A 72,089-nucleotide genomic window follows, 5' to 3' on the forward strand; every position below is an offset into this window, starting at 1 on the left:
AGCATGATTGGAAGTCTTCTGTATTTAACTGCTAGTCGTCCTGATACACTACAACAAATACCATTATTAGGGGCGGAACGGTCCGCTGGTAAAGATATGAGATTCCGCTGGTAAAAGTTATTACCGGCGGGGTCCGCCGGTAATACCCCGCTGGTAATAAAGGGTCGCTATTCATCATTAATACCAGCGGACTGACACCCCGCCGCTTATTAATTATTAATAGCAGCGGATTAATAGCGGTGGGTCCCGCTGGTATATTTATTACTGTTATAAATTTTATATTTTAAATTTTTATTTCTTTAATTTTTTTTCTAAAGAATTGAAACTTTTTTTTTTGAATTAACTAAAACGTTTATTCAATAATATAAATGAACCTTAAATTAATTTATCTTTTCTATATTAATAAGAGAGAAGTTATTAAAAAAGAAAATACTAAGAAAAAAGATATTCAAATCCAAACATTAAAAAAAATGCTAAAAGAGAAGATATATTCAAATTAAAATTTTAACCTATACTCAAACATCATTATTGAATATACTATTACAATCAATCCCTATTTAACTACATACAATATACAGAGATAATAAATAAATAAAAATAAATATATATATATATTTACATAGATAACGATTAACCAAAACTTAAATCATTACAAAAAAAAAAATCAAAACCAAAATCATAAAAATATATTGAAAAATTAAATCTAAGAAGAAATTGAATCCACTCCTGTGAGATGCGCCGCCTCTGTGAGCCTGACCAAGCCCAACCATAAAACTCCAAACCCGCTCTCATCCAGAAGTGAAAACCGTAACCCAAATGACCAGATGTGAACCCAACAATGCAAGACACACAACCCCAAACAATGATTAACCTGCAAAGAAAATAGAAGAATAACAAAATAAAAAAAAAATCAAATCTGCCATTATAATAAAAATAACACAAGAAAAAAAAAAATATTATGAGATAAATCTCAAAAAATAAGGAGATGAGAAAAAAAAAAATGAATAAAAGGGGCTAGCAGTGGGGTTCCTTTATTCATATGCAATAATATTCAGACATGGACATTATTAAGAGTATTCACAGAAGAAACATACATACAAACTCAAGAGATTATATATATAAAAATATATATTTGTACATAGAAAAAAATGTATAATAGAGTTGGGTGAAGCTTTGAGCTTACGTGCTTGACGAGAGAGAGAGAGAAATGCGGCTGTCACTGTGTGGAGTCGGACGACAGAGATTAGGGCGTAAAGAGAGGGAGGGTTAGAAGGAGATGAGTAAATCTTGTGTAGGGTTTTATTGTAGAGAGGGGAGGGATCGTAAAGAGAGGGAGGAATGCAATGTGTTTATGCATTAATTTTTCTATTTATATATATAATATTATTACCGGTGGGGCTCCGCCGGTATTAATTTTTTCCGCCTGTAATAAGTATAAAAATAATAAAATAATGTATTATCGGCGGACCCCCGCTGCTAATAATCCGCCGGTAATACTAATTCAAATTAAAAAAGCGGGAATTTTCCCGCACATTTCCATTAACGAATTAGCAGCGGGCTTTCCGCCGGTAATAATAAAAAAACCGCCGGTAATACTAATATTGAATTAATTTTATTATTTTTAGTAAATATTACCATCGAAATACGTACTCCGCCGGTAATACTCTTATTATTAGAGGCGGGCAAGCTCCGCCGGTGATGATTCCGCCGGTAATTTTAATTTTTCTTGTAGTGATATCTGTTACAGTGTGGGAGTGTGTGCTAGATATCAAAGTAATCCTATGGAATCTCATGTATCAGCTGTAAAAAGGATTATTAGATATGTTAATAGCACTCCTGATTATGGAATTTGGTACTCGAAAGATACTAATTCAAATCTTGCTTGTTTTAGTGATGCAGATTGGGCAGGAAATGCTGATGATCGAAAGAGCACAAGTGGAGGGTGTTTCTTTCTTGGGAATAATCTAGTATCTTGGCATAGCAAGAAACAAAATTCCATCTCCTTATCCATTGCCGAAGCCGAGTACATCGCTGCTGGCAGTTGTTGTACTCAATTATTGTGGTTGAAACAAATGTTGATTGATTATGGGTTTGAATTGGGTGTTTTGACTATTTTTTGTGACAATACTAGTGCCATAAGTATTTCCAAAAATCCTGTTCAACATTCTAGAACAAAGCACATTGATATAAGACACTACTTTATCAGGGAACTTGTTGAAAATAAATCATTGCAATTAGAATATGTTGATACTGAAAAACAATTAGCTGATATTTTCACAAAGGCCCTAGATGTAAGTCGCTTTGACTCCCTCAGAAAGTCTTTGGGAGTTTGCATTGTTTTATTTTATCTGCTCATAATTCTTGTACAATAGTGTTATGTGATTCATCTCTAGCTCTTAATCGTCTATCATTGTATTTTGACAAATCATGTTTATGCTTTTTGTTTATAATTAGTTAGGATCTCAGTCTGATCATACTTTGTGATGTTGTGCTAAAAGGTTCATGTTACTCTTTATGTGTGTCTAGGATTAAATAATGTTCTTATACAGAGTTGAGCAATTTTTGTTTCAGTCTTGTCAGGCCCCTTGCTGGAATAGAGCTACCCATACTGAGGTGTGAAAGCCATCTGATGAGTAAGCTGGAACGTTGTAATTAGCAACTATGATGAGGATGCACTACCATAGAAAAGGGCTACCTTCAGTATGGTATGAAAGCATCCAGTTGCGGGATCAAATTGAAAAAGGCGAAAATGAAAAATCTTGCCAAGGACAATGATCCTATTTTCACTGCACACACTTATGTCTGACAGGTGTGTTCAAATCTGTAAGTCTCCTCTATTAAAATTAAATTGATAATCCTGGTTCACAATTTTCAGTAACATGCATATCTTTTTCCTCAACATCAATTAAGTATGATTATTTCATGAGATACTAATTAGTTATTTTCCTTAAAAGCATAACATGTAATTTATTTTGTCAATTGTCAATGATATTTGATTTCTTTTGCTTGGTTCGAATCACATATATTTATTGTACACATTATATTTTATTTTCGGTTTTATTTTAAATAAAAAAAAAAAGGAGGGAGGCGTGTGGCTTGCTTCATGGGTTAAGAAAATCTTGTGCATAAATGGTAAGTATCAACATTCATTCTTTCTTTGATTTATTTTGATATTTTTCCAAGTAAAGATTAATCTTTATATGGTAATGTGCCTTTATTCTTGAAAGATTGATTTATTTTTGGAAAAATTTGTTGGCATTGCTAGTTTCCTTTTATTTTTTTTTTTTTAAAAAAAAGGGGAAAGGAGTTGAGAAGTGGGCGGTTTCCTCTTTTGGTTCATGGGCTGGCGGTTACCATTTGAATTTTCAAAATTGGTGTCCTTTTTCTTGTTTTGATTCCAAGGTTATATAAACCAAATTTTGACACTTATTTCACCACCTACCCGAACCTTCTTTCTTGTTTCTTTGTCTGTCACTATTCATCTTCTCCTTCAGTTCCAAAATGGTGAGAACCAAGAATTTAGGGCACACTAAAAAATTAGAAGAAACCGTTCCATCTCCTTCTAGTGCACCCCCTGCTGCCTCAGTTCCTCCTCCTGCTGTTGCAAAGCCTGGAGATTCATCGCTTCCCCAGCGTGAATCTCAAGCCGTGAAGCCAAAACGTCCACCCAAGCAAGTTGCTCACAAATCGGTAAGGCCCTATCGCACCTGGACTTCCTCATCTGAATCCTCTAAGGAATCTCCTCCTCCATTGGCTGTTCCTCCTCCTGCTGCATCAATGGCTGGCACCACTCCAACAGGCCCTTCCACTCGAACTCGAGCCCAGCAAGCCTCGGCTGAGAAAGAACTTCAAGCCTCTCAATCTCGAGAGAAGACTGTTCCTCCAGCCAAGAAGAAACTCAAGACTAATCCTCCCTCAGCTTCCTCGAGTTCCAGTTCAGAAGAAGAGGATCCAATGGAAGTCTCTTCAGACAAATCAGTATCTCTGCATACTGAGAAGGACAGTGAGGACACAGAACTCGAGCGAGAGCCTCCTCATTCAAAAGCGCACGCCGGCAAAGGCCTCTGCTGCTGCCAAAGGCAAGCAGCCCATGGAAGATCCTACATCTGGTAATACCCTTCCTCTCTTTCTGGCTGTCCAACTTTTTATTATCGAGACAATGAGCGTGACTGGAATCTATATGCAACCCGTAAGTTTGAAAGTGAGAGGAATTATGATTTGCATGCCCATCGTGTTTATGGTATTGTAAAGTACATTCAATTTCATCAATGGGAAAACACTCTTACTGGTTTCATTGGATTCATTGCAAACATTATTAAGGAGTTTTATGCTAATCTTACTAATGATTTCCTTGATGAGAACTCTAGACTGTATAGGAGAGTTTATGTTAGGGGTCACTGGTTCTCGTTTTCTGAAAAGGACATTGCTCAGGCCCTGCAATTGCCTGAGAATGTATCCAATGTTGTGATGTCCATGGATCGTGAGTTGATGCATTCTGAACTCATTGGTGCACGTTCAGAATTGAAACCAGGGGAGAGTCTTCGAATCACTCACCTCACTTTTGCTCATGCTTCCCTTATGCGGTTTGCACTAAGCAATTGGGTTCCAAATTCTAACAAGACCGTGGTGTCTCAAGAAGTGGCTACACTCCTATACCGCATCACTTCTGGAACTTCCATTGATCTAGCCTCTCATATTCTCAACCAGATTGTCTCCTTCCGAAGAGGTAAAAAGCTAACCTTCAAACTTGTATTTCCAAATCTAATCTATAAGGTTTTATCTTCTCAGAAGAATGTGGCACAAGCACATGAAACACTTGAGCCTCCCATCACTGGACCTACATTCCAACCCTCTGAATACTTTGATGGTGTGTTTCAAAAAGGGCCAAAGGATGGTGCTGCTGCTGCTTCTGCTGGTGCAAGTTCGCTCTCGGCAGCAGAACTCCTGGAAGTCAAGTCTGAACTTCAGAATGTGTATACTCGTCTTGAAGCAATGGCTGATGTCCAGCATAGCATGTCCAGGCAACTGTCCACTTTGATTAAACTCTACAAAGATTAAAGTGTTTTAGTTTGTTTCTTTTTAATTAAACTTTGGTCTATTTTTTTGTTCTTTGTTTACTTTGGCACTCCGATAAACAAAAAGGGGGAGAGATATTTATTTTGTTGCCCAACTCTGGACCCTTTTTTCCAGGGGGAGTTGTGGTTTGGTTAGTACTTGTGAACTTAATGTTTAAAGTTAGCATGTTTTTGTTTTTATTGTGATATTCGATTGTGTTACTCAGGGGGAGTAGTATCTTTTGCTCTTGCTAACTTTGCATTGCAGGTACTTTATGGTAAAAATTATTTTGTTCATCTAAAGTGCCAAAGGGGGAGATTGTAAAGTCCTTTTTTGGCAAGTTAGGTGACAAAATAATTTTTCCTTTTTATGGTAAGATTGCTATGCATTCATTTTCGAAATCTTACCTCTTTTATTCGGTTATTAGTTGCTATTTTCCTTGTTTGGAAAGTTGCACTTTCAGCTGAACTTTCCTTTGTTGAAAACTTCTCAAAAGAGAAGGAATTCTCTTTTGGAAAGTTGTCTTTTTTAGGGAAACTTTGTTTATTGCCTTTTCCTTATTGATTTCGATTGTATCTTGATACAATCAGAATATCTAATCTGTTTTTGGCAGGAATCAAGCATTGATAGAAGATCGGACCCGATTTTAGTAAGTTTCCCGTTTCTGGGCAGATCTGCTTCGTCAGCATCCGAATCTGATGTAGCAGATCATGTTTCTTTTGGAAAGTTTTTGTACAGCTGCTAATTCGAACTTGTGGTTGCCTCTTTGGTTTCTATGATCTATAAATAGAGCCTAGAGAGCAACCATTCGAATTACCTCTTCCATTATTCATTTTTTACATTTATCTTTTGAGAGAAGAGAGTGTTTCTTTGTTTTGTGAGAGCCTAGTTGTTCACCTAGGTTCTAGTTGTTCTATTTCTGTTCTTACTCTATCCTAGAGGTTGTGAAGAACTACTTGACTGAACAAGAGTTTGGTCTTCGGGAGAAGACTTGATAAAGCCTTACTTCGGGAGGAAGTAAGCACTTGGTCTTCGGGAGAAGACTTGTTAAAGCCTTACTTCGGGAGGAAGTAAGCACTCACACTTCAAAGACGAAGGGAGTTCGGGCTTGAAGGTGTTTCAAGAAGTCAGATTCATAAAGTGGATTACAAAGGATTGCGGCAATACTTTAGAGGGAGTCTAAACTTGTTTAAGTCAATTGTCTTTGTAATTTTGATACTTTATTAATTGATTTCATTCTCTGGGCGTGGCCCCGTGGACTAGGAGTGTTCGGGAGAACACTGATACCACGTACAAATCTCTTGTGTCAAGTTATTTATTTTTCTGCAAATATTTTATATTCTGCCTGTTCAGTTTTGCTGTAGCAGAATTACTTTCTGTTGCTGCAAACACTTACAGTTTTTATATTTTCGTATATACAACTGACATTTGCAAAAACACGGTTTTTCACTAAGAATTATTACTGATTTTGATATACAAAAATAAATAATATTGAATACTGAACGCCACCTGTATGTATCCATAATGAAAAAGAATTGGTAGCCAAACTAGAAGTGAAGTGTGGAAATGGGTGAAGCCGAGTAGTGTGGAAATGGATTGAACCCAGCCGAGCATAAAATATATTACGTTGGGTAATGGGGTCTAAATTAACATGTGTTTAACTACTGATTTAATTATTACGAATCACACAATTATTAAATATAAAACAAGTACAATCAGTAAGAATATTCATTATATAAAATGTACTAATTAACAAATATATGAGAAATTAAGAGAGAGAATAACAGAGTGAATTCTTTATTATTGCTCTCCTTAATGAAATACATCAAAGACCCGAGTTTATATAATACTCGGTATCAACAAAGCTGTTAGTTATAGAGTAACTAACTGTAACAGAAATAATAAAACAGACCCAACTAATTTTAACTAACAACCCGATTCTAAGAGCCCCTCTCAAGATGGAGTGTAAATATTGATTAAACCTATTTTGGATACAATATTAGAAAAATTACTAGGCAGGAGTGCTTTGGTGAAGATGTTAGCTAAGTTGTTTTGGGAAGAAACATGAAGAAGTTTGATGAAGCATTGTTGGACCTTCTCTCGACATGTTTTGTGCGTTCGTGGTAGACTGGATTCTCACTAATGTGCATTGCTGCAGTATTGTATCAGTAGAGTAAGGCTGGAGGAGAGTGAGTGATTCCAAAGTTTTTGAGAAGAGCAATGATCCAAGTGAGCTCAGTTATGGCATTGGCCATGACTCGATACTTTGCTTCAGCACAAGACACAGTTTGTTGTTTTTTTATTTTCATGATACAAGAGATTTGCCAAGGAAGAGGCAATAGCCAAATATTGACCTACGCGTATCTTGGCAACTTTCCCAGTCAGCATCAGAGAAGAAGGATATCTGAACATTTGAAGGTGACAAGCTTGTCTCTACATAGGCTGTGACAGTTGGGGAAGTGTTGGAGGGAAAAAAAAAGGCCTTGTCTAGGAGTTTATTTGAGATACTGCAGAATGCGATGTGCATCATGTAGATGGGGGATGCGAGGACAAGACAAAAATTGGCTCAAGTGATTCACGACATAGGATATGTCTAGTAATTGTTATGGTCAAGTAAATTAACTTGCCAATTAGGCTACGAAATGTCGTAGGGTCTGTTAAGGGATTACCTTTGTCTTTACTAAGCTTGAGATTGGTTTCCATGGGGGTAGAAGTAGGCTTAGCTCACATGTAACTTGTTTCTTTTAGAAGTTGTATTGGGAAGGGCCTTGTGAAACAGAGATGTCGTTGTTGGTTCGACAAATTTCTAGGCCAAGGAAGAAACGAATGGAGCCAATATCTTTTAACTTGAACTTGTCATGCAAATATGTTTTGAAATGTGCAATGGCATGTGCATTGTTGCTGGCCACGATTATGTCATAGACATGTGCAAGGACTGCTAAGAACAAATTGGTGGTTTTCTTAGTGAATAAAGAATTGTCAGACTGTGATTGGTGAAAGCCATCTGATATAAGGGTACTTCTTAGCTTGCTATAGCATTGTCTAGAGGCCTGTTTAAGGCCATAGATGCTTTTGTTAAGCTTGACACAGTATTGGGGGGAGCCTTATATCCAAGGGGATTTTTGCATATGAGAAATTGAGAGAGAGAGAGAGAGAGAGAGAGAGAGAGAGAGAGAGAGAGAGAGAGAGAGAGAGAGAGAGAGAGAGAGAGAGAGAGAGAGAGAGAGAGAGAGAGAGAGAGAGAGAGAGAGAGAGAGAGAGAGAGAGAGAGAGGAACATAGTGAATTATTTATTATTGCTCTGCTTAATGAAATACATCAAACACCCGAGTTTATATAGTACTCGGTATCAACAAAGCTGTTAGTTATAGAGTAACTAACTGTAACAGAAATAGTAAAACAGACCAACTAACTTTAGCTAACAACCCAATTCTAAGAAAATACAAGTACGATTTAGAGAAAATTGATTCCAACACTTCTTTTCTTTTCACCATCTCTATGTAGGAAAAAAAAAAAGCAAACCTAATAAGTAAAGAGAATCGGCGGTTAATTTTTTTTCTTTCGTGATTGTAGTATTTAAGTCACTGTATCCCACATTGATTAATAATAATAAAAAAAAAGGGTGTATACACATTTGGTACCCTTTGTTTTATTTAAATACAAATTTAGTACTCTATATTTTCAATAATACTTATTTGGTACCCTGTATTTTAAAAGCATACATATTTGGTACCCTAAACTCAAAAATTTTTGATAAAATTTTATTAATATAATTAAATTGTCTTCAATTTTACAAATTCTAGATTCAAATTTAATTATTTAATTACATATAACTGAGAACCGTTTGGCCAAATTAATAAAATTATATTGATTAAATTTTACTTTAGGGTACCAAATATGTATTATTTCAAAATATAAGGTACTAAATAAGTATTATTGAAAACACAAGGTACCAAATGTGTTTTAAGAGAAAAAATAGAGTACTAAATGAGTATATTCCCTAAAAAAATGATATCATTTAATCATCAATTTTCCATTAATTGAGATGAGGCGAGAAATATATAAAATAATCTTAAGCTCAACATTCAGAGTATAATCTCTTAGAACATCTCCAATACTATTTTTTTTATTTTTTAGCCAAAATAAATAAAAAAATTAAATAGAGAACTATTTTTATTATTAGTGCTCTAATTATATTCTATACTATAGTTAGTATTTAATTATTTTAATAATATTTTATAATTTAAATTTGTGAAATATAAATTAAGTTTATAAAATAGACAAAAAGTAATAGTGTTTTTTTGATAGAGTGGAGAAAATAAAGCTAAAATGCTTTGCTATTGTTGTATTGGGTACATTTATATATAGACCAAGACATAGAGCTGAGTTAGTTGTGAGAATAAGTGACTCTAGTTGAAATGTAGTAAGCAGCCCGAGTAACTAACATAACTAACTTAACCGATTCTAATAAGTCCCCTCAAGATGAAGTATATATATTAGAGAAGTTCATCTTGGATACAATGTTGTTAAATGGAGAAAGGAGAAGAACTTTTGTAAAAATATTAGTTAAGTTATGTTGGGAGGAGACATGAAGTAGTTTGATGGCGCCTTGCTGTACTTTCTCTTTGATGAAGTGACAATCGATCTCAACATGTTTTGTGCATTCTTGATAGACTGGATTTTCACTAATATAAATTGCAGCCGTGTTGTCACAATATAGAAACACATGTTTGTTGTGAGTGATGCCAAAGTCAGTGAGGAGAGTAAGGATCCAGGTTACGTCAGAAGTAGCATTTGCCATGGCTCTATACTCGGCTTCAGTAGGGGATTGAGAAACAACCCGTTGTTTCTTGGACTTCCAAGATATGAGAGATTGACCAAGGAAGACACAATAGCCAGATATGGATCGTCTTATGTCTTGGAAACCTCCCCAGACAGCATCAACAAAGAAAGATAATTGAACATTGTCTGTAGATAGACTGGTTTTTGTATAGGCTGACAGGGTTGGGGAGGAGCTGGCAGGGAAGAACAATCCTTGACCTGGAGTTCTTTTGAGGTATTTGAGGATACGAAATGCAGCTTGTTGATGTGGTACCCATGGACTGGTGAGAAATTGACTGAGGTGATTAATTGCATAAGATATGTCAGGTCGTGTGATAGTCAAATAAATGAGCTTTCCAGTTAAGCTTCTATCTTCTGCGGGATCTGAGATGAAAGCCCATTTGTCTTTGCTTAGTTTTGGATTTGGCTCCATAGGTGTGGAGGCTGGTTTGGCTCCTATGTAGCCAGTATCTCGGAGCAGTTGAAGTGTAAAAGGTCTTTGAGATATAGAGATGCCCTGTTTTGTTCTGGTTATTTCAAGACCAAGAAAGAACTGAAGGGAACCGATGTCTTTGAGTTTGAATTTGTTGTTTAAGAATTGTTTGAAGTGAATTATTGCTGAATCATTTCTACTGGTGACAATGATGTCATCGGCATAGATTAAAATGGTTACAAAAAAAGTGTGAGCTCTTTTAATGAATAATGAGTGGTCTGATGACGATTGGTTCAAGCCTTCATTAAGGAGGGTGGTGCTCAGTTTAGCATACCACTGTCATGAGGCTTGTTTTAGGCCATAGATGCTTTTTTGTAGCTTGCAAAAAAGATTGGGTGGTACTTTATAACCTGGGGGAATTTTCATTTAGACTTCTTCATATAGGTCCCCATGAAGAAATGCATATTGATGTCGAGTCGGTGAACATGCCAGTTGTTCATTGTAGTAACTACAAGTAGAATTTTTAAGGTATTGAACTTAGCTACAAGAGTATAAGTTTGTAGGTAATCAATACCATGTTGTTGATTGTAACCTTTAGCTACTAGTCGGGCTTTGAATCTTTCTACTTTCCCTTTTTCATTGTATTTAACCTTGTATGCCCATTTACAGCCAATAGCTTTATGCCTGGGGATAATTTGGTGATGATCCAAGTTTTATTTTTCACTAGGGCCTCTATTTCATTGTCCATGGCTTCCAACCAATGTCTGAATTGAAAAGCTTTAGCATAGGACTGAGGTTCTAGATGAGAAAATGCAGCAAGAACAACTACTTAAAACTGAGGACTGAGCTTGGAGTAGGATATGAATTTCTATATAGGATGTATGGTGGAAGCTATATGACAAACATAGTTGTCTAAGTGGGAAGGTTTGTGAGATGTACGACCAGTTTTAGTTCTCGTGATAACACTTTTATTATGTTTGTTAATTGTTGCAACATTGTTGTCGTTTGTAGTGCTGGTTTCAGCCTTTTGATCTTTTATTGCAGTAATGTTATCACTTGTAGTGCTGGTGTCAGCATTTTGATCAATTTCATTGCTGGTGACAACAGTAGTATCAACTTTGGTGCTGATTGTAATGTCATTGTTGGAATATCTTTTACCAAGATCTAGATTACTAACAAGTATGTTTTTATATCCTAAATATGAATTTCTAAAATGATGAAAATAAACCTTACATTGGTTGCAGCGAAATTAAATGACTCCTTCCGCTTAGATCTCTAACCCTCATATCCTTTTTGTCGTAGAGTATCACCAGGATCTGAGCCCGAAACTCCTTCAGTTGTTTGGATTCTTCGCAGTCTTACACACTATGATTGAGGACTCACTTGCTATGTGTGGGCATGCACTCTATCACTAAAGGCTTGAATTTGATTTGTGAAGAACATTAAGGATTTCAAAAATTAGAGAAGAAAAGAAGAAGAAGAAGAAGTCTCAAAAACCTAGAGAGAAAGAAAACTAGGTTTATTGCCTTTGAAGCATTAGTTGGATAATGAGACTTTCTTTTCTTTTTATACTACTTCTCTTAGGGTTAGGATTGAATTATTTAGAATAAAAAAATGATAAAAATGGAGCAAAAATAGGGACCTAGTGGCCGGCCATTAGTGGACCCAACACTAGTTAGGTTTTTGTCATTTTTCTCAACCATTTATCTATTTTTTCAGAAATACTACTTTTTGCACTTTCAACCCTAAAAATGCCAAAATTATTTATTTAATAATTAAAATAACAAATAAAATTGTCATTTATAATATTTATTAATTAGACTCCACAAAGTCTCTTAATTAATAAAATAACCCTAAAATCTTATTTCTTCACAATCAAGCCATAACATAGTGAAAATTCATAAACTAGACATAGTTTAATTTTAGAATTATAACTGATTAACTAAAATCAATTAATAGAGTCTTACAAATAGTTTGTCTCAACTAGTATGGGGACCATGGGCCTACATAATCGAGCTTCCAATAAGAAGATCTAGAATTTATCAAGTAAATTCTCTAACTTATTAATTCCTCATTGCACCACTATAGAACTTGGAATTACACTCTTAGTTATATAGAACGCTCTATATGTTCTACGATATAGATACGCTATTAGTTATCCATTGTTATAATCCTAATAATCAATGATCCTCTATAGATGAGTTACATTGCATAGGGATTAATTTACAGTTACACCCTTCAATGTATTTTATCCTTAAAACACTCAGCAACCTATAATTGATATTTTAGTGAACTAATACAATCACTAAAATGAGCGCTCTATCATTTATCTCTATTTAACCAAGCTCGAAGAAAATTATCGTTTCACTTCTATGTCCGGATAGAACTTATAAATTATGTATCTATGATTAGCGCTCCCACTCAATTGAACTACCATATTCTCAACCTACACATCACGGGAAGAACTATTTGGTCGACTTTAACTAATAGATTAAAGAACACAAATAATGAAATTGAACTAGAACTAAACCATCTCAGGATTGAGATTATTTGATCTAGGATCAACTAGGTGATATTAAATTGAATAGATATTACAGTAAGTTTATCATATTTAATCCAAGTTCAATATCGGTCCCTTCCGATGTATACTCCATGCATCCAACCCACTTACTTTAACCAATGCCCTGGAAAGGACATAACACTTATCCAAGGTGCAAGTAAACTACGTTGTAGATTATCATATCAGTTAAACCCTGTGTACTGATAAATTATAGGAATACATTTAATCACTCAATATTGATTACTTTCCACTGTGTTGACGACACAATAAACAAGAATATCAGTGTGATAAGGATTTGGATGAATTTATTGATCAAAAAAGTAAATAAATGATCACATGAACCAAATAACACATTAAACAAGTAATAAAATTAAATCTGTTTCTTTATTGATAATTGAATAGAAAAGATTACATTAAAATAGAGCTTTATTTAGGGCACAAAGCCCAATAGTCATCTGGTGTGAGATGAGTGTGACTGTTGTTGGAGATGTTCGTGTGTGCTGGTAAAATAGTTGGTTGAAAGAATTGGTCTACGTCAGTGTTGGATGTAGAAGATGAGAATGGAAAATTATTTTCATAAAATACTACATCTCGAGATTGGTATATTTGTTTTGTCTCAATGTCGAGTAGTGTATAAGTCTTCATGCCATGTGGATATCCAATGAAGATAGTGTTGGGTTTTATGCCCTAAATAAAACTCTGTTTCAATGTAATCCAGATTATTCAATATCAATAAAGTAACAGAAGTAATTTTTCATTCACTTGTGTATGTTTTGGTTCACTTAATCAATTGCTTGTCTATTTGATTTATAAATTCATCCAAACCCCTTTTCACATACTTGATCATGTTTATTGTGTTGTCAACACAGTGGAAAATAAACATGACTATGTGAATAAAGTATTCTTAGATTTATCAGAACACTGGGTTTTACTGATATGATAATCTACAACAGAGTTTACTTACATTTGGAGAAATGTTATGTTCTTTCCAGAACATAGGTTAAAGTAAAACTCAGGTTGGATGCATGGAGTATGCATTGGAATGGACCGATAATTAACTTTGAATTAGATTTTGAAACTTACCGTAAACATCTATTCAATTCAATATCATAAGTTGATCCTAGATCACATGATCGAAATCCTGATATGGTTAGGCTTAATTTCAAGAGTATTATTCGTGTTCTTTGATTTGTTAGTTAAGCCTAATTTTTAGTCTGGGCAATACATACATTTTGGGAACACGGTAGTGCGATTGAGTGGGAGCGCTACCATAAATATGGAATCTATAGCTTCTATCTGGCGAATAGTAAGCAAAGGGTAATTTCCTTCGAGCTTAACCAAACGAGATAAATGATTGAGTACTCATTTCACTTAGTTGAAATATCATTTATACAGGGTTAAGTGTTTTAAGGATAAAATACATTGTAGGGTGTTACGGTAATTTAGTCCCTTTACAGTGTAAATCATCCATATAGAGGATCATTGATCACATTAGGATTATAACAATGGATAACTAATAATGTGTCTATATGGTGGAACATATAGAGCATTCTATATACTGAGAGTGCAAGAGTTCTATGTGTGGATTCAACGAAGAATTAATAAGTCAGTGAATTTAAGTGGTAAATTCTAGATCTGCTTATTGGAAGCTCGGATATATAGACCCATGGTCCCCTCACTAGTTGAGATGATATTACTTGTAAGACTCATTAAATTGATTTTAATTAATCAATTAAAAATTCTCAAGATAGACTTGTCTATTTGAGAATTTATCACTTATTAAGGGCAAAACAGTAAATAGAGATTTTGAAGGGCATATTTATTAATTAGGAAACTTTAATTAGTTTCATTATTAATAAAATAAATGACAATATATTATTTGATAATTAATTTTAATTATTAAATAATTAGATTTGACATTTATGTGGTTGAACAAAGGAATTGGCAGTTTTTGACAAAACAGGAAACTATCAGTGTAGGAAAAGGAAAGTTGGAAAAGTGGCAAGCCTTGTTTCCACAATGCCTAGGCCGGCCACTTAGCTTCCTTTTCTCTTTGATTTTTTCAATTCCAAATGTCAATCATAGCCCTTGGTGGTCTTCTATAAATAGAAGGCAAAGGCTTCAGAGTTGAACACAACTGTACAACCTTTTCACAACATTATTCTGAAAGAATTTTCTCTCAGAAAATTCTCTCTGAGCCGCCACCCTCTCTCTCTCTCTTCCTTCACTATTTCGAAATGTATAAGTGCTAGAGTAGTGCCCACACACATCAAGTAATACCTCAATCATAGTGAGGAAGGCTGTGTAGAATTCAGAAACAACAAAGGAGGACTATCGGGCTCAGATCTTGATTATACTCTGCTACAGAAAGGAATCAAGGGTTAGAGATCTGAGTGGGAGGAGACATATATTCCGCTGCAATCACTGTAAGATTTATGATACTCTTATGTGTTTAATTTCCTATCGTTTTAGAAGTTCATATTTAGGTTGTTAAATCAACATACTTGTGAGTAGATCTAAGATCCTGGTAAAATAACTTCCAACAGATAGAAACAGGAATTCGAGGTGAAAAATTGTGCCTTTTACAGGGAAGTGTGGCAGCATAAGCTAGGCATCCAAAACATCGTAAATGATCATAGTTAGGAGGTTTCTTATGGAGGATTTCATAAGATGTGAGGCCTTTGAATAAGGAAGATGGAGTTCTGTTCAGAAGATAAATGGTAATCTGAATCAAATAGGGCCAATATACAAGTGGTAGGTGAGATTGGAAGGAGAAAACTCTTGCTACATTGAGAATGTGTTAGTGTTTTAATTCCAGAACAGAATTTTATTGTGGATGTTCTACACAAGAGTGATAGTATTGATGCCTTTTGAGACATAAAAGGATTGTAAGTTTAACTCCGTGGCATTGTCTGATCTGACCGCCTTAATGGAGGTTGAATATTGTGTGCAAACGAGATGGTAGAAATTCGGTATTATGGTTTGGACTTCAGTTTTTGTTTTGAGCAAGTAAGTCTAAGTGCATCTAGTTTTATCATCAACAATGGGGAGGAAATACTTGTAACCTTCTCTGCTAATGATATGAAAAGGGCCCCAAAAATTTATATGAACAAGATCAAAAATATTTTCTGCAAAATTATTGTTTGAGATAAACGATAATCTTCTTTGTTTAGCAAGACGACAAGTTGTACAATGTTGTTCTTGGGACACTTGAAAGCTAGGATCTAATTTTTTATTGAATGTAGTTAAATATACATTGAAGGGTGACCAAGGTGCTTGTGCTAATGGTCTATATTATTGTAAGAAAAATTAAAGCTAGATTGGTTGCAACTAGCTGAGAAAGATGGCTCTTGCTGCAGAATGTAGAGCTTTCCTTGCCTTTTAGCTGTCCCGATCACCACACTCAGAGAATGAGCCTGAATGATATAAGAATCATGTTGAAAGAAAACAAGATTAGTTGTATGATCATGGTAGTCTGTGATGGAGAATAGATTGATATTAAATGCTGGAACAAAGAGGACATTATGCAGAACTTTGACATGTACTAAATCGTGCCCCCTGAACTTTTTCGGCCGTTAAAAATTCCCCCCGAACTATTGAGATTGTTAAATTTAAGGACTTTTTTCTAATTTTAGTAAAAAAATTCTAACATGGATGAAAGTTCAAGGGGCATGATTTAGTACATATCAAAATTTGAGGGGCATGATTTGGTAGATATCAAAGTCTGGGGAGCATGGTTTAGTACATAAACAATCACTGAAACAGTAAATTCAATGAAATTAGACAAAAGTTCTTAAATTTAACAATCTCAATAGTTCGAGGAGAATTTCCAACGGTCAAAAAAGTTCAGGTGTACGATTTAGTACATGTCACAGTTTGGGAAGAAAAATTACTAATTAGCCTTAATTTTAAATAATTTTATAACTTCTATTTTTTATAATATTTAAATAATTTAAAATATGTGTACTATTTAAAAGTTGTCATGTGTATAATTGTGCACAAGTCAGCTATTTAAGTTGGCATTTCATAGAATTTTTGGATAAAAAAGTAAAAATCAAAACAGAGTAATAATTTAAAAGATCTTACCATTAAAAAAATAGAGTTAAGTATCATAAATCTTATAATTTAGGTAGTAGTAACTCCAATATCCTTACTTTTTGCATTGTGATTTTCATTATGTAATTAGAGAGGAAATTGAAATAATTAATCCATCAACTTACTTCTATTTTAAAAAATATTTTTCTAACTCTTTTAACTTTTGATTTAACTTTTTTTTTCAATGAAAATCATCCGTAGCCGTACATAGCTGTAATTACTTATTCAAATTACACTCAAAAAGAGAAAGAAAACAGAGAAGAAACACAAAAGAGATTAGTAACAAATACAAACTCAATTATTACATATTGCATTAGGCTGATTGCAACATGCTTAAGCAACCAATTTACTGGTCTCACGCTCAACAGCTTTCTTGAGGAAGCTGTGTTCTTCCAACACCATCTGAACAGGCAAGAATCCCATCCCATTAGCCATGGCAAGCATCATTCTCTTGGTCTCTTCCTCGAACTCTTCCAGATCGATTGAGCCGCTCGAGTCGTGATCAAACAGCTCAAACAGTGAGTCGTAAACCTGAGAAAGCTCACCTGGCTCGGGTTTTATGTCGATCCCGAAATGAGTTTCGAACACCCTTAAAGACTTGAGCTCCTTCAACATCTCAGCATAGGAAAGAATGCCATCATGGTTGGTATCGAGGTCAGCAAAACGATCACAGATGAACATGTGGAATGCTTCTTCATCTTCCACAAAGTTCACAATGGTTGTGGCATCCAATACTTCTACACTCATTTTTTTTTTTATGTTATAATAAATTTCGTTACCAAAAAGAAAAGAAGGTTATAAAGAATTAGAGAAACTAGAAAGTAGTGAAGCAGGAAACTAGTAGTGTTTGTTTTGATGATTTAGGATGAAAATAAAGTTAGCATTTCAATCCTATATATAATATCCATATCATGATATGTATAGATGCGCGTTTAGAGGCACTAATTAGTACCCTGAATCACAAGTTATTTGTATTATTGTAATATAAATTAATAATGTTAGAGAGCCGGTAGTTTTTTATTCGAAGGTTTGCGGTCCTAAAAGACTGACCAAATTTAATGGTTTGGTTTTCATGATATTGAGGTCAGGTAATCATGCATGACAATGACATTCACTCAAGAGGCTTTCGGTTTAGAAGTCAGTGGGTAATATTTGGTTTCAATGGGCTTAATAGGGTGAGATGAGAGTTAAAATTATAAAGTGGGTATCAAAAGAAAAGTCAAACTTCTAGGACATTGGAAATCTTGAGGGGCATCCGCGGACTTAACTAACTACCAAATCTTGCTTTAAATTACTCGTTTTCTTCCAAGGTATATTCTAGTCGCCTACAAGGGAATTTTTTTTCCATCTTTTTCACGGAAAGTAAGGATGGAATAAATTTCCGTTGCAATATTAACAAGGCTAATTAGGATTTTTGTCCCTTGAATTTTGACATGTACCAAATCATACCCGCTGAACTTTTAAGGTCGTTAAAAATGCCCCATGAACTATTGAGATTGTTAGATTTAAGGACTTTTGTCTAATTTTATTCAATTTTACTGTTTCAGTGATTGTTTATGTACTAAACTATGATCCCCAGACTTTGATATCTACCAAATCATGTCCCTCAAACTTTGACATGTACTAAATTATAGCCCCTGAACTTTCAACCATTTTAGACTTTTTTACTAAAATTGGAAAAAAGTCCTTAAATCCAACATCTCAATAGTTCAGGGGGCATTTTTAACGGTCTTAAAAATTCAGGAGGCATGATTTGGTACATGTCAAAGTTCACGGGGCAAAAATTCTAATTAGCCTATTAACAATACTATTATTTTTTTAGTCAGGCTATTGTATTTATTGCACTTTTATGCCCTAAAACCATAAGACAAAATAAAAATTCTTTTAATAATATACATACTTATTGGAGTTATAAAATAATATTTAAGTGTTAAAGAAATAAGAGAAAGAGAAGACAAAGAGAATCCGAATGGGATGAATCTTATTTATACAAAAATATAACTATAATAATTAGAAATTCGATAAAAAAAAATATAAGTTGTAAAGACTTTTATTGTATAATTTAATATATAAAAGTATATTGATAAATTGTATTCTAAGACTCTGTTGATGTGCTAGGGGTATTTTTGTAATTTTGACCCGAGAAGGGTAAATTTGTAATTTTAATAATATATCGTGCTTATGGACTATATCATTATATAGTATGTTTGTTCTGTCTATCTGTATGTATTTTCTTACAAGTTGGCGCAGTATATTCACAACAGGGTATTTTGGGCAAAACCGGGTTTAGGGCTCAAAATGCTCAAAATACATTTTTGGAATTTTATTTTGGCATTAATATGATAAGTGAGATAATCTTATGTTATATGTGTGATTTATATGACAATTTTACCCTTGATGTGTGTATATGGTTATATTAGCCCTAAGGGCATTTTGGTCATTTGACCATATATGACTTTTTTCAACAAAAATGAAAATTTTGTAAATTGATAAAGTATTTTCTGGTTTATCCTTTCCCTAGCTAACCTCCCCCTTTCTCTCTTTTTCTTTTTCATTTACAAATCAATTTTGAAAATTAAAGCTTGAATTGGAGAATAATTGTAACATCCCCGCTTCAAGCCTCCATTGGGTCCTTACACCCACGGAATAAATGGCTCTTATACACGAGTACGTCACTCTGGCTGCTTCCCAGATTGATGACTGACCCTACAGACCAACACGAGTGTTTTCAGCGTGCTTTGTCCTCACTCGCACGCATCCTGGGAAAACTTCCCAGGAGGTCACCCATCCTTGAAATTGCTCCCAAGCCAAGCACGCTTAACTGTGGAGTTCTTTCGAGATGGGCTACCGAAAAACAAGATCCACCTTGTTGACATAGGTAGTACCAATCAATCCATTTAAGCTCTTTTCAACTGTGTAGTCCCATACCTACACAGTCTCAGAATCATCCCACTTGACCTTCCCCAGGCGGTGTGGGATTGCACAGCTTACCCGGTATTTCCCCTTACGGATCACGGGACTACTGACTGTCACAATCACCCCCCCTTACGAGGTCCAACGTCCTCGTCGACCACACTTCCGGCTTGGTCAAGGCTCTGATACCATTTTGTAACATCCCCGCTTCAAGCCTCCATTGGGTCCTTACACCCACGGAATAAATGGCTCTTATACACGAGTACGTCACTCTGGCTGCTTCCCAGATTGATGACTGACCCTACAGACCAACACGAGTGTTTTCAGCGTGCTTTGTCCTCACTCGCACGCATCCTGGGAAAACTTCCCAGGAGGTCACCCATCCTTGAAATTGCTCCCAAGCCAAGCACGCTTAACTGTGGAGTTCTTTCGAGATGGGCTACCGAAAAACAAGATGCACCTTGTTGACATAGGTAGTACCAATCAATCCATTTAAGCTCTTTTCAACTGTGTAGTCCCATACCTACACAGTCTCAGAATCATCCCACTTGACCTTCCCCAGGCGGTGTGGGATTGCACAGCTTACCCGGTATTTCCCCTTACGGATCACGGGACTACTGACTGTCACAATAATTGGTGTGATTTAGTGCTAGAAGCTCGTGGATTGTGGTAAAGCCTCTTAACCTTTTTTGTTGATGTTTAATTCTGATTATTGAATGCTCTTTGAATTGATGTTCTTATGAGATAATGATGCATGTTGTTGAGAAGTGGTTAGTTTGTGATGTGTTTGGTGTGTTTTTGTTGTTGAGATCATGCTTCGTGCTTATAGGATGTTTTAGTGGAGTTTAAGACTGAGTTTGGGGTTTGAATTTGAGGATAATGCTCTGTTTTTCTAGGTTTTTGTTGTGGGATCAAAGCCTTGTATTCAAGCTTGTGAAATGGAGAATTTGTATTGATTTTTGGAACTTGCTTTTGTGTATGAGCTTATATTTTGTGGTTCTAATGCTTGAAAATACCTTAGTTTAACATGTTTTTTGCTTGTGTATGACTTAGGTGAAGTTAAGTTTATGTTTGGGCATTTTTAGGCCTTAAAAATGGGATTTTTGGGTGATCTGAACCCAGTTGTCGCGACCGAATTATTGGTTGCCGCGACTAGGTTTGGCAGTGGGCATGCCTATTTTTCCAATTTTGTTTTGGCAGTAACTTTTGAATCGGGACTCCGTTTGGACATTCTTTATATCTTTGGAAAGATCATTTGAGCTCTATATGCTAATTATGTGATTATTGAAATTGAATTTCGGGATTAATTCTATATTGTGAAATCTCAGGAACTGTGACTAGGATTACCGGCGCTTGCTTAGGAATACCCAGAGGTTTGGAATCTCCACATACTTGGGTTACCAGGTAAGACAGTAGTTAGCACGTAAAGTTAAGCACGATGGTGCTCATATTTGATATTACGATTGTGATTAAATGAGGAGCCGGGATTAGGGTTATTATCCAAAAGTGAGTGGTTATATGGTCTAGGGTTATTACTCTAGTGATTATATGATATTGAATGCAATGCCATACTATACATGTTGAAATAAAGAATTATGCGGGTAAGACATAATTAGGTTAGACTCGATAATCAGAACTGAGATAAACCAATTTAAGGCCTTATTGTAATTAGACGTGTGAGAGCAACACGTAGGTCTGTGCTCAATAGACAGTAGATGCAGTGGCATCAATATTTATTTGCATTGAGAATATATTGTATATTGTTATTTATACTGTCTTGTTGGGCTTGGCTCATGGGCGCTCTACTGTGCAGGAAAGGGTAAACCAGTTTGTGATCAGCCATGAGTTCGAGGACTTGGCGGTGGATTGTACATGTTCGGGCCACACTAGACCACACGGGTTGGGTCTGCCAGCTGTTATATTTGTATTCTCGGTTTTGTCGCTTAGGTCAACATGTTAAAATGACTTGTAATATTTTGTGAAAACTTTTATGGGATTCCGGATCATGTGTAATATTTTGAAATAGTTTGTAAAGTTTAAATAATTACAAGTTAAATTTTTATTCCTTAAAGGTTTTAAAGTTTAAATTCTGCTTTTTTTCTAATAATCTCAGATTAGCGGGATTATGCTATGTTTATCGAAAACCGTAGCGTGCCTAATTGCTAGGGCGTTACAACCTGAGTAGAACAACTGCTTGACGATTTATAGGCTCCTAAATAACAATATTCATAAAACTGATGAGTGCCATGCTAAATCACTTTTTGGGAACTTAAAATTAAAACTAAAAGTTTCCCTATCGATGAATAGCATAGTAATACCCTAAATGTCGCAAAAAGGGGAAAAATTAGGGTTCCCTAAAATGCCCCAACCAACAGACCGGTTCCCCAACCAGAAGACCAGTTCGAAGGGGTTTCTTGGGGACCAATTGGAATTCTGGTTCCTACAGGTCCCACTGAACCGGTCAACCGGTTCAGTGTAGGAAACACAAAAAATAACACAAACACCACAATTTGACCCCAAATGCTACGAAACCTTCCAGAGTACCTATTTACATTACACTAAGAAGAATTCATGCAATAAACCAACCAATAACCTCTATAGAAAAATTCACCATGTGAGAGAAAATTTTGAGCTCTAAAGTTCAAACTTTATTCCAACACACCAAAAAGCACCCAAACAGACTCAAACCAGCTTAAATAATATTAAAATAACCTTTGAATACTAAATCAAACACCAACAACAACTACATAACCCTTACCCTAAATATCATGCATAAAACTTAGCTTGAAACTGAAGGAATCACAAAGAGATGAGGTTGGGAGCTTACCTTGGGTTAAAATCACTACAAACTTGCTAGAATACTCAGAAATGAGCTGAAGAAATCCTCAAAGTGCTGCTGGTTTCTCAAGGATTTGAGAGAGAGAGAGAGAGGGTTTGAAGAGAGAGTGTGTGTGTAATGCTTCTAACTTTGAATAATTAATTAAAATATAATGTTTATCTAGTAAAATCCTCAAATAACATTCAGCTTAACTAATTTTAATAATATTTCACAAAAGGACAAATAACATCTCATGGTAAATGACTAATTTTCCCTTGTCTAAGCCAAAAAATAACCATGCCACCTAGGGGCATTTTGGTCAACTTATTACCTCGAATAATTTTGATATTCTCAATGTCTATCTTTATTGCACCGTTATAACTAAAATACTAAACCATAAGAAAATGTGATTCTATTGGCCAATCGTCGCCTTCCGATGTTGTCGGGCATAAAATATGAAAAACATGCAATTTCATATATAACGTAAATAATACATCTATAATTCAAATATATCTCCATAAATTCATATATCATAATTATAAATCTAATTTCATAACTAAGCTTTAATTATCTGCTAATTTATCATATTAAAATCAAGCGGTCTTTACAATTATCCCCCGTTAAAAGGATTTTGTCCTCGAAATCTAACTTGAACAACTCTGGATATTGAGCCCTCATATCAAACTTCAACTCCCAAGTGGCTTCCTCCAGCTTACTGTTTCTCCAGAGTACCTTGACGAAAGTTATGGTCTTGTTTCGAAAGACTTTATCTTTAATGTCTAAAATCTGAACTGGTTGTTCTTCGTATGATAAGTCCAACTGAAGTTCTAGGCTTTCATAACTCAGCACATGAGTGGGATCTGAAACATATTTTCGTAACATAGAGACATGAAATACGTTGTGGACTGCTGAAAGTGCTGGAAGCAAGGCCAGAAAATATGCTACTAGTCCAACCTTCTTGAGAATCTCGAAAGGCCTTGTAAACCTAGGGCATAACTTACCTTTTTCCCCAAAACGTTTGATCCCCTTCATCGGAGACACTTATAGGACGACATGATCTCTTACCTAAAATTCTATATTTTTGCATTTCGGATCTGCATAACTCTTCTGCCTACTCTGGGAGGAAAGCATTTTGGCCTTGATCTTTTCTATAGCCTCATTGGTCTGTTGTACTGATTTATGACCTAAATATTTCCTTTCTCCAATTTCATCCCAATGAATTAGAGATCTGCACTTCCTGCCATACAACATCTCATAGGGAGCCATCCATATGATACTTTGATAACTGTTGTTGTATGAGAATTCTATTAGTGGTAGGTACTTTCTCCAAGAGCCTTCAAAATCCCTTACGCATGCTCGTAGCATATCTTCAAGTATTTGTATTGTCCTCTCAGACTGGCCATCAGTCTAAGAATGGAAAGTTGTACTGAACTTCAATTTGGTACCCATGGCCCACTGGAGATTTTGCCAAAATTTTGAGGTGAACTTCAGATCCCTATCCTATATAATGGAATTCGGAGCCCCATGTAACCTCACTATTTCTTTCACGTATAACTCTACATATAGATCCACTGTAAATGTTGTTTTCACCCGTAGAAAATGTGCAGACTTAGTAAATTGATCCACCACAACCCAAATAGAATCATACATCCTTGTGGTTCTAGGTAGCCCAGCCACGAAATCCATAGTGATATCTTCCCATTTCTACTCAGGAAGATTCAGAGGCTGCAACAACCTTGCAGGTCTTTGGTGTTTAGCCTTAATCTGCTGACAAGTCAAGCACTGAGATACAAATTCTACCACATCTTTCTTCATCCCACACCACCAGTAGAAGAGTTTTAAATCTTGATACATTTTGGTAGTGCCAGGATGCAATGAGTAAGGAGTGGTATGAGCTTCCTTGAGAATTTCATTTCTAAGTTCCACGCTTCTTGGAATACAAACTCTGGTTCTATACAACAGCATCCCATTACCCAACACTGTATAATCTTTAGCTTGACTAGCTAAAACCTCTTATCAAATCTTCACCAGTTCTAGATCAGTTAACTGAGCAGCTTTAATTCTGTCTAACATATTAGATTTCAATGTCAAATTATTAAGTTTTCCTACAACAAACTCAATACCTGATCTGACCATATCATTTGCTAAGTGAGGCGAAATCTTGATCATACTAGTTACTTGCCCGAGACCCTTTCTACTAAGGGCATCTGCCACCACATTGGCCTTTCTGGGATGGTAAAGGATTTCATAGTCATAATCCTTAACCAACGTCTTTGCCTCATATTCAAATCTTTCTGAGTAAGGAAATATTTTAGGCTTTGTGATCGGTGTAAATCTCACACTTCACTTCGTAGAGATAATGCCGCCAAATCTTCAAAGCAAAAACTACCGCGACAAGTTCTAAATTGTGAGTTGGGTATCGCTGTTCATATTCCTTTAACTGATGGGATGCATAAGCAATGACCCGATCGACTTGCATCAAAACACACTCGAGACCCTGTCTATTTGCATCACAATACACAACGAACTTTTCTTTATCAGATGGTAGGGCTAATGCCGGAGCTGTGATCAATCTCTGTTTTAATTCCTAGAAGCTGGCTCTACCGGAGCTGTGACACACTAAGTCGTGAAAACCCTAGGTCAAGCAACCCCTAAAGTTGTATCTTCAATTCTTTAAGCTCTACTGGAGGCATATTGTACAGTGCCTTAGAAACTGGCTCTGCTCCAAGTGCTAAATCGATAATAAAATCGATTTCTTGCTATGGTGGTAAATCTAGAAGTTCATTAGGAAATACATCTAAAAATTCTTGAACCACTCTGACATCCTCTGGCCGAATTGATTGAGGGCTAGTTTAGCACAGCTTTTGAAAAAGCTAAAAGTTGCTTCTCAAAAAAGCTATGACAAAAAGGTGTTTGGTAAGTTGTTAAAAAATAGCTTATTGAAGAATTTATAAAAAAAGCTAGCTAAAAGCTAAAGCTGGTACAACCCAACTTTTGAAAAAAAGTATTTTGATTAAAAAACTATAATCAATTATTTTTTTACTAAAAATTTATTTAATTATTTATGATATATTACAAAAAATAAAAATATATTTTTAAAGGAGAAAATATTTAAAATAAATAATATTTAAGTTTTTATTTTATTGAAAAAAATATTTTATATTTATATTTATATTTTTATTATTAACAAACAATATCAATTTAAATTTTTTATAAACTACAATTCTTTTACAATTAATAAAAATATAATTTAATAATATTAAAAATTATATTTTATCAAATGTGTATAAATTTCTATTATAGAAAAAAAATTAAAAATATATAGAAAATAAAAATTTTATATAACATATTTTTTATATATATATTTGTGATTTTAATAAAATAGATTAAAATATTATTATTATTATTATAATTATTATTATAAAATCTTAACAACTCGTAGCACTTTAAAATTTATAATTTACAAAACACTCAGCTCAGCTTTTTTCTACAATTCTATAACAGTTGATTTTCCCTACGGCACAGTTACAGCTGCTTTTCACCACAGCACAGCTGTACCAAACTAGCCCTGAGACCGTGTGGATCCAATACCACTGCCAAAAACCCTCGACGTCCATCTTGTAATAATTCTCTAGCTTTCAATACTAAGATCACTGGAATTTGAGATCTCTAAACTGATCCCACAAATACAAATGGTTCATCACCCTCGAGTTGGAAGATCACCATTTTCCGCTTACAATCAATACTAGTTGAGTATTTGGACAAGAAATCCATTCCAAGTATGATATCAAAACTTGCTAAACCTAACTCCACTAAATCAGCACTCAACTCTCTATCCTCAATTCTGATCGGCATAGACCTAACCCTCCTTTTGGAGATAACTAATTCTTCACCAGGTACTAGAATTGCAAACCCCTTATCGTAACTCTACCCAATTTATCAAAAATCATGACTGCCACATAGGAATTAGTGGCCCCCAGAGTCAAACAATACAGAGAAGAAAGAGTTGTTGACCGAGAGCTGACCTGTAACAACTGAGGGACTGGCTTTTGCGTAAGCCTGAGTAAGAGCAAACACTCTTACTGGAGCAGGCTTTACTGCTGCCTTCTATTCTTCTTTCTTAAGCAGCAAACAGTCTCTCTTATAGTATCCAGGCTAACCACACTGGAAACATCCTCGCCCTTTACACTCACCCAGATGATGCTTCTTACAACTGGGACATTTTGGGTAAGTATATCAGGTTTTAGAACCATCCTTACGGTTTGCTCGACCCTAATTCCATCGGAACCTCTTGTCCTGATTTGAGCAACTAGGTGCAAATGGTGCCTTCCTCTTCTGGTCAGCGGTCGAGTCACTACTACCCCTACCATAGCTGTTACGAATTTTATGTTTACTACGCAATTATACGCAATCAAGTAGTATCTCACGCAAGTGAGGTCGAACCACAGAGAATTGGATTAAGTACTACTAAACTATACTTATGATTCTATTTGGTAAAATAATAATTTTTCAATTCTAAAGAAAATAACTCAAAAAATTTATAAAGAAAATAAACGACGATTAATCAAGATGAGAGATTAGGGAGGTGAATCCTGTTGATAAGTTATCAACGTTAATACCTAATTGCTATCCTTATCTTAATGTGAATGACAGATTATAAATTAACCTAACTCTTTTCAGATCTTTTAGGTTCTAAATCTTATGTTCTCTAATTAACTTCTTAATTAAATCAACATAAAATCAGCATTAAGCAATAATCTATTTGTCACTAAGGCTATGTAAATAATTTCGTTTCACATCAAAACCTAGACTATCCAATTTTAGCATTCTCAATTCTCACTTTTCAGATTTTGAATTGAGATCATTAAACATGTAAAAGGTGATCAAGCTTGCACATGGAATTAAACACAAATATAGATAGTATTCACAAACAAGATGAAGGAATGACAATTATTTATTAACTAGGCATAAACTTAAACAACATTCATCATCCTCCCTTAATGGGAAATTTAGTTCATCATAACTCTAAAAACATCCATGATTAATTCAGAAACAAAACTAAACATAAAAGGAAGAAATAAGGGTAAAAGAAAGAAACTAGAAGGTGATATCGCTCCGGGTCTTCAAGATAGCTTCCTCTCCACCTTCATCCACTTTTTAAGTCTTTTTCTGCTTAGGTTGACCTTCAGAGTCGTATTCCTTATAAAGGGATGAGAGGTGTGCCTCCAATTTAGAGAAAAATTAAAATTAGGTCAAATATGCGATTTCCGTACCTAGTCGCGACCAGCATTTAAGCTGGTCGCGACTATAGGCAAAACTCGAAAAACTGAGTTTCTGCCAATCCTCGAAGTCGCGACCATGAAAAATGGTCGCGACCTGGCTCTCTGGAGGTCGCGACTACTGACGCGTCTGGAGCCGAATTTTCCAATTTTTTACCAGTTTGTCCCATCTTTTCACCATTTGACTGAATTTGAACTTTAACACCCCGGGAACCTGAAACAATGAAAATCAAGCGTAAAACTGCTCCAAAAGACACCAATAGACGAGAAAATGCTAACTTTAAAGACCCGAAACATAGGCTAAATATAACCTAACAATAGACAGAGGTAGGAGTAGTGGCTTCACCAACAACCTGAGTCCCTTGGGACTCCTGGATGCACTCAACTACGCCCTCAGCTCGCACTGACTTTCCCACCATATCAGCATAGGTGGTGTTATCATCAGTGGTGATCATAAGGTCATGTTTGATTTTAGGGTTTAGTCCATCCAGGTACTTTTCTTTCTTACTGAAGTCAGTTGGCACAATTCTCGAAGCCAACCTGCCAGCCTATTGAACTGGGTTGTATATTCAGCAACAGACATATTTTCCTTTTGAGTCAGCTGAGTAATTTCTTTTCTCTTCGCGCTACGAACTGCCTTGTTATAGTACTTTGCATTGAACAATTCCTGGAACTCCTCCCAGGTAATGGTAGTAACATCCTGGGTCAGAGCCATCATATCCCACCAAACTAGGGCATCTTCCTGAATTGGAATGTGGCACAAGCCACTTTATTGTTACCGGTGACACCCATAAAGTTCAAAATTCGTGTAATAACTGTCATTCACTGTTCGACTTTCATCACATCGAGACCTCCCAAAAAGACTGGAAGTGCCTGCTTGTAGAACCTTTCATACAGTGGTTCCATCCGGTTCACAGAAGCAACCGATCCTGCCTGCACAGTAGGGGCAAAAGCCACCTGCATCTATGGAGCAAGCATTGCAGGAGCACCCTGCTGCCTCAGACATCTGATCTCATCTTCTTGTTCAATGATACTGGCTTGCATTGCTATAAACCTATTTTCCCAATCCTAGGCAGCCTATAGCGGGTTAATATCTCCCCGACCCCGTGCCTTGCCTCTAGGGCCTCTGCCTTAGCGTATATTCGGGGGAATTTGAACTCCCTGACTGCCACTGGATCTAACCGAGTTACCCTAGCTCCTCGTGTTTTTCCTGGCGTCCATTCTAATAAAACATCTTGCAAAACCAAGAGCTAGCCTCGTCAGATCACGATCAAGAATAATTGACTAATTACCGCTTATTTTAGAAATTAAAACATGCACCTATTCAGCTATCAGGCTTCTAACATGCTTCCTATCAAGCTTTTCTTATAACATACTAATAAAATAAACTACTAAAGTAATAAAGGCTTACTGATACGTGAGTTGACCTTATCTCTAATGATAATTGTACATATCGTGACAATCTTCGGAAGACAACCTGGCAACTCTGATACCAAATTGTAACACACTACTAGTTTAAACGTGTTATCGTGATTTTATATTAATTGTGCAATTCATTGCTAATCAACGAGTTTATTGAAAATCGCGTCCGTAGCTCTATAGTTATGATTTCTTTATTTGGCAAAATTGTTAGTAATTGTAGGAATTTGTTAAGTTCTTTGCGTAATGTTTCTTTTCATTTTGTAAAACGATCAGCAAATGTAACGGCTCATTTCTTTGCGAGGGCCTCTATATCTCACCCTTATCGCCTTTTCAATATGGACACTGTTCCAGTTGAGTTGTTGCCTAGTTTGGTAACATAGTTTTTCGTTTAATAAAATGACTTTCATTTTCAATAATAAAAAAAAAACTTTGCTTAATTACTATTAATATTAAAAATAACTAACTTTTATAAAACTGGGATCCCGAGTTTAAAATATTTACAACTGATTCAAAATACTTGATACAAAAGTTGTCGCCTAACAATTATACAAAATACAACCAGCTGTCCCAAAGATCGCACACTCCGGATCTAACCACCCTGACATGTACAATCCTCATCTGCTCGCTCTCACGGCTGCTCAACCTTAGCCTTGCTGTGAATTAATTTTTATTTATTTATTATTATAAATTTTTATTTTAATTTAAGTTTGTTTAAAAGGAAATAAATAAAATAGTCTAATCTATCCTTAAATCAAACATGGTTTACTTTCCGCATAATCTATTCTTGTCCAATCCAGTCCAATCTTGCATACCAAACAAGTCTTAGTGCTTAAAGAGAGTAAAAATAAACTTTTGAACAAATGTGTAATACTTATTCAAGTCATAATCTAGAGTAAGTATTTCTATATATATTCTTTCTTATTCCACATTTATATATATAATATATATATTTTGTAATATATGTTGCTGTATTTAATTTTTTTGTTAGTGCTTTGTTAGGTTATAATTAACCTATATTTCGGGTCTTTAAAGTTAGCATTATCTCGTCTATTGGTGTCTTTTGGAGCAGTTTTACGCTTGATTTTTATTATTTCAGGTTCCCGGGGTGTTAAAGTTCGAATTCAGTCAAATGGCGAAAAACTGGGACAAACTTGGAAAAAATTGGAAAATTCGGCTCCAGACGCATCAGTAGTCGCGACCTCCAGAGAGCCAGGTCGCGACCCTTTTTCCTGGTCGCGACCCTGGTCGCGACTTCGTGAGTTTGGCAGAAACTCGGTTTTTCGAGTTTTGCCTGTAGTCGCGACCAGCTTAAATGCTAGTCGCGACTAGGTACGGAATCGCAGATTTCTGAATTAATCATGGATGTTTTTAGAGTTATTATGAACTAAATTTCCCAATAAGGGAGGATGATGATTGTTGTTTAAGTTTATGCCTAGTTAATAAATAATTGTCATTCCTTTATCTTGTGTGTGAATACTATCTTTATTTGTGTTTAATTCCATGTGCAAGCTTGATCACCTTTTACATGTTTAATGATCTCAATTCGAAATCTGAAAAGTGAGAATTGAGAATGCTAAAATTTGGATAGTCTAGGTTTTGATGTAAAACGAAAGTATTTACATAGCCTTAGTGACTAATAGATTATTGCTTAACGCTGATTTTGTGTTGATCTAGTTAAGAAGTTAATTAGAGAACATATTATTTAGAACCTAAAAGATCTGAAAAGAGTTAGGTTAATTTATCATCTGTCTTTCACATTGAGATAAGGATAGCAATTAGGTATTAACGTAGGTAGCTTATCAACAGGATTCACCTCCCTAATCTCTCATCTTGATTAATCTTCGTTTATTTTCTCTTTAATTTCTGAGTTATTTACTTTTAAATTGCAATCTTGTTATTTTACCGAATAGAATCATAAGTATAATTTAGTAGTACTTAATCCAATTCCCTGTGGTTCGACCTCACTTGCGTGAGATACTACTTGATACGTACACTTGCGTAATAAACAGAATTTTCGTAAAAAGTTTTTGGCGCCGTTGCGGGGGAATTGTTTAAAGATTAATATTACACAAAATTATACTAACTTCTACTTTGGTATATTTTCTCTTGCTTATTTTTCTAACCTTTTTCTTGCAATATTTTCGTGATCTATTTCAGGAATCATAAGTGTATGTGCCGTCAAGGACAAGCTGTGATATTACCAGTTGATCCCGAAATCGAGAAAACTTGTAGGAGAAACCGAAAGAACAAGAGGCAAGAGGGAGTTTCAAAGAATCGCCGAAACTTCAGACATCATGGTTGCGAATGCTGCAAACAATGGAGGCAATAACGGTAACAATGGTGGCGCAGTAGAAGATCAAGCTAATGGTCGCAGCTTGAGAGATTACATTCTCCCTACTCTGACGGGAGTGCAGTCGTGTATCAGGCCACCGGCAGTGGATGCAAATAACTTTGAGATCAAACCTGCCATACTTCAAATGGTGCAGTCTTCAATTCAGTTGGGTGGCCTCCCTTCTGAAGATCCTAACCTGCATCTCTCTAACTTCATGGAACTTTGTGAAAGTTTTAAAGTTAATGGAGTTAGTGACGATGCTATTCGACTGAGACTGTTCCCATTCTCTCTTAGAGAACGAGCCAAGAGTTGGCTAAACTCCTTGCCACCCAACTCTATCGCCACCTGGAATGATCTGGCAACGAAATTCTTGTCAAAGTTCTTTCCTCCAGCTAAGTCTTCAAAGCTGAGAGGAGAAATCAATAAGTTCTGCCAACACGATAATGAATCTCTCCATGAGGCTTGGGAGAGGTTTAAAGATCTTATCAGAAAGTGCCCTCACCATGGAATAGAGAAGTGGATGCTGGTCCACAACTTCTACAATGGGTTGGTAGGAAACACAAGAACTTTGATAGATGCAGCAGCTGGAGGAGCCTTTATGAGGAAGAGTGCTAATGAGGCTTATAATCTATTGGAGGAGATGGCTCTAAACAATCAACAGTGGCCAACTGAGAGGAGTCAATCAAAGAAGGTAGCTGGTGTGTTAGAGGTTGATGCCATCACAAAGTTTACAGCACAGGTTGAGGCATTGACAAAGATAATTGCAGGGCAAGCTAAACAAGCCCAAGTTGTGTGTGAGTTATGTGGGGGAAGCCATCACTTTTTCAGAATGTCAAGCTGATGTGGATGATTTTCCAATGGATGAAGCTAAAGCCATTGGGAATTATTCACAGAACAACAACAACAACTATGGGTTCAACTAGGGTAATAACCGAAGAAACAGTGGGTTCTATCAGCAACAAAATCAGAACCAGAATCAGAATCAACAGTTTAATCAGCAACAAACCTCTAGTGGAAATTCTAGTTTGCAGACAGATTTACTGCTTCAATTCATGACTGAAACTAGATCTTCAATCAAAGACCTGCAGACACAGATGGGCCAACTAGCAACTCAAGTAGCAACCCGTCCTCAAGGGAATTTGCCTAGCACAACTGAAGTAAACCCCAAGGAAAACTGCAAGGCAATTACCCTGAGAAGCGGTAAAAATTATGATGGTCCTGAAATGCCACAACTAGTGAATGGAGAAAAGGAGAATGAAGAGCAACCGATGTCAACCCCAACACCCACTCCAACGAAGGCTACTGATAGTCAAACACAGCCACAGCAGTCTCCACCAACTAATAGTGATCACCATGTAAAAATACCATACCCTCAAAGGCTTAGAAAGTCAAGCTTAGACAAGCAGTTCACCAAATTCCTGGAAGTTTTCAAAAGACTTCACATTAACATTCCCTTTGCTGAAGCTTTAGAGCAGATGCCAAGTTATGTGAAGTTTATGAAGGAAATCCTGTCAAAGAAGAGAAAGATGGAGGATTATGAGACAGTGGCTCTAACTGAAGAGTGCAGCGCCATCCTACAGAAGAAACTCCCTCCTAAACTCAGAGATCCAGGGAGTTTCACTATTCCTTGTACTATAGGGAAAATTGAGGGAATAAATGCACTTTGTGACTTGGGAGCCAGCATTAACTTGATGCCTCTATCGGTGTTTAAAAGACTGCAGTTGGGTGAAGCAAAGCCAACAACAGTAACTCTCCAATTAGCGGACCGATCACTAGCCTATCCTAGAGGAGTCATTGAGGATGTGTTAGTTAAGGTTGACAAGTTCATCTTTCCAGCTGACTTCATCGTTTTGGATATGGAAGAAGATAGCAATGTCCCAATTATTCTTGGGAGACCATTCTTGGCAACTGGCCAAGCCTTGATCGATGTTCAGAAGGGTGAATTAAAGCTGAGAGTCCAAGGAGAAGAAGTGGTATTTAATGTGCTAAAGGCTATGACGTACCCAAAGGCAAGTGATAATTGTTTCTTCATTGACTTGATTGATGAAATGGTGAGTGAGAAAAAGCTGCTAGATGATCCTCTTGAACTAAGTCTAACTGAAGATGAATTGACAGAGCAAGAAGGACAAGAGGTCATGGGGTATGTGAAGTGGCTTGATTCCTATGGGCCTTTGAACAGAAGATATTTTGAGGAATTGGGAGCAGTTCCAAAAGAGCTAAAGCCATCTACTGAAAAGCCTCCAGAACTTGAATTGAAGGTGCTTCCTAGTCACTTGAGGTATGAATTTTTGGGTCAAGATAAAAAGCTGTCAGTTATTGTTTCAGCTTCTCTCTCTGATGTGGAAACTGATAGACTTTTGAGGGTACTCCGAGCTCATAATAAGGCCATCTCTTGGAAACTAGGTGATGTTAAAGGAATCAGTCCTTCAACAGTGATGCATCGAATTCTCATGGAAGACAATGCCAAACCAACTATTGATGCTCAACGTAGACTCAATCCACCCATGAAAGAAGTAGTCGGAAAAGAAGTAGTTAAGTGGTTGGATGTTGGAGTTGCTTATCCTATTTCAGATAGTAAGTGGGTTAGCCCGGTGCAAGTGGTCCCGAAGAAAGGTGGAATGACGGTGATCAAGAATGAAAAGAATGAGTTGATTCCTACAAGAACGATCCTTTGGTTGGAGGATCTGCATCGATTATAGGAAACTCAACAAGGCAACAAGAAAAGATCACTTCCCTTTGCCCTTCATTGATCAAATGCTAGACAGATTAGCGGGGCAAGAATATTACTATTTTCTTGATGGATATTCTGGATACCACCAGATAGCTATAGCACCTGAAGATCAGGAGAAGACTACTTTAACATGTCCCTATGGTACCTTTGCTTTCAGAAGAATGCCCTTTGGCTTGTGCAATGCCCCTGCTACTTTTCAAAGGTGTATGATGGCTATCTTTTCAGATCTGATTGAATCTTGTATTGAAATTTTTATGGATGATTTCTCAGTGTTTGGTTCTTCCTTTGATCATTGTTTGGAAAATCTGGAAAAAGTACTAACAAGGTGCGAGAAGTCTAACTTGGTGTTAAACTGGGAGAAGTGCCACTTTATGGTAACAGAAGGAATTGTTCTTGGGCATAAAATTTCAAAGGCAGGAATTGAGGTGGATAAGGCAAAGGTTTCAACAATAGAAAATTTGCCACCTCCAGTTTCTGTAAAAGGAGTGAGGGGTTTCCTAGGACATGCTGGCTTCTACCGCAGATTTATCAAGGACTTCTCTAAAATCTCAAAACCTTTATCTAGCTTACTTGTAAATGGAGTTCCATTTGAGTTTGGAGAAGACTGTTTAAAAGCTTTCAAGATTTTAAAGGAGAAATTGATTACAGCACCGATAGTAACTTCACCGAATTGGGAACTGCCGTTTGAGTTGATGTGTGACGCTAGTGACTATGCCATTGGAGCGGTTTTGGGTCAGAGAGTTGACAGAGTATTCCACACAATCTACTATGCTAGTAGAACTCTGAATGATGCTCAATTAAACTACGCCACTACAGAGAAAGAAATGTTGGCAATAGTATTTGCTTGTGACAAATTTCGACCCTACCTGATTGGAAATAAGGTAATTGTCTACACAGATCATTCAGTAATCAAATACCTTATGACCAAGAAGGATGCCAAACCAAGACTGATTCGGTGGGTACTTTTACTTCAAGAGTTCGACTTAGAGATAAAAGATAAAAAGGGCACCGAGAACCTGGTAGCAGACCACTTGTCAAGATTAGAGCTGCAAGAGAGTCAGAATACAAAGGAGGTACAAATAAATGAGCAATTTCCTGATGAACAACTCTTTAGTGTGAGGGAAAGCCTGATGGTACCGTGGTACGCTGACTATGTTAATTTCTTGGCTGCAAAAATAACTCCACCCGAGCTTTCGCGTCAACAATTGAAGAAATTCTTTTCTGAGGTGAAACATTACTATTGGGAAGAACCAATCCTCTACAAGCACTGCGCTGATCAGATAATAAGGAGATGTGTGCCTGAAGAGGAGATGTATTCTATCCTAAATCACTGTCATGCTTTACCATGTGGGGGACATTTTAGTGGAAATAGAACGGTACGCAAAGGTGTTGCAAAGTGGATTCTTTTGGCCAACGCTATTCAAGGATGCTACTACCTTTGTAAAGGCATGTGATCGTTGTCAACGAACAGGTAATATCTCAAGAAGAAACGAGATGCCTTTAACAGGAATTTTAGAAGTTGAATTGTTTGATGTGTGGGGAATAGACTTTATGGGTCCTTTTCCTTCATCCTTTAGCAATCAGTACATTCTTTTGGCTGTTGATTATGTGTCCAAATGGGTCGAAGCTTCAACTACACCTCAAAATGATGGAAAGACAGTTCTCCGCTTCTTACAAAAGAACATTTTTACTCGGTTTGGTACTCCTCGAGCAATAGTAAGCGATGAAGGGAGCCACTTCTGTAACAAGCAGTTTGAAGCACTTCTTTCAAGATATGGTGTCCGACATCGAACTGCTTTACCATACCATCCCCAAAGTAATGGCCAAGCTGAAATTTCTAACCGAGAGATTAAGATGATTCTAGAGAAAACAGTGCAAAGATCAAGGAAAGATTGGTCAAGGAAGTTAGATGACGCACTGTGGGCATACAGAACTGCTTTCAAAACACCGATTGACATGTCCCCATATCGGTTGGTGTTTGGAAAGGCTTGTCATTTACCAGTGGAGTTAGAGCATAGAGCTTTTTGGGCCATGAAGACTCTTAACATGGAACTAAAAGCTGCAGGGGAGAAAAGGCATTACAATTTGAATGAGCTAGATGAGTTTCGGAACGAAGCCTATGAAAACGCAAAGATATACAAGGAGAGAACTAAAAAGTGGCACGATCAAGGTCTAATACGGAAAGAGTTTCAACCAGGGCAGCAAGTGTTACTCTTTAATTCAAGGCTGAAACTGTTTCCTGGAAAGTTGAAATCAAGATGGTCGGGACCATTCACGGTGGTCAAGGTGTTTCCTTATGGAGCGGTGGAGTTAAAAGGTGAAAGTCCAACAACTTTCAAAGTTAATGGACAGCGTTTAAAGCTCTACTTGGGAGGTCAATTTGACCAAGTCAAGTCCGCCATGATCTTGGCGCCACTTTGAAGTGCAAGGCTCAGCGTCCAGCTGTATGACGATAAACACAGCGCTTCTGGGAGGCAACCCAATTATTTTAGTTAGACTGTTGATTATGTTTTAGTCTGCTTTAATATTGTTAGTATTTTCAATTTTTAGACTAGTACCAGACATTATTTCTTTTTAATTGAATCGTGAAAAGCTTCAAAAAAAAAAAAAATAAAAAATAATTTTCGACCTGAAGCCCAGTAGTCGCGACTAGCCTTATGCCTAGTCGCGACCTATTTTCAAAGTCGCGACCTCAGTCGCGACCTCCTGATGTTCCAGAAAGGCAGGAAATTTTCTCGTTAGCTAGTCGCGACTAGCCTTAGGCCAAGTCGCGACTTGCTCACCAGAATTTCTATAAATTCACACTTTCCCCCTCATTCAACCCTACACAAACAAAATTCAAATTTCAAATCCTCTCAGTCGACCCTACCCCCTTTTCATCTCAAAAATTCAATTTTTCATCTCCAATCTTCAATCTTTTCATCTTTTCTCAAATTCCTTAAACCAAATCTAATCAAAAACCCAATTTCACTCAACAATCTACACATATCATCAAAACCCACACCAAAAAAATAACCCAAATCCAAAAATCACCATTGTTTTTACCTTCAACCTCAAGCTTTCAAGAACATTCAACAATGGAGGTGGAGTAAAGCTTTTTCGGGTTTGTAAGTATCACTTTCTTCATTCTTTCAAGAATTTGATTAATTATTTTTAGATTTTGAGTGATATTGTGTGTGGTGCAAAAATATTGATGATATTGGGTTTGTTTTTATTGTATTGTGGTATTGAGTGTTTGGGAATATTGTTTGAGTGAATTTTTATTTTTGGGATAGAGAAAATTTAAGGGGAGGTGCTGCCCAATTTTTCTTAGAAAAAAAAAAGTTTTAGAAAAAAAAGTTTCAGAAAAAAAAAAAATCGAAAAAAAAAATTGAAAAAAAAAATAAAAAGAAAAGGAAAAATGGCACCAAAGAGGACTAGGAATGTTGAGGAAGGTTCGTCTTCGAACCCACCACCAACGGGTTTTGATAGAACCCGCTTTGGCAGTATCGAGGCCCACAATCGCTTCGTAAGGTTGAAGAATAGAGCTTATATTGAAGATCGGGGTATTGAATTCCCGGAAAATCCATTGAGGCGCCAACCTCGGTTTGAAACGATCAGAGCGCAAATTGAAAGGATGAAGTGGGGAAGCTTTGTGGATACTCGGGGTCGGGCTAATGTTACTATGGCCTGTGAATTCCTTGCGAATTGGCCCGACCGTCGGAATGGGGAAGTAAAAGTGCGTGGAAAGAAAGTTCCCGCCACTGCTGATGCATTCAATGTGATGTTCTCTGTCCCAGATTACACTAGGGAGGAACAACGCCTCCGAATTATTGAGGAGGAAGAGCAGTTTGATATGGTGGATGTCGCAGAGACAGTGGGATTTCCTGGGTTGAGATTCCATGACAATGATGGCACCGAGGGGTCGCCCAATATTCTATACCGGTGTGAGCTAAACCTGGTGGCAAAAACATGGATGTACTTTGTGAGTGCTCGGTTAGTGCCCAACAAGCATTTTTCCGATGTCCAAATGGATCGCCTAAAATATGTGTACGCCATAATGAAGGGGTACAACATTAACATTGGACAAGTCATAAGGCAAAGCATTGACCAAATCGTGCAAGGAGCCACAGGAGGTGGTTTTGGTTTGGCGGGAGTTATCACAGAACTCTGCGGGGCATATGAAGTTCCCCAGTTAGAGTTTGACAACACGGTGTTGCCACTTCGCAAGATGGACATCGCCTTTGTCAACAGGCTGAAAGAGCCACACCCCTATGGCCAGCCACCACCTGATGCACCGCAAGGGCGTAGGCGGCAACGTGAGCCCAGTGTTGAAGAAGAAGAAGAGGAGAAACCACTACAATTGCCTGGGCACATCGATCCTACAACACAATACACTCGTGCACAGCTGAGTTATATAATTCAGCAGAACAACCACATGCAACAATACATGGTGCAGAGGAGTATCTATGATGAGGGACAAGTTCAGCAACTCAACTCTCTTATCAACAGAATGAACATTGGGATTGATGACCCGAACTACTTGGCACAACCTCCTCGATTCTATCCCTATGACCAGCCGCCACCACCCAACCCTTTCTGAAAGGGTCTCAGGTAAGTTTATTCTCTCTGCATATTACTGTATACATTGGGGACAATGTAATATTTAGTTTGGGGGGAGAGACTTAAAAATTTTAAATTCTGCACTTTAATTTCTGCATTTTAATTTTCTGTTTTAGTTAAGGAATGGCAATAAGCTTCATGATAGTTGTATACTGCTGATTAGTGTGATGTGATCTGAAATTGTAAAATAACTGTGTGCTTGATTCTGTTAACTCTTTGGATTAGTTTGGATGCTTAGAAACCTGTGTACAATTGCAATTACTCAATTTATGAAAATTGTTATAATTGTTTTACTATGGTTTGTGGTAAGATTGACAGGATAGCTTAGAACTTGCATGTTTATTCTTTTGAGACGAAATTCTTGATAGTGTTCAATTGGAATATGACTTAGGCATTTGTTGGATAGTTTGAGCCTTTCAAGCCTACCATAATAATGTTTATCCCTAGTTAACCCTATTGAGCCTAAACCCGTTATGTTTTTCACCCATTGATCCGAAAATTTTTAACCATACTATTGATTTTTCTTCACCATTATATGCATGATATCATAAGCTAAATAATTAGTTTGGGGGAGAGAAATATTTAGTGTGAGAAAATAGTTAGAGGGAGAAGAACTTGTAAGATTGAGAAAAGAAAAAATGTGTAATTCAATGTCACTGAAAAAAATTGAAATGATGATGAAATATGAATGATGAAAAAAAAAAACACAATAAAAAGTAAGAATGTGTTTGAAAAAAAAAACTCAGTGATGTTGGGAAAAATAATAGAGATATCTTCTCTCAATCTTGGTAAATGTGGGAACACTATGGGGTTTTGAAAAAGAAAAGTAAGAAGCTTGGGGGTTCTGTTTGTGTGCTTATGATATCTTGAGCCAAAATTGTCTCTTGCCTATCCCTGAATATCTGAGCCATATTACCTAAGCCTTGAAAAGACCTAATGATTCCAAAGAATACTGTCAACATTAGTGGAGAAAGGTAAGCATGCAAGCTTATGAGTTATCGGGTTGTGGAACTAATGGAAAGAGTAAAACTTTTATAATAATGTTTCATATTTGAGTAGATTGTTGCAGTTGTACATAGTGTTATTAATTGAGCATCCGAGTTAATTGTTAGAGTTAGTAGGATCGAAATTCTAGTTTATGCAAGGAAGAAAACAGAGCATGAGTCAGCAGCGTAGTGATTATCTGATAGCGTAGTTAGTTTTTTTTATCTTACTCGGGGGCGAGTAAGAATCTAGTTTGGGGGATTTTGTTAGGTTATAATTAACCTATATTTCGGGTCTTTAAAGTTAGCATTATCTCGTCTATTGGTGTCTTTTGGAGCAGTTTTACGCTTGATTTTCATTATTTCAGGTTCCCGGGGTGTTAAAGTTCGAATTCAGTCAAATGGCGAAAAACTGGGACAAACTTGGAAAAAATTGGAAAATTCTGCTCCAGACGCATCAGTAGTCGCGACCTCCAGAGAGCCAGGTCGCGACCCTTTTTCCTGGTCGCGACCCTGGTCGCGACTTCGTGAGTTTGGCAAAAACTCGGTTTTTCGAGTATTGCCTGTAGTCACGACCAGCTTAAATGCTAGTCGCGACTAGGTACGGAAATCGCAGATTTGACCTAATTTTGATTTTTCACTCAATTGGAGGCACACCACTCATCCCTATATAAGGAATACGACATTGAAGGTCAGAACTAAGCAAAAACAGACCTAATAGTGGAGGCAAGTGGAGAGGAAGCTATCTTGAAGACCCGGAGCGATACCACCTTCTAGTTTCTTTCTTTTACCCTTTTTATTCTTCTTTATGTTTGTTTTTATTTCTGAATTAATCATGAATGTTTTTAGAGTTATTATGAACTAAATTTCCCAATAAGGGAGGATGATGATTGTTGTTTAAGTTTATGCCTAGTTAATAAATAATTGTCATTCCTTTATCTTGTGTGTGAATACTATCTTTATTTGTGTTTAATTCCATGTGCAAGCTTGATCACCTTTTACATGTTTAATGATCTCAATTCGAAATCTGAAAAGTGAGAATTGAGAATGCTAAAATTTGGATAGTCTAGGTTTTGATGTAAAACGAAAGTATTTACATAGCCTTAGTGACTAATAGATTATTGCTTAATGCTGATTTTGTGTTGATCTAGTTAAGAAGTTAATTAGAGAACATATTATTTAGAACCTAAAAGATCTGAAAAGAGTTAAGTTAATTTATAATCTGTCTTTCACATTGAGATAAGGATAGCAATTAGGTATTAACGCAGGTAGCTTATCAACAGGATTCACCTCCCTAATCTCTCATCTTGATTAATCTTCGTTTATTTTCTCTTTAATTTCTGAGTTATTTACTTTTAAATTGCAATCTTGTTATTTTACCGAATAGAATCATAAGTATAATTTAGTAGTACTTAATCCAATTCCCTGTGGTTCGACCTCACTTGCGTGAGATACTACTTGATACGTACACTTGCGTAATAAACAGAATTTTCGTAACATGCTTGTATTAAAAATGAAAGCTATTCCAATTTTTAAGAGAGGTTATACATGCTTGTAATTAAGTGTTACTCGTGTATATTGAATATAGTGCTGAAAACATAAAATTTAAATATAGATGTAATAATACAAATTTTGAAACGTAAAAATTACTCCCACGATTAATTTATTTTTTTTCTATTTCATTTATTATTTAAATAGACATTTGTTTGAAAGTTTCATTGCAACCTTCTAGTTTTCATGAACTGTAATGTAATTTGGATAAAAAAAAAATAGTGTTTGGTAATTAACACTTAACAATTTATTTCTACGGGATCAATTTTACTATACTAGTTGCAATACATAAAATTTTAAATACCAATGACAATAATAATTAATATAAACAATTCTTTAATTTAGTAAACCTAATTAAGAATTCTGAATAAATATAATATTATCCAAAAATTGCATTGTACCTTAAAAAAGGTTCGAGTCTTTCTACTTCTGTGATGCTCTTTTCTCAAAACTGCATGTTTTGGTACAAAAATGTAAGTAGCCATGGTGAACTCCAATCTAAATTAGCATTTTAAATCAAGTGTTTTTCTTCTTTTTGTGTTTGTTGTTATCACTGCCATTCCTCTCTCTCTTCATCCCACCTTTCTGACCTTTTTTGTGTCCCTGGTATCAAATCGATGGGAGTCCTTTAGCAACAAATTACATGGAATTTAATGCCAAAAGGCTAGGATGTGCATGTATATATATATATATATATATAAATGACAATGTACAGATACCTCAGCAGAGAAAGTCTTGAGAGGATCCTTATTTCTTCTGAACCTTTTCTTGGATCCATTTTGGCGAGGAACATTGGTATTTCCCATGGCAGCTCGAGCAAGCTTAACAACCTTACTTGCTTCTCGAGTTGTTGCATCCACCAAGTATTCAGGAACATCGCGTAGGTGAGGAGCAGGGGGCTTCTTGCTTAAGACCTTATCGTGCTTCAGCAAATCTATTCAAGAACAATTAAATAAAAGAGATCATTTCTTGCAACTTCATGCTGAAGTAAAACTAAAATATATGAAAAAGCAAAATTTGATGTATTCAAATCTGCCAGTCTCATTTTGATGTCTCGCCTTCTGTCCTTAAATAATGACTCACGTAAACTCTTTTACTTTATTTGTATAATAAATAAATAAAAATTGCTAAGGAATTGTCACATTGGAGGGACATAGGAGACACCAAAATGGCCAGCACTCCCAACATGCTCAAGACTTAATTTCATTTACCTAAATCTCCTGGATTAGCTTCGAAATGAGCCTTCAACCTAAATACAGAAAACACAATCAGAAATCAGTCCAAAAACATAAGAAAAAATCAGATCAGGGAATGAGGTGCAAGAGGTTGCTTGGGTGAAAGAGAAAAGGCACTCGATTAAGAAATCACAAAAATAAATAAACAATGGGGGAAAAAGTTATAAGATTAAGAAGTGCCAGTATTCTTGGGAATATTATATAAGGAAAGCATAGAAAACATAAGTAATCTCACTTTTCAGAGTTAAGAATTTCATTTCTTAAATCTTGAGCTCGTGATTCTCGGACAGCAATTTTGGTCACACTCTTTCCAACATCCTGTAAAGGGTCATTGCTTTGAATCAGTTATTTTCTTTGAAGTCATTTCACCATAAAAGACAAAACAAGGTGAATTACAAGAAATGTAACTATTGAAGTATAAGAAGGAACAAGAAATTCAACACTAAAAGATTTATGACCAAGACCCATACACAACTAACAATAAATCCAAGTAAATAAGTGCATCTATTATACAACAAAGTAATAAGTTTTAAAAACATAGGCTAGAATAGATTTTGTTTTAGGAGCTCTACATACTACATAGATGCATCCTACCTATTCAACCAAAGAGAAGTGTAGTACGTTTCATTTTTCTCTCTCTCTAGAAAATACTGGTATATTAAGAAATAAAATAAGGTTGTGCAGTTTCATCCATTTTAAAGGCAAATTAAACTACTGAAAGAAGCATTGGGGATATATAATTAAACATATAAACCTATTTTTTGAACCAAAAAAAAAATTACTCTTATATGTAAATTCTCCACTGCACACTAAAAAAGGTTTTGTTATGAGCAACAGACTCACCTCCGCTCTGTACCGTAAAGACTCCACAGCATTTTCTGTTAATAAAGGAAATGGAACAATTAAATTTTCTTCCTTGTCTCCTTCATCCCCTAAAAAGGATTTTATTTCCTCGAAGACTTCCATATCCTCAGGACAAACCTGATTAAAAAACGAAAAAGAAAATTAAAAATTGCCAAGAGTTTTAATAATTGCATGGCCATACAACATGCCAAAAACTCAATTAATGGAAACAGTTCTGTTTTACAACACCAGTACAATCATATTTAAAAGAAGCTAGCATCCTTGTCTTACACCCAAAACTTAAACTACCTAATGCACACAATATCATATTTGATTTGAAGGTTGAATCCAACACTACAATACCAGCATTTTAACCTGGCATTATAATTGAGCACAGCCACACAGTTGTACGAACAAGCATTATTTGAAATTATTGGACTATGCCTTTAGGTCCAATTTTGAAGCCTGGAGGTAGATCTAACCTGGGTGAATTCAGGTGTACCAACCAGCTTCAGTATAATTTTAGGGCATATAGGGAGTGGCATTATAGAGAAGGCAGTGCATGAAATAGTTATTATAAATTAACATTTGTGTCCAGTCTAATAATCATGTCTCCTGCACATTTAAGTGAAGTTCGGCCATGGACACTCACAAGTGAGACAGAAGCACCGGTATTAAATGCTCTTCCAGTACGTCCAATACGATGGACATATCCTGCAGGGCTTTGAGGCATTTCAAAATTAACAACCTACAGAACAAGCAACCAGGGTGTTTTTAGGAGCTTATGCATCCATTATAAAAGACAATCAATAAGATAAGCATGCAGTATATAATATAGCTTTAGAATAACAAATAATTGTTGAATCCAAAAATCCACAATTTCCATAGCATCAGCATACCGTATATACATTTTTGAAGTCAATTCCCCGAACTACTCCAAACTCAGAGTCTAATTTTTGTTTGGCATTCTTTCTAAACTTTTTCTGTTTATTATTACTCTCAATGTTGGCTTCTTCCTTCTCTTTCGTTTCACTATCATCAGTTGCAATTAAGTAATCAAAAAGCCCAGCATTGAATTCCTGTCAACAAGACATCATAAAAGTTCTCTTTTAATACTGTGATGATCAAAAGTAAACAATTAATAGAAATTGCACGGAAAGTAAAAGGTCCTTCCTGTGATAGTTAAATGGAGTGTGCAGCAAACCTCAAGAATATGCTGACGCGAATTTTGTGGCAACTCGGCATTGAGCACAGCAGATTTAATTCCAAACTGCCCAAAAAAATTAAACATTCAATAGAAATTGCAAGAAAAGGCTGCCAGAGTACAAATATGTTCTTTCCAAATTTTTACAAGGCTGTTTGTTATGGGGCAGAAATAAAGCAAGCATTAAACTTGATGACAGATTAGAAGTTTTTAATACACGGTGAAGGGAAAGCTGCAGAATTCGATAACACACAGGAAATATTTCCCATTGAAGCGTAATTTTTAACATAGCAATAAAAAAAATTGAAGGAACATGAGAAAAATAGTTTTACTTACAAATAAGTACCAAATTATAATCTATATGTAAAAAAATAATTATTTTGTTGATTTTGTTAATATATATAAACAGATTCCTATGCACACAAAAAGCTCATATTCCCGCAAATCAGGGACAAGAATCTAGTACACAACCAAATACAGTAATATAGCTTTCTAGACAATCAGATTCCCCATCTCAACTTTCCAACAAAAGTTAAAATTTTTAACTCTTGCATACCAAGCCACCCCTAAATCAATGTTCCTCTCTCTTCAATCCAATTACTCTATTCCTCTCTTCTCGAATTTCATACCACAATGTTATTAGAGAATTAAAAAAATGGTAAAGGTTTAATTTACACATGTAGATGTACTGTGAAAAGAATGGCCATACCTTTTCCAGAAATAATCTTAATCTAAATCCCATGTCGATTGTATTTGTAAATATCAAAACCTTTTTCTGAACCAATTCCAACTTCAAGAGAGAGAGAGTGTAAAGTAACTTATCCCGATAGCTGCATGATATCTAAGCCACAATAAAATAAAATATATTGTTATTTCTTCTTGATAGTGAGCATACATCACATTTGTTGTATAAGTAGGAAATAAAATAAAAAAAGGAAAGAGGGAAAAAGACTTATAATAGAGTTATGACCTACAGAAATTTAGTAATGAAAAAACATCATACCCAAAATTGCTGAACGTTTTTTGGGATAATATCATCCTTGACATCTCCTACTTCAGGCAGAGTCAAAATGAATGGATTGTGAAGTATAAGCTTCTTTAACTTCTCGACATCATCACTGCCAAGAGCAACATTTATAAATCAAAATGAATTAAGCTTAAATCCCACAAATGAGGAAGAGATAGGCATGAATAACAATAGTACCAAATCAGTTGAAACTTGAAATTTCCCTTTTAATTACAAAAGATAAGGCAAACCTAAATAAAAGATTAGTAATAGGAACAACAGGCCCTCTTAGTAACTGACTAAATCAAGGATTCAATATTACCTAGGAGTTACAATTATTTGCAAATAAATCAGAATTGAACTCACAAAACAGCATACATATGTTGTCAGAAGAAATAATATATAGACAATATTAATGAATAATTTTCCCTTAGCATTATAGTTAACATCAATAACACACCTTGACGTAGCAGACATCAAAAGACACTGACAGTGCTTAGGAATATGAGGTGTTAATGCCTTTATATCTTCTTCAAAGCCAAATGACAACAGAAGATCTGCCTGAAAATTAATATAAGTCAACAATTCTACAAGAGAACACTAAGCAATCATACAATCATCGATAATATTCAATTATAAAAAATAAGGAAAACTCTCTTTTTTATCAATAATTTTTGCCTCACTTTCACCCCTTCTAGTTTATGAATCGAAGATAGTCACATGTAATGACAAATCAGAGCCATATTATTAGAAGCTTGTGGTATAAACAGGCTCTGCTCTAGTGCAAGAAAATAATATTCTGTTTCATTTTGAATAAGGTCTGTGGGATACGGTATTACACATTCAATCATAGAGAATAATTTTGACACTAAACAACAAAATTTACGTAGCTTCATAATCCTAAAAATACACTAAAGTATGAATATCAACTAAATCCGCAAGCATACTAATACCCAGGTATTTGGGGAAACATAGTACTGGCAACTAAATATACAAATAAACGTACAAGCAAAGACCTAATTAAAAATTTCCATTGAAAAAACAGCTTAAAAGATTTGAGAAGTAGGTCCTCACCTCGTCAAGAACAAGAATCTCTAGTGAACCACTAATGGATGCTGATTGAAGAACACCAACCGACATACATTTCAAGATACAAGCAGGAGTCGAAATCAGAATATCTGGTGGTCCTGACAATGCATTTCTCTGCAATTTAAACTCAACGACTAAGGATCAACTATTGCTTAGCAAAAAAAACATGTCCCAAGAAAGTAAACTTCCAAATAGTCAAAAAAGAAGCAAAGAACAAACCAATTCCGAAGCAGACATACTGCTTTTCAACTGGATAACTTTCAACTGAACTCTACACAGCTCAATGAGTGACAAGACTTCCCCATATACCTACCAATACATTATACATTTACGTATTCAGAATCAGTCAATTCAACCAAAATAAAAAGTGGGAAATTCTGAATGAATATTTTATAACCTACTTGCTGACAGAGTTCCCGAGTTGGTACGAGTACAAATGCACTAGGGCCAAGTTTGGTTCTTGCACCAGTATCGACAAACAACTTCTGCAGCAACGGAACAAGGTATGCGAAGGTCTTCCCAGAACCAGTTTTTGCTCGAGCAACCACATCTTTACCTTCCTGGAGATCAAAATCAATGACACTATTAAGATCATTTAGAAAGCCAAAAATGAGTATACTAATGAATTTGAAGAGAAAAAGATGTGGATATAATGGATTAAGTGGAAAACTTACTAAGACGAGAGGAATAGCCACGCTTTGAATGGGGGTGGGTTTCTGAATTCCCTTCTTTTGCAAGGCACGAGTTAGGCGAGGTTCCACTCCAAGCTTTTCGAAGCTGGGCTCCTCTTCATCCTCTTCCACTTCTTTGCGTTCGGGTACGTTCTCGGGTTTTTCAATTGTTTCCGCCATTGAAGACAGGGAAACTTTGGCAATAATACCAAATTATGATGCGTGGAGACGAACAGAGTCTACAGAAGTAGAACAACTAGGGTTTAAGGGGTTTTTCTTATTTTGACAAAACTTCTCTTTTCCCCTCTCTCTCTCTAAAATCGGGTCGGCTTACAACATTGAAGCCCAATATATTTTTATTTTGAACGGGCCTTATTTCCTCTTTGTGAAAATTACCCTGATTTTCCAAAACTTTGTTACTAATATTAATTTTGATCACTTATGGCATATTTTAGTTTTTAAACTTATTTTATGGTATTTAAGCAATTAACATGTAAACTTAATTTTAAGGCTAATTAGGATTTTTTTCCCCCCCGAACTTTGACATGTACCAAATCATGCCCCCTGAAATTTTTGGCTGTTAAAAATTCCCCCTGAACTATTTAGATTGTTAGATTTAAGGACTTTTGTCTAATTTCATTCAATTTTACTGTTTCAGTGATTGTTTATTTACTAAATCATGCTCCCCAGACTTTGATATCCACCAAATGATGCCCCTCAAACTTTAATATGTACTCCCTGAACTTTCATTTATGTTAGAATTTTTTTATTAAAATTAGACAAAAGTCCTTAAATCTAACAATCTCAATACTTCAAGGGGAATTTTTAACGGCCAAAAAAGTTCAGGGGGCATGATTTGGTACATGTCAAAATTCGGGAGAAAAAATCCTAATTAGCCTAATTTTAAAGCCCATATTTAATTGAGGAAATTACACTCTATACCCTTTTTATATTGTCTTCTTTTATTTTTACCCTCTTTTTTAAATTCTATCATTTTTACCTCTTTTTTTAAACACTGCACCAATTTCACCCCTGTCACTTCAAGATATTCTCCATGTGATTCTCTTATGTTAGGATATTTTGGGTACAATACATATAAAAAGATGTATGTTTCAATTAAATATAAATTAAAGGTAGATTTAGTTAATTAATAAATAAAAGAGGTATTTTTCAATTTACCCCTATTTAATTAGATAAATCATTCAAACCCTACCTTGCTCTGCACTTCATCAGTTCCACGCCTCTACCTTCCCAACTTCATTACCTAGCTTCAGCGACTGGCGTTTGGCAACTGGCGACCCGTACATCTGGCAAAGTTATTCGTCTCGCCTGAAAGTTGTCACTATGAGCCACTACCATTGATGTCGTTGTCTTCCTCCAAGCCAACAATTTATAGTGTTGAGCAATGGAGCTGGAATTAGGTGCATAATCCCAGCCATTATTCTCACCTTCGTTCAATCTAAGCTACAGGTTTTTATAGATAAAAAAAATATTATTATTTTATTTTATTTTTAAGATTAACAATCTCTGCTGTTGTCAGTTGAAATTTGGACAACACCAATATTCGTGCAAGTATTTAATGAAATTAAGAACACTCGAATAAAACTTGTGAGTACTCAAACAATTGGCTACTAACAAACAAAATAAAAATCAGAAAATAACAAGAATACAAAGAAATTATAGTAGTTCAATCAAAGCTTGGTCTTCTTAGTCCACTGTTGCAAAGATTTCAGATTCATTTATTTGATTGGATCACTCCTTTATATAGAAAGCAAGTGACATTTAGGATTTACACAACTCATCGATTTTTAGAACTGTTTTACAATAAATGACAGTATTAAATCAAAATAAACGTTAAAGAATAAATGAAGAATAATTTAATCAGTTCTTGTATTAAGTATGGCAACGTATGCGACTTGCTAAGAGCGAGTTACCTATTCATATTCTCGCACAAGCTTGCAGGCTTTTAGTGCGTTTTGTATTTTCTAGGTGGCTTATGGGCCTATCGTTTGGATGTCTGCATTCACTTTTGATTGCATAGACAGGCATCTCGTGTGTTGACAACGTGGAACGTGCGAGTCCCTAATGATTTGACGAATGCAATTAGTCATTCGGACCAATCTCTATGTAAAGAAGTGACCTTTACTAGTCACAGGGGAGGTTAACCTAGTCGTCGCACATATTTGGATACATACGCAACTTGTATTAAATTCTCTCGGTCCTGCTTGTGTCTTTGACTATGCAAGACATAGTATGTGACTAGACTCTGTCAAGGTCGCATCATCTCGCAAATTTAGATCAAGTGAGGCTCTCTTTGAGAGTCATTAATTAATAGGTCATCATTTTCTCGGGGATTAGATCCATGTGTCAAATTTATAAGAGCCTGCTCTCGTATTTCTAGGGAAAAAAATTTGCAATATAACACATGCCCCTAGTTTTGTGATTGATAGGTGTGTCATATAGGGAAACTATTAAAGAGAGGCAGACAAGTTATTGTCACGAGATATAGACCTTTGGTTATCTTGTTGAGGGTTTTGAAAAGATGGTTGTATTATTTGTTTTTTATTTTCCCAAGATGCCATGTCATCAAAACCCTTCAGGGTGTGTGTAGGCATGCTCGTTGGTGACTGTTGGATTGGGTGACCCTTGGTATTTTTTCTACCACGTGTCTATTTCCCAATGGATAGGGATTGTTTGTATTTAACCCCCTCAAATACAAATCGATCACACTTCATTTCCCTCCCATTCCTAATTTCTCATTTTTGGAGTTCTTCTCTAAAAATTTCAACCTTCAAAAACCTTTCAACAGTTTGGATTTTCATTTCGAAGGCTTAAGAACTTCCAAAGTGATTTCTCGAATTCAGGAGAACAAATCTTCATACAAAAAGGTTGGTATTTCTTTCTCAACTCTTTTGTAAATTAATTCTTTCTAAATGTTCGCATACATTATGGGTATTTAGATAGAAATTGCATGAGATCAATAGGACTAGAGAATCAATATTTAGAATAAAGTAAGGCAAAGCTCGGAATTTTCGCTAGAAAATTCTTGCCTGTAACTTGAATGCTTACATATTTCATGATGAATCTTTGAATATTTGCATCTTTATATTAGATCCTTTTTGCATATTCGCATATTTAGGCCCATCTGCCTCCAAATTGAAAATTGGCAGTGATTGGGTGTTTCACAGAGATTAAATGCTTATTTCTTTTGGTAACCCTTAGGTCACTATTAAACTGTTAGAATATGTTTTACCAGGATCTAGATTTACTACCATGTATGTTATTTAACATCCTAAATATGAATTTCTAAAACAATGTAAATAAACACATATAAAGTTTAGGAAACCTTATAGTGGGTGCAGCGGAATATTAATGACCCCTTCCACTCAGATCTCTAACTCTTGTATCCTGTCTGTAGCAGAGTATCACCAAGATCTGAGCCTGAATGTCCTTCTCTTGATTCTGGATTTTTCACAGCCTTACACACTATGATTGAGATACCACTTAATATGTGTGGGCACTCACTCTATCACTCAAGGTATGAAAATATGATGAAGAAGGAAGAGAGGGGCTGGTTCGAATATAGAAGGAGAATGGCTCGGGAAAATTTTTACTGGAGGCAAAAAAAACATCATCTTTTAAGTGTGAACAATTATTATCTATTTATAGGCAACCACCTAGGTTTAGGTTAGGATTTATTAGGCATTAAAATAATGGAAAAATTAAGTGAAAAATACCACTCAAGTGGCCGGCCATAGTGATGGGCCTTACTTGGGAATTTTTCCACTTTCGATAATTTTTCTTTATTTTCTCAAAAATGCCATTTTTCCAATTCTAACCATTAAATGCCAAGATTATTTATTTAATAATTAAAATTAATTATCAAATAAAATTGTCATTTAATGTATTTATTAATTAGACATAATAAAGTCTCTCAATTAATAAATAAGACCTAGAATCTCTTTTCTTCACAAATAAGCCCTTGCTGAGTGAAAATTCATAAACTAGACATAGTCTAATTTTAGAATTATAATTGATTAATTAAAATCAATTATCTAAATCTTACAAGCAGTATGGTCTCAACTAGTACGGGGACCATAGGCCTATACAACCGAGCTTCCAATAAGCAGTACTAGAATTTGCCAAGTAAATTCCCTAACTTATTAATTCCTTATTGCATCCACCATAGAACTTGGAATTGCACTATCAGTCATATAGAACGTTCTATATGTTCCACGATATAGAAACGCTATAAACATTTAACCATCGTTCTAATCTCAATAATCAAAGATCCTTTATAGATGATTTACACCGAGTGGGGACAAATTTACCGTTTCACCCCTCAATGTATTTTATTCTTAAAACACTTAGCTTCCTATAAGTGATATTTTAGTGAACTAATATATAATCACTGAAACAAGAGCTCTTCCATTTAACTCTATTAAGCCAAGCTTGAAGGAAATCATCGTTTCACTTCTATGTCCTGATAGAAGCTATAGATTCCATATCTATGTTTAGCGCTCCCACTCAATCACAATATTATGTTCCCAAAATGTACGTATCACCCTGACCAGAAAGTAGGCTTAACTAACAAATCAAAGAACATGAATAGCACTCCTGAGATTGAACATAAGCATGTCAGGATTAAGATCTTTTGATCTAAGATCAACCAGTGATATTGGCTTAGAAAGATACAACGGTAAGATTATAATATCTTTACCAAGATCAATATCGGTCCCAGTCCAATGTATACTCCATACATCCGAAACTAGCATACTTTGCCAATGTTTTGGAAAGCACATAACACTTATGCAAAGTGTAAGTACACTTCATCGCTGATTATCACATCAGTGTAAATCCAGTGCACTGATGAATCAGGGACTTTATCTTTTGAAGCATATAATCATAACCACATTCCACTGTGTTGACATCACTGTAATTGTGAATGACTATATGTTCTCGACTTAACAGATTTTGTATATATTAAACCATAAACATGAAAACTACATGTAAACATAAATGACTTCTAATTTTTCATTGATAACAAATCCGATTCAATTGAAATAGATTTTATTTAGGGCATAAAATCCCAACATAAACACCCAACCACTCTATTCTATTTTGGAGTCGGTTCTTTTATATGCATACATATTTTTATATATTAAGTTGCGATTAGAACTAATTGAATTTTAAAGTGGTGGGGTGCTGCTTAGTGACCTAATGTTCATGTAGTTGCATGACCCTTAAGATACTGAGATACACCCAACCACTTTTTGAGGTTCAAACGTTAGTTTTGTAGCTTTTGTTGAACTTAATAGTTTGGTGTTCGGGTGAGGACACTTCTTATTTTAAATTGCACTTGCACCACACTAAAAAGATCTTCTATCTTTTAAATGAGCGATTTCTTCGACAGCCAAATGTACGTGTCTAGAGATGGGGCTTTCGCAGATGAATCTCAAAAAAGCGATAGTTTCATCCCCACATCTCTATCGAAGGACGAAGTTCCTGTGACAAGGGATCAAGAAGGCTCGTTGTCCACTGGTGAGATAAATCTCATTGTTTAAGAGTTAGAAGGACCAGTCACCACAGAGATATGAGGAAGCGAGTCCACAGTATCTACTCAGGGAAGTTTTATTCATCCATGAGCTATTCCAAACGCTGAAGTCTAGGAGATGGGTGAAGACTTCAAGTTGCTTGCTCGTGAGGTCAAATGTGATGGCAAGGAAAGCGAGTTAGACTCAGTAGAGAATGCTCCTTTGGATGAGCTATTTTCCTACGAAGACTTGGTCTCGTGGTTTAGGAATTCTGACTTGAGGATGTTTGAGAGATTGAAGTTAATAAATACTGATATTACGAAGTCCATGTCAATGCAGCACCTCATCTTCCTTTTATTAATCTAACGATCATTCCGACCCAAAATGTGATAGTCTTGATTCCCATTATTCACTGTGAATCTTATCTCTGGGCGTGGCCCCGTAGACTAGTAACAATCTGAAAGGATTGTTGAAACCATGTACAAAAATCTTGTGTGTTTTTACTTTTATGCACTGTTTATTTTTTCGGGTTTCTTTGGAGTTACAGAGTTGTATTCTGTAACTACGGAAAACTGTTTTCAGTACCAGTTTCATTATGCATACAATAAGAGGGAGTCTATTTCTGCATAAGTCAATTACTTTGTATTTTTCATACCGATCTAATGAATCTTATCTCTGGGCGTGGCCCCGTGGACTAGTAACAATCTGAAAGGATTGTTGAAACCACGTACAAAAATCTTGTGTGTTTTTACTTTTATGCACTGTTTGTTTTTCCGTGTTTCTTTGGAGTTACAAAGTTGTATTCTGTAACTATGAAAAACTGTTTTCAGTACCAGTTTCATTATTCCGCATTTAATTAATCACTTAATTAAATAATTAAACTGAGAATATTAAAATACGGAATTTCAATATAGATGGGATAGTAATAAAACAAATTACAATTTTAAAAACATTAATTCATTATATTTTGATACAATGACAAATAATCAAATAAAAAATTTAGTTTCTATATTTAATTTAGCTACATAATTAAGAAAAAATATTAAAAAATATTCTTTTTTTACATTAAACAAAAATATGTTTATATTAAAAATATCTAACTTAAACTCCAACTTATATAATATAAAAACTAATTAAAAAATGAATGTTTTTTTAAGCTAAAAGATTAAACATACAAACTCAAAATTTTCTAATAATATAGATATATAAATAATACGAGAGAGAATTATAATTTCTCCATTTGCTAAAAATACATTTGTTCATACAAGTGTGAGACCAACAGACAACTTTGAATTTTTCAATATATTATATTATTTGAGAATGGAATGACATAGTTTTAATATAATTTTTCAATTTCTATTGGGAAGTACATTACAGAGTTTTATAGTGTACATGTGAGTTGCAGTTTTACTAGTATATACAAAATATAAGAAATTAATGCACTCAAATTCAACGTACTCAAACTTATGGTCGCACAAGCAATGGCATCCACATGTATGCGACGTGCAACTTTGATTATATTGCTGACCACATCTATCTACTGAAATAGTCAGCAATGAATTTTGTAAGCTTATATATTATAAAGTAGAGTGAAAGAGGCCCATAATTTTCTTACCCAACAAAAAAAGCCCATACAAGGCATGGGCTACTATTATAATGAAAAAAATAGAAGTTTTTAGAAAGATATTAGATTTTAGGTAAAAGTTTACAATTTTAATGTCATAGAATAATTTACGGTATAAATACTTAAGTTTAACTCCCAGTTGTAAATAAATACTTAAGTTTAATTTTTGGCTGTAATAATACCTAAGTTATATTTTTGGAACTCTGTAGGTACTTAACCGTTAAATATTATGTCATTATCTACGTGTCATTTTCTTATTGGTATATTTAAATTAATTTTTCTTTTAAAAAATAAAAATTTAATGACTTGGACCATTTAGGAATTGCCGCGTGGAAATTTATTTAACAATTAACAGTTAGGTACCTACAACAGTTCCAGAACTATAACTTAGGTATTATTACTGCCAAAAATTAAACTTAGGTATTTATTTACAACTATAAATTAAACTTAGGTATTTATGCCGCAAATTACTCTAATGTCATACGATTTTTTTTTATAAAAATACTGTCTTTTTATAAAACAACTGTAAAACAACAAAACAGAACAATTGAAACAACAGTGGAACAACTAAAAAATAATCATGGAACAACCGTGGAAACTTAACACAGTACGCAATATAAAACTTACACAGTATTTTTTAAAAAAATTCCGCACCACAGTAAAATAGTAAAAAAAAATTAGAAATTTCACTATATGGTGTAAAAATCTCTAAAAAATATTAATAACATTTAAAGTAATTTGCAGTATAAATATTTAATTTTAACTTTGGTTGCAAATAAATATCTAAGTTTAATTTTTGGCGGTAATAATTGTTAACGCAGATTTTCGTTAACCAAATTTGATCCTAAACAGTGATAAAAATGCACAGAAAAATGAAAACAATAAAGAAATAATAAGAAAAGAATGAACACGAAGGTTTTTTTACGTAGTTTTACAATTAAAATTTTACATAGTCCACGAATCAATGTTATTAGATTTTTGATATTTTTCTAGGGCCTTTTCTCTCATGAATTTTTCAACCCTTTTTTAGTCTAACTTGCCTCTATTTATAATAACATAGTCATGCAGTTAATTGCAGAGTTGACTAAAATCCTTACAACAATTATCCCCTGAAAATTGTGGGGTTTAATTACATATCACGTAATATAAATGCGGTTAATATTTGAATATCACAAAGTTGTGATTAGTCCGCTTTTATTGGGGCAAAGTAAACGTGTATTAAACACGTTATAAATCATAACGTTCTGGGATGTCTCGACAGAAACTCGGTACCAATGACCTTGATAGCGATCTGGAGCTTTTCCCCCTATCTCTCCGAGATTGATAATGTAAACCTCGTCGCTTCTTCGCTTGAAGATATAACGCTTCATTTTGACAATCGCGATTCTTAATAACAAGGAGTACTTCGGTAGTTAACATCATTTGAATGTCAGCTTCTACTCGAGAGAACCAACTTGTCAAGACTATAAATCTCATTGAAAGATGTCTGAAGCTGATTGGTGAAAGTACCAGGAGCGTGCCTTCCTATAGCGAGATGGACACCTCGCTATCAGTTGCTTTGGTTAACCCATCTGTTATACTTAGTTTGTATGCTATATATTATACGCAAAGTACCTTCATAGTGATTATATCTCATCCACGTAACGAGGTTAGTGCCTCGTCTTGTACACCTGAAGTTACATGGTTTCTCGTTGATGCACAAGGCAATAATTTGTATATCTTTATCTCGGATAAGACTATTCAGTCAACCGAGTTGTAAATATACTCTGTCAATTATGCTTTTAACGAGTTATTCCCCCTCAAATGTAATTATAATTACGTGCCTGGGTTCGAATTTTTCCTAGCTTGACACGTGTCTTCCTCTGATGTGTTAACTGAATTTTGGGTATAAAAATTGCCCCTGAAAAAGCTCTTTTTAATAAAAAGTACTTTTTAATGATTACAAAGGGTATATTTGTCATAATCCTTTTTGAAAAAATCCATGTCCTCTGATTTGGCAGTTTTGCGGTTTCAAGGTACATCAACATTAAATGACTATCTTTTCCACTTCCATTTCGAATTCTGTCTGTAGGATCAAACATCTCTCTGATCTAACAAAACTGATTTCAAGAGTATAAAGTAAGAAAAAGGAACCACCTTTGTAGTATTTCCTCTATTTTAGAAATTCTGAAAAGCTCTTAAGCTTCTTTGCTGAAAAACTAGCACTGACTTTGCTCGAGAATTTGCATGCCATCTCTGTCTTTGACATTTTCCTGTGAGTTTCCTCTGACTTAAATTTCGACTCCACACACTCAAAGAGACCCTCACTGCATCCAAAGATTTGCAGACCGAAGAGCTGTATTTCGTCCCAAACCCCAATTTTAACAGTAAGTAGCTTTTCTTCTTGATATCCTTTATGTTTGTTATGCTGCGTTTTTAGGTTTAATTGCTGCATGTTATTTGTTTATATCATTGCCGTCTCATTTGGTTTTAGCAGCTTTTAGGGTCAAACTGTATTTGGGTCAATATTAGGGTTTAGGCAATACGTAGGTTTTACAGAACCTTCAACTCACCACCTTCAGGTTTGATAAAATTCTTTCCAGGGATTGGGATTGCTTTCTTCTTGCAGCAATGTCCCAATCTGGTTCAGAAATTTATCGTCCAGAAGATTTAGAACTTGAACTTCCTACATAATCAAACGTCCCTTATAAATCTAACCATTTAAAACCCACATCCAAATTAGGGTTAAACGATGGTAGGGTTAGGGAACACTTAGTGAAAGTTCATCAGGAAGATAATGTTAGTCGCCACAGGCGCTTCTTGCAAGAAATCATCGAAGGCAAATGCCGTTTCTTGCGAGATGCAGCTTGGCCAGAACCTCCCAGTGTGTCCTCTATTCCTTTGGCTAAGCCTTTGTTTTTACCCAAAGTCACGATTGCTTTTTGAACCAAGTGACTTGGACTTTGAAATAATTTCTCCCAAGCCACGTACATCAAAGACTCCCTAGGATCCTAACGTCACCTTTGAGGCCGAGTTAATATAATCGAATGTGTAAACTATCTCAGGCTACACAGGTGATATACTGAGGACCTGCGGAATTGAGTATGGGCGAGTATGCCAAGTTAGGTCAGTGCAAGCTGGTGAGTTTAGTTGTTACCCTCCTATGCGTCTTGCAGGTGAGGCCTCTGAAGGAGCCAGTGGCGAGACCAGTATGAGCGGCTCGAATGGTATAGGTGCCTAGAGCCTTGAGCATATCAGGGTAGGGACCATAATTCCCCTCCGTGATTATTTCAAGGATTACGCAAACCACCTTGGACTTGCCCCATTCCAACTAAATCCCGTCTCCTACAGAATCCTTGTCAGTTTGAAGGTCTTGTATAAAATTCTGAAGTGGGAATGCCCTACGCCTGTGGAAATCGAGTATCTCTACTCTATTAAGGCTGTTCCAGCGAGGAAGAATGCCGCAGGGGTTTTTTACTATATCGGTACTCATTCTAGCGAGCCTAAAATTATTGTGGACTTGCCAAACAAAATATCTTTCAAAGATAACTTCTTTTGGACAACTGGCCTCTCCCCAATGGGCACAACCATCTTCCTCACAATTCGTAAGTAATTGTTTTCAACAGGCTTAGTTAGATTAATCCATTTCTTTCCATTCAAAGTTTTCTGACTAAGGTTTTATTTTTCACAGCCCTCTCAAAGAGACCTGTCCCTACTCCTGAGATGGTAAATCGGCACAAGCTCTAGATGACTTTTCCCCACGGCCTTAGGTCGTGCGACTTCCTTCTAAGCGAGGCCAATCTGAGATCTGTGGACCTCCTTACTGACAAGGAGTTTACTTGCGATTATAAATTTTCCAAGTATTCTTCTTGGTAGCAGGTTCCCGTTCCAGAGGGGGATAAAGTCTGGGATTGCGTGGCTCGGGCACAATACCTTCAAAACACTATCCCCCGGGAAGCCAGTGAAGGAGCATCCCGAGGTAATCAATGTGGTTGGTCACCCACAATACTTAGGGCCGAGCATAACACATTAGTTACTTTCTGAGATAGTCGCTTTAATTTTTATATTTGGAATCCCCTTCTCGTAGATCGAATTGCTCATACGTTTGACAGCTAGTACCCTAGATTTCACATTCAGATTAACTGTAACGAGTCGTATTATGGTATAGCTGAGCAATATGGAACCATGACAAATAGGGCAAGTCATATAGATGCGAGCTGGGATTTAGAACCACTCGAGCCATTTGATATAATCAAGATTACAGGCTGTAGGGATTTTAGCGGATACTACGGTCCTTCTATCCCCTCTTCTAGTGATAGCTCGCCTTCAAGTAGTTTTGGTAAATTTATTAGGTGGAAAATTACACTCCACACTTCCCTTTCATTTGCCTTTAAATAATTTTTATATTTTATCTTGTCTCGTAGATATGCATTTCGAGGATGTCATGGAACGGAAAGGGAAGAAAAGGGGAACCAACTCAGGGGCTCCTGCTGATACGGAGGTGGAGCCTTCTAAAAGGCCAAAGAAAACCACCGCCCACAAAAAGAAGAAAATATCTAAGCCTATCGACCTCGAGGTCTCTGATACTGAGACCCATGAACATACTCCTCCTCCGGTCGATCCCAACACCAAAGCACCTCCTCCTAACACAACTCATGCCTCTGCTTCCTCGAGCCACACAATTGAAACATTATCTGTCGCATCGGGGAAGACTGGTTCATAATTTGCCCAGGTGTTTGGGACTGCCTGTTGGCGCCAACTCAAGGCTCTCCTCCCCCACGATTGGGATCTAATCAATCGTGGCAATCCAGAAGAAATGCTTTTGAGGAGCTTGTATCATGCCCACATGGTAAGTATACTGTATTAATCCATATATTTCTTCTTTCTTTTTCCTCCCTATTTCTTATGTTCATTTGCTCGTAATTCTCTAGACTTTTTTCCTCTCTTTTTCCTCCCATCAGCAAATCCTGGAGCAGCTCAAATACTTGGAGAGCGAGATCTAAAAGTCACTAGCCCAACGCGAGGCCATGATTAAACAATGGAACGACGCTCAGCAGGAAATCACCCGTACATGCTGATCACCTATACACGCGAGCAGTTTATCATCTGCCATGCACTCGATTTGCGAGCAGTTATTGATTCCGCCTCGCAATAATCAGTTATAATCTGTTTCAACCAAACTTGAATATATTTTCAATGACCTTGTCACTTTGTATATATGTTATTATTGCTTACATGAATAGTTAGATCCTTTACCCATGTGTTAGGTTTAAGTACTTTTTTTCGAGACACCATGATGTCTCGTTTAATACTTTCCTTTAGTGCGAGCCGTTAATATTCAGTTTCATGAGTTATATCTCATTTATAACTTTTGATTTTCCTTTTCCGTCAGATAGGTTTTTAATCAAAAAATTATAATTGTTTGATCCATTTCTCACCAGAAAGGTTTGATCAGGAAGTTATAACAATTCGAGCCCTCTCTCGTCAAAAAGGTTTGGTCAGGAAGTTATAACAGTTCGACCCCTTTCTCGCCAAAAATGTTTGGTCGAGAACCTTTTAAAAAAATTTAAATTTTTTTATTTTTAAAGTTGTGGGCTTGCATTATATCATGTATTTCCAGATAAATTCGGGTTAATCATACATATATACCCCTCAAGTAATTTTAAAAGGTCATGCTTTATAATTACTTGTTAAAAGAAATGATTACTTTATACACGACTAAAGTTCAAAATACTACATCAGTGATGCGGTTTGCAATCATTAATTTGTTATCGATTTAATCTCATAAGAACTCTGCCAGTTCGATTGCTTATTTTATCAATCTTCCAGAAGCATCTGGTTTTGATAAAATGGGTTTTGATATCCAGGGTCAATCCCTAACATATTCCTACAAGGGTTTCGATATTTAGAGTCAATCCCTACCATATCTCCATGACTGTAGGTGAATTGATCTTGATTTCAGTTGTTTGTCCTAACTGCCACTGGTTGACGACCGGCTTTTTTGTGTCGCAGCTCTATACAACAGCCATCACGAGCCAGTATTTGATTACTTTGCAATAATTTTACGTAATTGCTTGACCAGATTAATTGCCCGTTGTCCAATCAATGTTGGGCAACCTCCTATAGTATCCTTCTTCTGGGCTGTCATCGTTATTTCTTTGCAATATGTTATACTCCCGAGATAGACAGGGTATCCTTTCCTCCTACATGGGAAGGTTATGGTCCCTGGTCGCTTGGGTTACTAGGTAGATCGGGTTGGTCACGGACATTATCCTGCCTCTTTACATATTGCTGGAAGTGTCCTCGCGCTATGAGACCTTCTATCTCATCTTTCAACTGACGACATTCTTTCATTGTATGCCCAATATCTCCATGGTATTCACATCGTCTGGTTGGGTCCCTTTTACGTGTCGCGTGTTTCATGGGCTTTGGCTTATTGAAAGTGACCTTCTATTCATACCCGAGGTAAATACTCTCCCGAGTTTCATTAAGCTCGGTATAGACAGTATAAATGGGTACGTATTTGTCGTCTTTCTTTTGTTTCTTATCTTTGGATGACCTCTTAGAGTCGTCTTTCTACTTTGACCTAGAAGCTTCCGACTCAAATTCTTCCACAAAATCACATTGTTATCCCAATTTTTGCACTCTGACGTGGCATCACGTGAATGGTGACACGTGGAGTCCACTTGGAACATCTGCTCGGGAAGTATAGTCCGAGCAGGATGCCTCGCTGGCATGCTCAGAGCAAGATATTCAGCAATCCGCGCAGAGCGACCAACACTTAGCGAATTCAGCTTTCGCATCGTGAGTCATCAGCCCAATCCCTATAACTCAGGGATCACTTTACGTGGATATGGCATACACACGATCCCGCTATCAGTGTATTCAGCCTCAATCCCACAATCCTTGCATTCAGCATTGATCCCACAATCTTTCTGTTTATACGCATTGTAATAAGAGGGGAAACTCTTCCTCCCCAAGCCTCCTAGCCCTATAAATAGTGATGTATGTTCACTGGGCAGGGGATCGATCAAAAAGCAGTTGAGCTAAGACTATACCCTAAATATATTATCTAAGAATTATATATTCAGAGATACTTTTGTAAGAGCTATAAGAAAAGAAATCTTTTTCCTTGATCTTAAGTCAATACAAATAACGAGGATTAGGCTATTACCGAACTGCTCGGGGCTGAACCTCTATAAAATTCCTATGTCTTTTTATTGCTTTATCATATATCTGTTATTATAAATCATTTATCGCTTATAAAATAGACTCATTGTCGTTGGCTAAAAGCAAAGCCAACACACATCCTGATTGATTTCTTAGCTCCCCAACTCGATGCCTCATGAACTTATTCTCCAACTCGTCTATTTCGCAAATGGATCAAATCCCCTTGCTTTGAAAAAAGTTGTTGGCGAAGATCAGGTTTTTTCTGGTTCAAGCATTCTCGTAGGTCCGATTGGCCATGACAGCTGGCAGATCTCGTTCCACCTATAGACCGTATTCTGCCTTCTTGATCATTGTTGCAACGAGTATTCTCTCCTCCATGCATTGATCAACTATGAGTTATTGTGTGCCTCGTGGTAACACTTTCCTCTTCACGCCCCACTCTCCTCTCTTGGGTATGATTCGTCTCTTCCCCCTATTGAGATTTGTGCAAGCTTCTTTCTTATAAGTTTGGAAAGAACGTTGGCGATCTCTTAAAGATGACCCATGTACTCCTGTTTGTGTCCCCAGATTTCCCTTATTGCCCGGACTGCAGCTGCCTCAAGCTCTAATTTAGCATTACGCCAGTTTGCCTTCCAATCGACGCCTGAGATGGTGGTTTTCTAATTCGACAACTGGTATATACTTTGTTGGATCATATGCGCCATCCTCATCAACTAGATGGGGAAGAGACCTACCATTGTTCATTCTAGGCCCTTCAAGTCTAGTTCTTAGATTGTGGGTTTTCCCGGAGTTTGTGGTCCGTTCAAATGATAAGTCGAAAGATCCTTGGAGACTCATTGGCTCTTTTCTAGGACGATGAGTTGTTTCTTCGTGAGAATTATTTTCTTCGTTGTCAGCCATAAAGAGAATTATTATTTTTTATGTAAGGAGGATTTTTTCTTAGCTTTTTCACGAAGGCTCTCAGTGAAAGCACCAAACTGTTAACGTAGATTTTCGTTAACCAATTTTGAGCCTAAACAGTGATAAGCATGCACAGAAAAATGAAAACAGTAAAGAAATAAAAAGAAAAGAATGAACACGAAGGTTTTTTACGTGATTTTGTAGTTAAAATTCTGCATAGTCAACGAGTCAATCTTATTAGATTTTTGATATTTTTCTAGGGCCTTTTCTCTTATGAATTTTTCGTCCTTTCTCCAGTCTAACTTGCCTCTATTTATAATTACATAGTCAGGCAGTTAATTATAGAGTTGACTGAAATCTTTACAACAATTATCCCCTGAAATCGTGGGGATTAATTAAATATCACGTAATATAAATGCGGTTAATATTTGAATATCACACAGCTGTGATTAGTCCGCTTTTACTGGGTTAAAGTAAATGTGTATAAATCATAACATTCTGGGATGTCTCGACAGGAACTCAGTACCAATGACCTTGATAGCGAGCTGGAGCTTTTTTCCCTATCTCTCTGAGGTTGATAATGTAAACCTCGTCGATTCTTCGCTTGGAGATATAACGCTTCATTTTGACAATCGCGGTTCTTAATAACAAGGATAACTTCGATAGTTAACATCATTTGAATGACAGCTTCTGCTCAAGAGAACCAACTCGTCAAGACTATAAATCTCATTGAAAAACGTCTGAAGCTGATTGGTGAAAGTACCAGGAGCGTGCCTTCCTATAGCAAGATGGACGCCTCGCTATCACTTGTTTTGGTTTACCCGTCTGTTATACTTAGTTTGTATATTGTATATTATACGCTAAATGTCTTCACAGTAATTATATCTCATCAACGTAACGAGGTTAGTGCCTCATCTTGTACACCTGAAGTTACATAGTTTCTCGTTGATGCACAAGGCAACAGTTTGTATATCTTTATCTCGGATAAGACTATTCAGTCAACCGAGTTGTAAATATACTCTGTCAATTATGCTTTTAACGTGTTATTATTTTATTTATTAAAATAATATGTTTGATAAATAGAAAACAAAATAAACATATATATAGATACAAAGTATTTTATATTATTAGTATGTTTATTATAATTGTAAGCATAAAAATAGACAAAGTCAATTTATACTATACTAAAATAGATATATTTTCTTTCTATTATTTCTATATATTGATAATTTTCTAATGAGTTAGTGAACAAATTTTCTATTGAAATACAATTCTTACATCAAAAAATAAATAAACAAACATAACTTTATAAACTCTAAATATTATTTAATTAAAATAAATAAACATGACGCTATAAACAAAGAAAAAGATAAATAATTTTTTATATATATTATTTATTTTCTAAAAAATTACTAAAAAAATAAACATGAAACACATAGAGTGATATAATAAACTTACGTGAATATTGTTATTTTGTTTATTAAATTAGTATGTTTAATTAATAGAAAATAAAATAAACACATATATATACATACATTTATATTCAAATTATGTATTTATGATAAATACATTTATGTTTAAATTTAACAAAAATTATGAAATCTAAAAAAAGAAATATAAAATAGTCAATAATTATTACCATATATATATTATAAAAAAATTAAAAAAAGGTTTCTAATTGTATATATAAAAATATATGAGAAAATGGTAATAAATTTTTTTTTACATGTTTTATAATTAATTAAAATAATGTATACCAAATTGTAAAATACCCAAATTAGTAAATTGTTAATAGTTATATCGTTTTGGAGGTTTGCCGCCAAATTTAAATTTTAGGGTTAAGTGCAAATAAAATAAAAAAATAAAAATAGTTAATTAAATGAAATAAGATGTGATAAAAAAATTTGAACCTATCTAGATATTGTTTTGTGAGATGCAACCTATCTAAATATTAATATAAACAAGATGAGAGAAAGCAGTAGAAAGTTTGGGGGGCAGTACATGAACGAACTGCCTAATATTTGGATAAGATAGAATAAATCAGATATCATAGATTTATTAATTAATAAGTTGCCCAATAATAGCCTAATATAAATCTATTTTTATTTCTATTCTATATAAAATGTGACTATATAAAAAAATTTTTGGTTTACGAGAAATATTATTTTAACCAAATAAGCATTTTTCATTAATTTCGAAAATAAATTTAGGACGAATAATAATTTTTTTTAATTACTATTACAAAGTATAATAATAATTTTTATTTTTATTTAAATCACTATTATGCTTTCAAATTTCAATGATTACTACATTGAATATTTTTCTTTTATTATTTGACATTGGATCAAAATCTAATAATTTATTATTTTTAAAATTAATATTTATACTTAAATTTATTTAGTACACATCAATAGGTAATACTCATTGAAAAATGTTCCATATATATTTATATACTAGGTGATTGTTACGTGCCAAGCCACGTAGTGTTAATTTTATTTAATATTTTAGTTTTTCATTTGAATTAATAATTAAAATAGTATACAGAAGGGGTAACTCATATACAGTCTCACATTTATATTATTTTTTCTAGACATTTTATCTATATTTTTCTTTTTTAAAAAATAAATAAAAAAAATTATTAATATCTTCCCAAGATAGGTTTGTTAGAGAAATATGTGGCAAAGATGATTTTTTTAATTTAAAAAGAGATTATTAATATTTAAAAGATGGTTTAATTTTGGGTAAATACTATTTTGGACCCTGTGTTTTGTAAAAGTTACAGATTGGACCCTGTGTTTTGTTAAATGACAAAATGGACCCTGTATTTTCTAAAATAGTAAAAATAGGACCCTGAGCTTAATTTTTGACAACTTTTTTTTAATACAACCAACTTGAAGACAATGCTTAATACGAATAGATACAAAAAATGTTAACAGTTTTGTCATAGTACTTTTAGATTGGATTATAATTAAACTTTATTTTGACAAAAAATCAATTTAGGGTCCTATTTGTACTATTTTAGAAAATACAGGGTCCATTTTGTCATTTAACAAAATACAGGGTCTAATTGGTAACTTTTGTAAAACAGAGGGTCCAAAATGGTATTTACCTTTTAATTTTTTGGGTTTAATTATTGGGTTTTTTTTTTTTTTGATGAATAAGCTGCTTTCATTACCACAAAACAATACATGTACACTCAAAGAGCACCCTCATAAAAAAAGAGGATCTCAATCAAACTATTTACAACATCATTTACAAGGAATCAAACCAGATTTTATCCATATTGGACACTTTATTTGGCCATATACAAGTTATTCTACTCTTTGTTACACTTTGGACTTGCTGAAAAATCACATTACAAGAGCCCTCTTTACCTTCCCACAATTTCCCATTTCGGCAGCCCCAAACTTGGTAAATTAAGGCAGCAAACGCAGCAGCAAAAACTGCTCTTTTGAACTTGCTACACTTAGTTTTACCAAGCCAAATCACAATTCTATCCACTGTTTTGGCACTTGTCCGCCAGCCCAACCATTGCTTGACCAACTCAAAACACTCTCTAGTAAAAGAGCAAGCAAAAAAGAGATGCTCTACACTCTCTTCTACACTGTTATTACACAACACACAGCCAGAATCAATTTGAGGGTTGTACCTCTTTACTCGGTCTTTAGTCTTCAATCTCTGCAAAATGGTTAGCCAAAAGATGAAGCTATGCTTGGGACAATTAAGACGGCTCCAAACCACTGATGGCCAATGTTTCTTCTCACCTGCAGGCACAAGTTTATGATAACCAATTGCTATTGTGTACCTATTACAGCAGTCTTCTCTTTCCTTGGCATCAAAAAGCTCCAAGACTTTACCCTTAATTGCAACTAGTTTTCTCCAATACCAACTATCATTTGCACTAGCATTGTATTGCCACCAGTCAGCCCCCTTAATATAGACACAATGAACCCATTTCACCCATAGATTGTCCTCTTTATTTGCCACTGCCCAAACATATTTAAACATGGCTGCAATGTTCCAATCCCCAACAGATTTCAAGCCCAAACCACCTACTGATTTAGAGTGACAAACCTTACTCCAAGCAACCGCAGCTACTCCCTTTAATTGATGAGTCCCACTCCAAAGGAAGCCTCTACAAATATCCTCAATCTGCTTAATAATGATCTTGGGAAGAACCATTATTTGACTCCAGTAAGAGTGGATAGCCATTAACACAGAGTTGATAAGCACAGTTCTACCTGCAAAAGAAAGATTTCTAGAACTCCAAGTTCTAATTCGGCCAATCATTTTTTCAACTAAAAGATCACATTGCTTAGCAGAGAGCTTTTTTGGACAAATAGGAACACCCAAGTATTTGAAAGGGACTTCTTGTTGAGAGAAACCAGAAGCATCTAAAATCCTTTGAACATCCACATCACACATATTATTACAATAGACCGCTGTTTTAGAAGGATTCGGTTTCAAACCTGAAGTTTGCGAGAAAAGCTCAAGACCTTGTAGCATGAGGTATATACTCTTGTAATCTCCATTACAGAATAACAAGACATCGTCTGCAAAGCTGAGGTGATTGAGCTGCAATTCTCCACATCTCTCATGAAACTTAAAATCCTGTTTGCACCCAACTTTCCTCATAATTCTAGATAGGTATTCCATTCCCAAAACAAACAACAGAGGAGACATTGGATCACCTTGTCGTAGCCCCCTTTTTGAATCAAAGTATCCATGTAAAGAGCCATTAAACATCAAGGAGAACTTTGGAGTCCGGACACACACCATAATGAGATCAACAAAGCTAGCTGGAAACTTGAAAGCCACAAGCATCTCTTCTATAAAGTCCCATTCAACTGTATCGTAAGCTTTTTGTAAGTCTAGCTTGATCATACAATTCGCCTTAGAGGTTTTCCTTCCATAGTGCCTAATTAAGTCCTGACAGACCATAATATTGTGCCCAATGAACCTCCCCTGCACGAAACCACTCTGATTTTGTGAAATCAAATCCGGTAATACCAATTTCAGCCGTGAGCAAATCAACTTGGTAGCAGCTTTATACAACACATTACAACAAGCTATTGGCCTATAATCCCCAACAGAATTTGGACACTTACTTTTAGGCACTAGAGTCAAAACCGTATTATTTACCTCTCTAAGGAGTTTCCCAGAATGCAGGAAAGAGGTGATGGCTTCAAAAACATCTTCTCCCACCACCTCCCAGTTATCCTGGAAGAAAAAGCTACAATATCCATCAGGGCCTGGGGCTTTATTTCCAGGAATATCAAAGATTGCTTGCTTGACTTCCTCTCTTGAGTAATGCATAACTAGCATATCGGCTTGCTGGCTAGACAAAATCGGACCTTGCCTCATAACTCCTTCCAAAACCGATTTCCTATTCACCATTTTGCTTCCCAAAATCTGATTATAATATTCTAAGAACAAAGTAGAAATTTGATGAGGATTATCAACTCTTACCCCATTAGAATCCATGATAGAAAGAATTTGATTTTGACTTCTCCTAGCACGAATACTATTGTGGTAAAAAGCTGAATTGGAGTCCCCATCTTTGAGCCATAAAATCTTTGCTTTTTGTTGGAGAAAAGAAAGATAAGCAGCTTGAATGGTAGCAAATTCAGTCCTAGCAGCAGCTTCCCGAACCTGTAACTCAGCATTCAATGGACACTTATGTAGCTCCTTTTGACAATCATCAAGCTCCATTTTGGCCTTACCATGAGCAGCAGGAATATCAGCAAAATACTGATGATTCAGCTGCTTAAGTTTCGGTTTCAGCCCTTTTAACTTGGTCACTATCTGAAACATTTTTGTACCATTATCCTTCTCCATCCACCTATCTCGAATCAGCTTATTATATTCAGGATGCGAAGACCACATCCTAAAATACCTGAACGGTTTCTTGCCTCCAATAAAAGAGGCTGAGACAGTTAGAACAGCAGGAGAATGATCGAACAAGCCCTCATTCTGAAAAACAACTTCAGCATTCGGATGCTCATCAAGCCAGATAGGATTTGCCAGAACTCTATCAATTTTTGAATAGATTCTTTCATCTCCTAACTGCTTATTACACCAAGTAAAAAAACTACCCACAAACTTTACATCTTCAAGGTAGCAATCATCCACACAATCACGAAATTCCGAAGAATTCCTATACTTGACCTTGGTGCCAATTCTTTCTTCCTTATTGAGAATATCATTAAAATCTCCAAGCACCACCCAAGCTTCTGTACTGGCTATTTCCCTCAAATCAGCCCATAGCTTCCTCCTCCCAATCTCATCATTAAACCCATAAACAAAAGTCAAAAAGAATTTTTTGTCCATGGATTCAACAAAGAGATGAATGAGTTGGCTAGTACACTTAATGATGTTAACATCGAAACTATTGGGATTCCAACTTACTATTATCCTTCCACCCTTATGCCACGCATTATTAGAGGTAAAACACCACCCCGAAAACATTCTTAAGTATAAGGCTCCCAAATTCCGAGCCTTAACTCTTGTCTCGAGGAGACCAACTAACCCAACCTTTTGAGAACCAATCAATTGCTTGACTAGACATTGTTTTTGTTGGCTATTGATCCCCCGGACATTCCAACTTAATATTCTATCCATTGTTGAGAGAGGGCCCTCCCCCCCCTCCATTCTTAATCTCTTCTAAACATTGCCCTGCTTTCTCCTCTTCCTCAATTCCCACATTTCCAACTGTGCCAACATCATTATTATCTCCCAGCACAATAAACTTGTTTCGAACTATAGTAGCAGTAGGAGCAGCTTCAGGTCTAATTTTCCAACCATTTGACACCGGTTGGAAGCCCTCGGCATCCACTTTATTGTTGCCAGGACTCACAATTGATGTCTTTTGTTGTTGCATAATGTCTTTTCGAACCCATTGCTGCTTCTTGGGTTCTTTCTTCCTACATTCTGTAGTTAAATGCCCCAAACCATCACAATGAGCACAAATCACTGGTTTCCATTCATAGGAAATAGCAACTGTAGTATTAAACCCATTCTCATCTTCAAAAGATATCATCTCAGGCAGCTCTTGTTTGATGGCAACTTCAATCAAAACTCTTGGGAAACTTAGCTTCTCTCTATTCTTTGTAGCCTCATCCACCATAATTGGCTTCCCAACCTGCCCAATAATCTTGTACAATGACTTCTCTCCCCAATACTTGAGCTCTAGATCATCAAGGTGAACCCAAATAGGTACCATTCTAATATCTTCTTTTTTCACATTAATGGATGGTTCCCATTCTTTCATCACCACAGGTCTACGGTTAAAAAATATGTATCCTCCCCTAAGTACTTCATCTCTATATTCAATGGAGTGAAACCGAATTATGTATATACCATAGGAAAGTAATCCAACTCTCTCAACCTTCTCAGACCACATCCTTCTCACAAAACCCTCAAAAACTGCCAATGGGGGATTAGCTCCTAAGACATAACAAACAATTGAGGGTTTCCAAAAATCCACTTCCTCTTGTATATCATCATTAGTAATCTTCACCTTATTGCACTTAGGAAATAAACTTTTAACAACAGATCCAGATCTGAGAACAGGGGGATTCGAATTCGTACCTTGTGCGATTTTAGCAGAGCACTGCTCAGATGCCTCCAAGAAATGGGCGAAATCCACCCTAATCTCCTCCTGTTGCATAATCGACCTTAGAGAGGACTTCGGAGTCAAAGGATCAGGTTCCAGCGAGCCCGGAGGTAATCCCGCAGCTCCGTCGAACGAATCGTCATCATCAACATCAGAAAAATCAATTGGGGCTACACCTAGCACCGCATCCATAGTTTTTGTTTTCCTAACATCAGAAACAGAGTTAAGACCTTTCTTCTTCACCGGCTTCATCAGATTTCCTTTCCCACGCCCTCGTCCTCTTGTCTTCGCCATGGCTCCAGCAGTTGCTGCAAGGAGTCGAGAGAGAGAGAAAAGTTGCTTGTAACTAATGAGAGTTGGTGTGTTTTAATTATTGGGTTTATTTGTTAACGGGAGATCAAACCTAATCGTTAAATTTAACAGAATATTTTTTTATTTTTAAGTATATTCTGTTAAACCAAGAAATGCCGTTAAATAGACACTTTTAATATATAAAGATATTTTGCAATTTAACTAAACTTTTGACATTCTGAAAGTAAAAAGAAAAAGAAAACTAGAACTATACTTTCGGCGCAAATAGTTTTTGGAAAAATTTCAAAATATTTATAAATAATTATTATGACACATTTAAATTAGGAGAATTTTTAAAAATATTTTTTTTTTGTTTTAATTATAATTTTACGATTTAAAATTTTTATTTATAAAATACACTTTTAAAATTCTAAAATTATAAAAATATACTTTTATCTAGTAAGAAAATAACTCAAAATAATGAGAAAACTAACTTTAGGACAACTATAAATCAATTATAATACAAATATAAATAATTAATAAAATAACCCAAAGACAGTTTATTGTTTTTAGTGAAAACTATATTTTTGCAATTAAATAGTTTAAAGCGTAAAAATGAAAAAAATTATGTGTTAACACATTTTTGTAATATTTTTTTTTTCCAAATAATTAATCAATTATATAAGAAAAAATTTAAATTATACACTGATTAGATGTAATAATAATTAAAAACTTCTAATCACACAACCAAAATTAATGTAGTCTTATATATACCGTACATTTTTATTAGGGGTGTTTATCCAGTCTAATCTGTATTATTTTACTCAAATTGCATTCGATCTGCACATGGCTGAGCTTGAGATTTAGCGGACCATAGGAAAAAAATACTTTTGGGCCCCTATTTAGAAAAAAATTTAATATGTTTCAAAATCAAAAAAAAAAATGTACATTTTCAAAAGGGAATAATTTTTTTGGGGCCTTGCGCTAGGGGGGTCCTAGGCACAGGCCTAACCCACTTATGTTCAGGGCCAGGCCTGGATCCGCACTAAGTGTGGATTTCATATTTTGATCTAATATATTTTGCATAATAACTCAAATCCAATCAAATTTAATTCGCAAAAGTGAAGATTGAATCGGTTATTTTTGAATTGTTACTTTTTAATATTGAATTATTTAATATTTATTATTATTGACCTTGCTTTTAGCCAACGACAATGAGTATTAATTGTAAGCGATTAATGATATAATTTAGATATAATATGATAAGATAAATAAAGAACACAGAATTTTTAAAGAGATTCGGCCCCGAGCAGTTCGGTAATAGCCTACTCTCC

At 35.6% G+C, this 72,089-nt stretch overlaps 3 protein-coding genes and 1 non-coding gene across 4 annotated transcripts; 1 reads left to right on the forward strand and 3 right to left on the reverse strand.

The window, feature by feature from the left end:
* Nucleotides 1-17,124: 17,124 nt before the first annotated feature.
* On the reverse strand, nucleotides 17,125-17,910 carry LOC115700823 (uncharacterized). The gene has a single exon (XM_030628485.2). The coding sequence runs from the start codon at nucleotides 17,708-17,710 to the stop codon at nucleotides 17,297-17,299; it is 414 nt and encodes a 137-aa protein (XP_030484345.1). The 5' UTR covers nucleotides 17,711-17,910; the 3' UTR covers nucleotides 17,125-17,296.
* Nucleotides 17,911-32,130: 14,220 nt separating this feature from the next.
* LOC133030674 (small nucleolar RNA R71) lies at nucleotides 32,131-32,237 on the reverse strand. Its single transcript, XR_009684220.1, has one exon. It is a non-coding gene; the product is annotated as a small nucleolar RNA R71 (small nucleolar RNA).
* Nucleotides 32,238-33,721: 1,484 nt separating this feature from the next.
* Nucleotides 33,722-35,608, forward strand: LOC133030548 (uncharacterized). Its single transcript, XM_061103328.1, has 4 exons — nucleotides 33,722-34,309; nucleotides 34,548-34,599; nucleotides 34,729-35,294; nucleotides 35,573-35,608. Exons 1-4 carry the CDS (start codon nucleotides 33,722-33,724, stop codon nucleotides 35,606-35,608), a joined length of 1,242 nt encoding a protein of 413 aa, XP_060959311.1.
* Nucleotides 35,609-41,913: 6,305 nt separating this feature from the next.
* LOC115700702 (DEAD-box ATP-dependent RNA helicase 16) lies at nucleotides 41,914-47,967 on the reverse strand. The gene is made up of 15 exons (XM_030628330.2): nucleotides 47,646-47,967; nucleotides 47,373-47,531; nucleotides 47,191-47,280; nucleotides 46,957-47,085; nucleotides 46,343-46,443; nucleotides 45,880-45,994; nucleotides 45,586-45,717; nucleotides 44,877-44,942; nucleotides 44,572-44,751; nucleotides 44,325-44,420; nucleotides 43,673-43,810; nucleotides 43,065-43,147; nucleotides 42,806-42,843; nucleotides 42,314-42,528; nucleotides 41,914-42,197 (listed from the first exon to the last, which is right to left on the reverse strand). Exons 1-15 carry the CDS (start codon nucleotides 47,820-47,822, stop codon nucleotides 42,111-42,113), a joined length of 1,806 nt encoding a protein of 601 aa, XP_030484190.2. The 5' UTR covers nucleotides 47,823-47,967; the 3' UTR covers nucleotides 41,914-42,110.
* Nucleotides 47,968-72,089: the final 24,122 nt, after the last annotated feature.

The sequence above is a fragment of the Cannabis sativa genome, chromosome 8 (assembly GCF_029168945.1).
Source record: "Cannabis sativa cultivar Pink pepper isolate KNU-18-1 chromosome 8, ASM2916894v1, whole genome shotgun sequence".
Classification (NCBI taxonomy): domain Eukaryota; kingdom Viridiplantae; phylum Streptophyta; class Magnoliopsida; order Rosales; family Cannabaceae; genus Cannabis; species Cannabis sativa.

Bases quoted from the DNA above. Each gene is read 5' to 3' on its own strand.
- LOC115700823 (XM_030628485.2), bottom strand. From the start codon at position 17,710: ATGAGTGTAGAAGTATTGGATGCCACAACCATTGTGAACTTTGTGGAA.
- LOC133030548 (XM_061103328.1), top strand. From the start codon at position 33,722: ATGACGTACCCAAAGGCAAGTGATAATTGTTTCTTCATTGACTTGATT. The intron at 34,600-34,728 runs GTACCTTTGCTT...ATGATTTCTCAG, and splicing joins TACTTTAACATGTCCCTATG to TGTTTGGTTCTTCCTTTGAT. The intron at 35,295-35,572 runs GTATTTGCTTGT...ACAACTCTTTAG, and splicing joins AGAAAGAAATGTTGGCAATA to TGTGAGGGAAAGCCTGATGG.
- LOC115700702 (XM_030628330.2), bottom strand. From the start codon at position 47,822: ATGGCGGAAACAATTGAAAAACCCGAGAACGTACCCGAACGCAAAGAA. The intron at 43,148-43,672 runs GTGAGTCTGTTG...GACCCTTTACAG, and splicing joins CTTTACGGTACAGAGCGGAG to GATGTTGGAAAGAGTGTGAC. The intron at 42,529-42,805 runs GTAAATGAAATT...GTTCTTGAATAG, and splicing joins AGCTAATCCAGGAGATTTAG to ATTTGCTGAAGCACGATAAG.